Raw genomic sequence first — 70,147 nt, forward strand, 5'->3', positions numbered from 1 at the left:
TCCCCATCATTAGAAGCCGTTAAAAAAAAAAATAAATTTTGTATAAATACCTTTTAAAATTAATATTTACATATGTATCCTCAAAAAATATTTATTTTGCTATTTTTTTTTTATTTTTTTTGCATATGTACCTACTGTCATCTAATCTATTAAAGAATCAATAGTTTCAAGTTAAAATAACTAAAATACTCTTAGATGGATAGATGTGCAAAAAAAAAACATTTATAAGACAATGGTGATGGAGGATAAAAAATAATTTTAGATTTTTATTTTATTTTTAATTAAAATGAATATAGTTTTTATTAACGGGTTAGAAATTATATTAGGAGTATTTATGAAAAATAATATTTTATGAGGATACAGAAATAAATATAATTTTTTTAAAAATATTTATATAAATTTAAATTTTTAGAATGGTATTTAAGTTTAAAAAAACAAAAAAAGAGGCAAAAAAGAACCTATGCAGCATCTGACGTGGCTGATGAGTCGAGTAGAAGTCCCTGTTGAGATTTCTCTATAATATAATAATATTATATAATATATTCATATATTAGAATATTATACTATGATATTATGTTATATTATACATGATATTATGATATATTAATATTATATCAGTAACGTTTTAAATTTATATAAGGTTGAAATTGATCATTTTCTCTAATAATTGATGGGATAAGGAAGGGCATTTAAACCAAGTTATACCAGATATGAACTTGTACAATGAAACCTTAGGCATAAAATATACTTGGCACGGCGGTAATTATGAGAGTGTGGCGAATAAATGGGATAAACTTATGCCTGACAACTTGCTGCTTATCCCAATAATAAATAAGAATAAATCCCCTATATCCTTAATCCTCTAAGGGCTCATTTAGTTCGTGGAAAGTATTTTTCCTCCTGAGATTATGATTCCTGAAAAGCAGATTTCTAAAAGAAAAAAAAGGCCTGAAAAAGTACTTTTGGCATGTTTGGTTTATCATGGGAAAGTGATAGATTTCCAGAGTGCTTATGTTTGGTTGACCATCCACTTTTCTGAAAAAGTTATGTGTAATTTCTATTATATCCTTAATAAAAATTAGGTATTTAATGCTTTTTTAATGTTGAAGGGCTATTTTGGAAAAAAAATAAAGATAGAGTGATTCCGCCTCATGGGAAAGTAACTTTTCCATATTTCTCATGGGAAAGACTTTTCTATGAAATGTGATAATCATATTCCCATGGAAATACAACTTTTCTATCTCTCTTCTTTGAAAACTCCAACCAAACAAGAGGCATCTCATTATAAATAAGATTCAAAAGTCATCATCTCTACCAAAATAGCATTAAAATATTAAACCAACCAAAAAAAAACAAAAACCAACATCTAGAGACTAGAGTATTAAACCAACAAAAGAACGCCCACAGAAATTACTGCCATGAGTGAACAAAAGAACAAAAACTTCAAAAGAGCATCCACTACTCTACCAAAAATAGCCTTGGAGCATCAAGCAAACAAACAAACAAACAAAAACGTCAATATTCCTTACTTCACCACGCCCCCTTCGTAGGAAACGCCGATAGAAATTACTGCCTTGAGTGAACAAAAGAACAGCAGAAACTTCAAAAGAACATCATCTCTACCAAAAATAGCCTTAGAGTATTAAACCAACAAAAAAAAAAACAATATTCTTTACTTCAATATGCTCTCTTTGTAGGAAACGCGCCCAGAAATTACTGCCTTGAGTGAGCAAAAGAACAGCAGAACTTCAAAAGAACATAACTTCATATCGGCGATTATATGATAGGTCTCTTAAAAAGTCCAACCATCTAAAAGTCCAGTTCTAAACAAGCAATGTTTTATTTCATACCTCTTGGAACTTTTTTTTGCTTCCACTCATTTTTGCATTAGAGAATCAGTGTCATTTCCAAAAGAAACCAATTTAGGTGCATTGAAGTGGTACCATAACAATGTGCCTTCTTGAGAAACTGGCTCATATATGAAGATAAACAAATCAAGCTTGCAATGGTTCATCACCGAATTCCTTTGCAGTGAGCCTTCCTTCTTCCATTTATTTTATCCTATTGCTCTTTTTTCTGCTGTACAGTATTTTCAGGTCATGCCCTTTTTTTGATTCAAGTTCAACAACCCATGCTACCATTTAATTGGATGGAGCTAGTGAAGTTTTTTTACCCCTTTTCTTTTCAGATAAATGTTCTAAGGGTTGGGGACAGTCACTAGTGAAGCTGAGTACATTGAAAATGAAGTAAAATTAACTGGTAGTATTTGGTAAGGAAGAAATTTTTCATGCAATAATCAGTTTAGAAGTTGTCTTCTAATAATAGATTTTTAGTTGCCTATGGTGAGTTATGCGGTCGCTCATGATATACTTGATAGAAAAGAATTCAGTAGTTAATAATAAGCCAACAAAAACGTTCCAAATATTTTCATCATCTCAAAATCATATTTAACTAACTCTAATCTAATTAGAATGGCCAAGCACCATCTAACCATAAACTTAATCTAAGTTGAATATAATTTAAGATACAGTTTAGGCTAGAGAATCCCAGTCTAATACTGGATTGGATTGGAATGGGGATCAAAGATGTGAGAGAGGGTTGAATTAGCCCTCAACCCGACCAACCTGCATGAGTTGCAGCTCTACTTTCTTATGCATTCACACAATGTACCAAACTCCCTTTTTCCTCTTGAATCTAGTTTCATGACCTCGCTCGGCCATTACTTTCTAGTAGGGCTAAATCATTTGGGACCCTTCTATGCCTAGGTAAGTTGTTCAATGAATACACTTTCTCTTGAATCTTCCTCTTCCTTGACCATTCAACTTTGCGTTGACTTGTAACCCCGAAACAATTATCTGGGCCTCCAAACAAGTCCCGTAGCAAACTTAGTATGGTCTTTTGAAGCGCAGATCAAATAAACGGGCTCTGCTAGGGCCGACCCAATTGCGGGCCCCTTGGACGTCGGCACGCGGTTCGCTGGACTGGCCGGCCCAACTCTTCGTTTCAGCCTTTCAGGGGCTTTCGGCTTTCGGAGAGCAACGGGAGGACGGACACTTCCGGCCCGACCGGCGTGCCGGGCACCAGCCGGCGGCTCAAACTGGCGAAGGGGAGCGAGCTCAGGGCGGAGGTGGGCCCCGACAAGCCGGTCCGCGAGACGCCTCCTCTCCGGCACCGAGCTCCCTCCGGAGAACTAGCTCGCCATCCCCCCTCGCCGAAAGGCACCTATTTCTTCTATCGCTTTCTCTTCTACTGGTAACAAGATGGTGTCCTTTGGTTTGCGCCCTTTTCTTGATTTTAAAACCCTTGCTCCAGATTTTCACATGGAACAAAGTGCGACCATTGAATTGGATGGAATCAGCGAAGTTGAATACGTTGCAAATGAGGTAATTTAACTAATTAGATCTGCTTTTCAAGAAATTTTTGTTTTCTTGGATTTCTGGTTCTTCATCAGTCCAAATTTTTTCTTATGATGGATTTTTAGACCCCTATGGTGAGCTATGTGGATAGCGATGCCATTCTTGATGGACGAAGGCTTCATGTTAAAGCGTCCCAAGGCTGTGATGTAGATTCTTCACAGGCATTATGCTTTTTATGTGTTTCTGACCCTTAGTGATCGATGAATTCCTTTCAATTTTGTAAGTAATGTTGCTGGCTCCAAGTTAAACAATGACCGCATTCTCAGTTTTGTCTGTTTGTGGGGAAAGGCTGCTTGTGGAAAACTAAAATTTTGAAGGATAACACAATGTTCACGTGGAATGATGAACGTAAAGACTATGGGTTTGATTGTCGTCATGGCAAGTTAGAGATTTGGGATTTGGTATTAGTTTGGCAAGTGAAGCAATTTGACGGCTTGTACGAGATTTTGGCAAAAATGTGATAGTGCAATGAAGACCAAAGAAATATGCCGGAGTAATGATAGGTAAAGAATATAAAGAATATGCTTGAGGAAGGATAAAAGTTCATTCAATGATCAGGTATATGGAAAAAGATATATGTTGTTTAGTGCGAAAAAAATATATGGAAAAAGAAACAGGAAGTTTTGTGAATCTGCCACCATTTACATAGCATGAAATAGCTTGTGTTCGGATACATAATGTAGTTGGAGTCCTGTAGTGAGATGGGCTACCCTATGTAGATTTTATTGAAACATGCATAATACTGATTAATTAAATGGATTTGCTTTAGTGCTAGTTTTAAGGCGAGAGGTCGCGTAAGTTGTCTTGCAATTAGAAACTTGGTAGGTGTTTAAAGCATCCTTTGTGGAGTTTGTGGTCTTTAAACCATTTTCCCCTTACTTTCCCCCTCTAATGAACTTTTTGATTCAAAGTTCAAGCATTTACTGTCTTATTGTTTCAGGGTCCTCAAAGTGATTGTTGTTGGACCTGCGGATTCCGGAAAAAGTAGCTTGTGCAGGACACTTCTTAGCCAGGCTTGCATACAGGGCTGGAAACCGGCATTTGTGGATTTGGATATTGGTCAGGGTTCTATAACAATTCCTGGATGTATTGTTGCTACTCCAATTGAGATGCCTATAGAACGGTGGAAGGAATTCCTCTAGAAATGCCGATTGTGTATTTCTATACGCACCCTACTCCAGTAAGCATGATTTCTTCATTACAAGATTAGTGATTAGTACATGATAGATTGGTCTACTGAGTTGGTACCTCTTTGTTTCTAATACTAGCCTATTTACTTGCACTGCCATGATTATACCATCTGAGTGTCAACAGCGAGCTGTACAAAGTGCTTGTGAAGGAGCTAACCTGAACTCTGGAAAGTCAATTTTCTGGTAATGCTGACTGTAGAGCTGCATGCATGGCGATCAAACACCTTGGGATGGGTAGAAGGCCTTGGGTATGAGGAATTTTTTTGTAGTTCACATTATCAGCTTTCTCACCAAGACGGTAATATTTTTTTCTAAAAATTAACTAGTGACGCATTATTCATCTGTTTAGTCTTGGCGTGCAGTTGCTTCTTCATGCAATTGAGACCTTCAATGCAAATGTTATTGTGCTCTTGGGACAGGTTATATTCTTTATGTTACAATTGACCTCATATTTTACTTGAGAACCTGTAATATGCATGAATAACTTCTGGCTGAAAGCGAATCCTTCCCTTTGCCACTCTTGGTTTTGAGTAAACGTTTTGATATATAAATGTTTCTGGTTTAAAATTTGCTCAAAGATTCAGCTAAGTACATAACAGCTATGCGACTTATGTGCATAAAAATCCATCCTCTGTTTATGGTGGTTGTGATATTATTAAATCCTTATCTTAATTAAACCTATTTTTTTGGTTGTCAATTTTGTCCCTGTTCTAGTAGGAGTTCAGATTGGAACATTAAATAAATAAAAGCATTGCTGGCAAACATCAAGTGAATTCCTGAAATGCACCAGCTTGTACATGGAAGCATAGGGAAGTCTTGCTTTCTGAATTATAGACCAAATTTACACATGCATAAATTACAATCTCTTTAGGCTGTTTTTGGTTGTGGGCTAGAAATCCCAGGATTGATATCCTTTAGCCTTGGTATCTCACAAGATTCTCTTATCCCTGGGTCAAGGAAAAATTGCTATCTGGTTGGGAGTTGGTGAGGTTAACTGAAAAGGTGGGAAAAGAGATGAAAGGGAAGTTAGCCTGGAAGAGAGGGCTAATGTTGTCGAGCAGGCGCTCTTTATTCCCCCAAAAAATAGCAGCATTTGGCAGGATAGTGGGATAACCCAGCCATATTCTGCTGTTATCCCGCAATCAAGTGCAGCCTTTGAAATGCTTTAATATTTTGAATTTCAGAAAATGCTGGCTGACTGATGTCTGAGAGCGTACCTTCAGCTAAGGTCCTTGATTGAAAAAAAGATGACATATATTGATGTGATAAATCTTATAAACATTGTTGTTTAAATCGTTCTTGGATTCACTGTGTTCTGTTGGTCCAGAAAGCTTATGTTGGGTGGTAAATAGGTTGTTCCGAGTCTTGATGGATGTTAGTTTAGCTAGTTCTAGTCATGATTAGGTTTTGGTTATGGAGATGTTTACATTATAACTACAGTTAGGTACTTCTTTTTTATGTTTTGCCAATTAATTCAGGAAGATTACCTTATTATTTTCAATAATGATCTCGTCTGACTATCCAATTTCAAATCTTTCTAGAAACTTTATAATGTTTCACTACAAAATTCCCAATTTTATAGAAGATCTCGTGTATAAATTCGAAATGGATTTTCTTTGCAGGAGATCTTTTACAGGCTTGCCTTTATCTCTGCATTCAAATATTGTGAATTTCAGTGATATTTCTGTCTACCATATTAGTGATGGTCCATGGGCACCCCAATCTGCACGCCCTATAGGTGCAGAACCTGTTGGAGACCCTACTTGGTTGCCGTTAAATAAACCATGACTTACTCCATCTAGTTCTGGCTGTTTCATATGCAAAGGAACCTGATTGAATCATCTCCAGCTATATATTCTTGGTTGCTTATTCATATCAAAATATCTGTCATACTACTCAGTCAATCTGCATAGCTCATACTGCCAGGTCTCATTGGATCCAGGAACCCCGAAGGTGTTCATGCATCTGAGATACATATCCTACAGTTTTAAATAAGGAACCAAGATACTGGACTTCTACATTACAGTTGTGGTAACTTTCATATGGTCATAAATTTTAGCTACATAAACTAAAAATTGGCTTCTTCTCAGTTATATTACCATTTTCCCTGGCACTGGTTGGTATGAAGAATATGCGAAACTGAAAGTCTACTCTTCCTCTAGACCTCTACTGGATTTCCTGTGGGCATTAGTAAAATTTTAGTTGGTGATTCGAGACAATGCCATAAATCTAGATACTAGAAAGATCTAGTGAGCATAGCATGAGCGGGACGGCTAATACTGGAGTTCTTCTGATTTGCTGGTTCAGATGCAGGTTTTTTGTACCTTGAGCTACTTCACAATTAACTTTCCTGGATCTGCTAAACTCTTGAAATTATACCATGATATGTCTATGTTGGTGGCAGTGTGGTAGAGTCAAGTCATATTCTTTCTTCTTACTGAATCTTATCAAGAAAAGGAGCAATTTGTATGTAATAAACATGGATATCGAGTGCATTATGAGATGACAGTGTTTTCTTTTTACTGATCGTGCTGGAATTTTTTGTTAAAATGCGTGCACGTTGGCTCAGGTATCAAGGAACATGGAGCTGGGTTGCTTTTGGGTCAGAGCCACTGTGTAGAGATGCTTTTACATACTGAATCATTACACTACTTTTCAAGGCGTCAACCCAGCGATATCAAGCAGAGAAACATTAAATCATGTAAGTGGCCAAAACTATCGTTCATGGATATCACGGTGTTCAACAATAGGTAGTTTCGTTATCCCAATTTTTTTGGGACAGCCCTAAAGGCATATTTAGTTGAAGAAAGTTGGACTTTGAAATAGAATTAGGAATGGGTAATTTTTATTTTAACCATTTGGTTGGAAAGAGTTCCATTCTTATTTCAATTTCAGAAAAAAAATAAAAAACTTCAATTCTTTAAACTTTACTTTTTATTTTTTTTAGTATTTAAATTTTATTTTGATTTCAATTTTGATTTTGGACACGAACCATGTAAGTTATGGACATGTAAGTTAACTCATGTAAGTGGCCCGGTAGTACGTTATTCTTTTTTTTTTGGGATAACACTAAAGATATATTTAGTTGAAGAAAGTTGGACTTTAAAATAGAATTAGAAATGGATAATTTTTATTTCGGCCATTTGGTTAGGAAGAGTTGGAGTTCTATTTTGATTTTGGAATGAAATAAAAATATTTCAATTCTTTAAAATTTAATTTTTTTTTTTAGTATTTAAATTTTGCTTCGATTTTAATTTTGATTTTGGTGGAGAACCAAATATATTGGAGATATATATTTTGATTCTATTTCAAATCATTCCAATTCCAATTTCGATTTTAACCATGAATTGGATGTGTCCTAAAAGTATGTTTGATTCACAACTAAAATTAGAAAAAAAAATTGAATACTTGAGTTTCAGAGAATTGAGGTATTTTCGTTACTCTCGGAATTTGAATAAAACTTCCCCAACCCAAACCGAATAAAAAACCGACACGGGAGACGGGTGGGGTTAAAGTTAAACCCAACCCTTGCTAGCGCCTATATAAACCCAACCCAAATCCGAAGCCTACCTGCATAAAACCTGCAGTACCGAGAGCGAAGAAGCCAATGGTGGGAGCGGGAGAGAGCGGCGCCGCGACGTCGTCTCCGCATCCGGAGGTATTCATACCTCCGTGGTGGGCGGAGGCGGCGGAAGCCATCGCACGCGCCTCCTCCCCTCCGCCTGTGGCCCTCGTCTGCGGCCCCAAGAATAGCGGCAAGTCCACCTTCTCCCGCCATCTCCTCAACATCCTCTTGCAACGGTCCGCCGCTCCTTCTCCTCCTTCGTTTTTTTATCTTCTTTCTCCCTTGGATTCTGTACCGATTCACATGGCTCCTGAAGAATCGCTCGGTCCTTTTATCCAGGTATGAACGAGTGGGATATTTGGACACGGACGTGGGGCAGCCGGAGTTCTCCCCTCCCGGCTGCCTCTCTCTTCATCTCGTCGACGAGATTAATCCAGGCTTGCTTCTTTCTTCCTTCTTTTCTTTTGTTCAAGCCCTTTCTTTGATTTCTTGGGAAGTAGCTCACGGAAAGAATCGTTCTTGATTGTAATGGTTCTCTTTTCTTGCTTTGCAGATTTGAAGAATCCGTGCATAAGGCCACCTGAGAGGTAAGCAATAGATCTCCTTGATGGTATTCGATTCATGTTTTCTTGTTTTTCAGATGAGCCATTTTTAAGTTGTTTGATGCCTGCTTTAGGTATAACTGTTGCAATTTATTGATATGATGCATGATGTCAATTTCTTGACGAATATTGTAAGGTTATATATTCTTCTTGGCTTAACAGAAGTTGGGGAATGCTTTCTGAATTTAGGCTTTAAGAACGTGGTTGCTTGTATCAACCCTTGATTTTTCTTCTTGTTATTAGTCTGGTGGCACATTGGTGATTTGCATGAGATTTTACTTTGCAAACAATAAGTCGAATATCTTAGCTGCCAAATGGCCTTCTAGGTTTTATGTAGGTTCTTTTGCTGCTAAAGTTTCCTTGGCTTGGATTTGGCACCAAGATGAAGAGCGTTGGTGGAAGGTTGGGAGCAAGGTTCGCTGTACCGGTCGGTACCAGTCGGTACCGAGCGTACCGTACCCGTACCGATGGGTACCGGTATCGGTACACCAATGTCGGTACGGTCGGTACCGAGCGTACAGTACCGTACCGACACTCGGTATGCCTATACTAGTGCGGCACCGGTACGGGGTTCGGTACCGGTACGGCGAACCTTGGTTGGGAGCCTGTTATTAGATTTCCAACATTGTCAGTTGACACCTTTACTAGTATAACTGATTGCTATAGATTTGTTGGGCTTGTTCGTAATCGCTATGGTTAATTGCACTCATAAAAAAGATTATGGAAGTGCAGTTCATGGGTTTCTTGCTTCCTTCATGATGTACTCTTTGTAAAATCTTGTAGAATCCCTTTTGACTCCTAAAACCTTAATTCAGATGAACGTGGCTGACAATATAACCAGTTAATGCCTGCTTTGGTCTTGTCTAAGAGCGTAGCTATATTTGATTTATATCTGCGTTGATATCTCTATCTCTACACTTGTATACAGTAAACATACAACTCCTATGGGTGATGAGTTTAAAGGTTAAAACTCGATGCCAGCTTTGAAGGCTAAGTTGAAAATGCATGACTTCAGATCCATTACCCATTCTGATGTGGCCTGATATGATTATGTCAAACCCTAAACCATGAATTAATTAATATGACTTTCCAATTAAATATTCTATGGGTCTAAGCAAGAAATATAGGAGATAGGTAAGCAATAGAGGCTTTGTAATGATAATAAGCAAATACAATAGCGGAAAGATGTTCTTGTGTATTATCCTTGTTGAATGTTCTGATATCATGTGATTTTATTGGACTGATTGCAGTCCTTATGAACCTAATGTATTTTTCTTTCTTTTTCTCTTGGTTTCTTCCTCGAATGCTATATTTGTTGTTTATTGTTTGAAGGCTTTTGTTCACTAAAACAGCCATTAATCCGTTGAAACCTCAAGAACAAGCCTGTTCAATATTAGAAGAAAAAGATTGTTGTGTTCCACACAACTCTCACACGGCAATTCAAAGTCAGGTTGCTTCACGAGAGTTATTTACCTTTCTTGTTGAAGGCAATATCTTTCACTCAAGGAGGGTGGTCAGATGTACATGTGCATCTTGGAAAAGTCTGCTTGCCATGTGGCTTGGGCCACAAGCAGTTCTCTCTTGTTGTAGGCCCTGCATCTGAGTCATATGGAACCAAGGATTTCAAGGGCATGGAGTATGGTTCATGGTGTTGACAGGCAGTCTTTGCCCCCATATGATGGTGATAGTATGGGTCATATGGATCGGGCCATATGGTAAGAGGAACCAATGTATTAGACAGCAGATACATGATGGGTAAAGGTTATGGTTTGGTACTTTGGTGTTTCGGTCTTGTAAGGGCTTAAGATATTAAGATTAGTATCTATTTATTTAGATTTTAGTATGGGTACTGAATAATTAGATCTGCAGTTCCTTAGTTTATTAATGGAAGGAACAGACTCGGGCTTGCTGGAATTTTCTGCACACACCTGAGTTATTATCTGAAATGAAATTAGAAAGCAATTGTAACTTTAGTAGCATCCACTAGAGGATTGGTTCGGGTATGAGCTTAAAGAATCTGGATTTCAATTGGTTTTATCAAAGGTAAACAAAATTTAAAAAATGATAAAAATAATAATAAAAAACTTATGAAGAACAATGAATACATGGAGCCCTAAACATTCATGTGAAAAAGTATAGAGAAATTTGGATGTCATGACCTACAAAAGATGAAGTCATCACCATGAGATATACAAGAAATAATCTAAAATTTATTGCAGATCTCAGTTGTGTGGATGACTGTGTCAGGTCTCCCAGTACACCATTATAGATGTTTCTCCCTACTAACAAACATATATTTTTAGAGGAAAGAAAGAAAGCTTAGTTACTTGAGGCAATTTGTCCTTTACATAATAGAAAACCTTGATTATACATAATTCAAATCACATGGAACTCCAAAAGATCTTTTTGATATTTAATATTACTCAAGATAGGACTGCTACAAACTAAAATGCTTACATTGTCTACTTCTAAGCACATGTGCCTAATTTAAAAAGTCATATGACAACCTAATCACTCACTTATAGTTTCTTGATTTCCTCACTTTTCTTCAATTATTTGGATTTTTACTAGAACTGGACATATTACCTCCATGTTGACAACTGATAATGTCGCTGATACATAGAATTATTTGACCAGATTATCTTATGTGTCGACCTTTAATTTGAACTTTTCCTCATGCTACTACTAACTATTCTTTATCTTTTTATCGTTTCCACCAGGTGCTTCTTCTATGGTGATATTTCTTCAAAAAGAGATCCAAATGCTTATTTAAAATGCATTTTCAGTTTATATGATTACTTCATAAAGGAGCATTATGACCCTAACGAGATCGGTAGTCCTGGAAAATCAATGTTACCTCTAATTATTAACACTCCTGGATGGGTGAAAGGTAGGGTTCTGAAAATTTTTCCTTGCTTTAATACTAAAATTCTGTTCTTTAAGAAATGTAGAGGCTTAAGTAACGTGCTTGAACTTAGGATATGGTTTTTTTCTTCCTCTTCTTCTCTATGGCCCAGTGTTTGTAACTTACCAACCCCATGATGTCTTTGTAATTTTTTGGTCTTGATTTCTTTTTTTCTTTGTTTGCAGGTACTGGTTTTGATCTTTTAGTGGAAATGTTAAGATATATCTCTCCCACTCAAGTGGTTCAGATACGCATCTCAGTAGAGAGCAAGAATCTTCCAACTGGCACATTTTGGTTGGATGGTGAACAAAAGGGACCTGTTGATTTGATTGACATCTTTTCAGCACGTCAGGATTCTTTAAATAGATCGTGAGTAGTTAATCTTATATTTATTTTTGTAAAAAATAGAACATACAGAGGGGCAGAATGTATAAATTAGTCAGAAATTCTTTTCTGGGTACTTTTTAAGCTAGACTCTGCAGTGGGAATATCTTGAACTGACAATAGACAAACATAATTAGTTAATAAGTCTCGAAATGATTATCCTGTGCACATGATAATCTTTGATGTTTGATATATCTTTCCCACTCAAGTGGTTCAGATACGCATCTCAGTAGAGTATAAGAATCTTCCAACTGGCACATGTGGTTGGATGGTTAACAAAAAAAGACCTGTTGATTTGATTGACAACTGTTCAGCATGTCTGGATTCGTTAAATAGATTATGAGTATTTAATCTTAGATTTCTTTTTGTAAAAAAGAGAACATTCTTAGGGTATGGAATATATAAATTAGTCAGAAATGCTTTTTTGGGTACTCTTTGAGCTAGACTCTGCAGCGGGAATATCTTGTATTGACAATAAATAAACACACTAGTTAATAATTTTCGATATGATTATCCTGTGCACATGATAATATTTGGCATTTATTCTTTCTTTCTTGCCATTGTTATTACTTGCACGACATTTTCCACAACATTTGCATTCTTTTCTATAAATGGTATGTCTTTTTTTTTTTTGAAAAAAAGACTTTGAGGAAGATAAATATTTATCCTTCATGACATTTGCTGAAATTTTTTGAGTTGGAACTTTACAGATTTCTTTGCTTATAAAGGCATCAGAAACCATTCCATGATTCTGAAGGACAATAATTTGATGTAGGAAAATATCATCTTTGATTCACAAATTAGCTAAAATTTATTTACAGCAATTTTCAAGGCTTGAAGTAAATTGAATTGATTCTACACTCAAAAGGCTGCTAAATTTCAAAAAGCAGCAATTACATTGCTGTTCTTAAGGGGTCCAAGGCATCCGATGACCTTCAAATAAGATTGTATCACTGCCTTATCCTGGAAGATGTGTTTTATTTATCAGGTATATTTTGATACAAGCAATTATGTACATATGCCCATTTACCTGTCATAATTAGTAGCCCAATCAGCTAACCCTGTTTCTTTTTTATGTGTATGGTTCTGCTTCATTGCCTCATTTGTTTCTAAATCCTCTTGGTCTGTAAAAGAAAATTAATTCAAATGTTGAATATCAAACTTATGAATTTGAAAGAATAATAAAAAAAAACTGTTATGAGGTCAATGTTAAGGAGCTGGCCTCAAATATGAGTAGAAAAATCACCTTGATGCTAAACCAGATCAAGCCTGGGTCTTCTTAGCCTCTCATTGAGTTTGTAGTTTAATTATATGAAGGAAAGATGCCAGGTAAGTAGTCGTAGCATCTTACCAACATGCAACAAAGAAAAAAATTCACAAACTTCTATTACATTCTATATATGATGGTTACAAGCTGGATAATGCTCTCCTGTTTATAGACCTCAATCTTATCCTATTTCTAGACTCAATTTTAGAAAATTCTTACTGATGCTCCCGAAGAAGATACAAACTTTCCTATTAAGAAAACTGTTGTAGGAACTGAAAAGGGGAAAGAAATAAAACTACTTAGTACTTTGTAGGCTCTGATCTTTCTTCTTTCCTCCACATTTGTCTACTTCCTTCTTTCCATCCTGTGTAATTATCGCCCATCTTCCATCTTTTCCTGGTCCACAGCAAAACCTTAATGAGTTAATGACATTGCCATGGCCAGACTTCTGGGACTCCCATAGTGACCACCCTGGCTTTCATGGTTCACAAATAGAAGATCCTTACTGGCGATGTTCAGCCATATGAAATGATTTTTTTTGCCTTTCATGTGGACTTATTTAAGGGATCTACATAAGGCCAACCTCTTGTTTCTCTCTGATTTTTTGACTGGTTTAAAAATAGCCTCCTTTTTGGGTTTCGGTTCTTGAGGGGGCTTGTAGCTGACTTACTGTCATCGTTTTTCTTTTGACCATAAATTATATGGTCCCTCTCCTTGGGCTTCTTTCTTTATTATGGGATGCACCTTGCTTTTCCTTCACCTGTCTGCACTACTGAAACTCGACAGAATGATACTAATGACTGAACTTTGGAATGGTGTACATATGAGTTGCCATTCAGTTTCCCCCTTGTCTCTTTTACTTTTCAGATTCCTTCAATCAGGAGCACTATGTATCACCAGTAACCGATAAAGAACTCTGGGTAAAAAATTCTATTCTTAGAATCACTTCCATGCTTCTTTAGATTGATCTCAGCAATCTCTCATCTAGCCCACTGATATCAGGAGATTTGGTCATGATTAAAACATTGATAAATGATCCTACAGTAAGTATGCTTTCATTTGATGGCATCCACTTGATGTTCTCTCTAGTTGGTTGGCCAAGGTGTTTGTATCTTGATTTTGGAGCGCATTTCCCTTATACACATCCATGTATGGAATCTTCACACTTCGATGCATCTCATCTGGCCTACGAAGTTCCCTCTTATCACTGATAATGGTGAACTAGGATGCTGAATATATTGTTCCAAAATGAGAAGCTCGAGCAGAAATAATCCAGAGCTGAGAAATGGGTACTAGGAAAGGAAGTCCATCCTAGGCTAAAGCATAGTTTATAATGAATTTGCAGGAGCAGCTATGACACTCAACAACCTTGAGGGATCTCTCAGGATAAAGTATTAAAATGATTTCTCAACTCCAAGCAGAACAGGAGTTTTGTTGTAGAGAAGTTAGGATGCATATTTTATATAGTTAGGTCCCTTGGATGACTCCTTGATGAGAAAAAAGTGAATCCATGTACCTTGCCAACTTGTTGAGACATCTTATGCCTTTGCTTTTGGAAGTGACGTAATATATGCCTTGCAATAGATGGTATGAAGGCTCCCATAGCTCTCCTAATATTTTTACTTCTCCATTATTGATTCCTACTTCTCACCATCCAAAATATCCTTAAAAACATTACAAGTGCTAAAGTGGAATGCTTGTTGATTGAGTGTTAGCTTCTCCTAGGTGCGGTATTTTTCATCTGGATATACGTTAATACTTCATATATCCAGTGTGGCATGTGTGCATGGCTAAGCAAGCCAACCACAGGGAGATTGCCAATAACTATCCAAATTCCAACATTTGTCCTGAACACCAATTTAGGTTGTGTGTTCTTGTTGCCAGCTTCCTTACATCATCAAACAGAGCTAGGATCTAAAAACTTCATGGTGTTGCAGCATGCTTTTACGTAAAGAAAGGTAAGGAGTCACATTTTTATAATGTTATACGTGTTTGAGGATGCTGGTTCATCACATGATTAAGTGCTCTATTTCTTTCGTATATTCTAACTTTCACAATTCTCAGAGTATGTGAATAGATGCAAATCTGGTTTTACTTGCACTTCGTAACACTAATCCATCTAGCTCTGTCTGCAGGGTGTTGATTCAAAAAGATGCAAAAGTTATGCGAGATCGTCATCTTTTTGACTACTTTAGGCAATGTTTTCCAAGTGACCTGAATATTGTAACTAACAAGGAACTTGCTCATGCCTTGGCTTCCCTCCCTCCTTATGAAGTTCCTTTATCAAGGCTAAAAGTTATGCATCTCCACTGTCAGGTTAGCTGATAGATTGAATGATTTGCCATTGTTCAGTCTTGGAAAATGAAAATTTGGATATATTATGATTTTGCCCTCTGTTCCAGTGTAGTTCTTATCATGCCTGATTGTTTACTCACTCATATGCACCATTTAATGGGTGGATCATGCATTAGAGACCATATCCATTTGGAGATTTTAACTAAGAGGGATGCTAGACCTACACATGCGTGCAGGTTTCTTGGGCTTACATGCACTGTAGGTCCAACATCTATCCCTTGAACAAATCAGACAAATGTTTATCAATCAGAATGGTATCCAACCCAGTTAAATCCATTTTAATCCATCTGCCCACGTCCATCTCCTCTCTCTGTTCTTCCTCCTCTCGCTATTGTAGGGCATCAAGATTGTAAATGACTGGTGGATGTGACAAGGTCAGCTGCCGCATTCCATGTTAAGATAGTGTTAGAGATCCTCTCCTCTCCTGTCATTTGGGTGTCAAAAATATCCCACTGCATTGTTTCAATTGGGCACAGCTGATTTCACAGATTGTAGTTATCTTATATAGTGAGCTTCAGGCTGTCTTCTAACCCAAAAAAGACATAACAAAAAAGGTGTTGGAGATGATGCGGCCAGGGTGGTGCCATGGAGGAGGGGATGGCAGGTTTTCATGGCCTTGTGTGAGGAGTTGAGCAGCGGAGTTGGAAGGGGTAGAGGAGGAGGTCGTTATGGTGTTAAGCTGCAGCAAAGTTGACCAATAGGGGGAGGAAGGCAGAGGAGGTGGCTGATGGAAGGAGGGTGGGGGGGCTGTCTTTTCCAGGGGGAGAGGAGTTGGCCCAGTGATAGAAGGGCAGACATGAGACCAAGTGGATACCCATTCCACTGCCCTTTTAAGGTTTCAAATCATTGACCAACACCACTTGCAAACGAAGAAGCAAAGGTGATCGTTGGTGGGAGGAAAAGAGGGGGAGATGAAAGGTTAGATATTTTAATCAGCAGGAAACCTTCCCAGGCAGCCACTAGTCATCGGATTGTTGACCTGGTCAAGGGGGCTGGCATGAGAACCAACCACATGTGTAGGTCCAAGAAACCTACGCATGCCTGCAGATCTACCATCCATCTTGAGCTAATGACACAATTATAGCCATTTGAATAATGAACTAATGGTCATTGAATCACACTGTTGTGACTACATAGGAAAGAACTAGTAACCACTGCAGTATCATAACACTGGACGGTTAAGAACTACAGTATGCTATCTCACTAGTGGTATGAGTTGCAACAGAACCATACTGACCATAACATTTTGCAGTAGATGCAAAGAATTGTATGCCATTCTGCTTCGGAATGTTACTTTTTATGCTTATGGACTTTTCTTACCCTAGACCATAATGTTTAAAAACTGCCATTATGTTAGATATTAAGAAATAGCGGGATTTGCATGAGCAATATAATATTCACCTTTTTGTATCATTCATAATGGCCCACTTGCCCTAAAAGTACTATTATCAGTAATTTCCTGTTATCTTAATCATAAACATTAAGTTACCATTTTCAAGTTGTATTTCTTATCCTTATGAGCTTATAATTGTTTATTTTAGGTTCCTAGTAACGAAGTTTTTCACAGTCTAAATGCCACAATAGTTGGCTTGGCAGTTAGTTCTGATGGGCCTGCAAAATCTCAATACTGCATACCCTGGTGTGTCGGACTTGGTAATAAACTAACTTTTATTTCCATTCATTATTCCTGGAACTGCTCAAGCAAGCTGTGTATGTTTTCTAAAAATAAATATCCATGATATTCTAATGATGCCCCCAATAAGTTTAAACTGATTTGTTAGTTACATTCTTCTATTGATTTAATCTTTTTTTAGAATTCCATGTTTATTTGTAAAATGTTCATTCATGATTCATAATTAGAAGTTTCATGGGACAGTAGTGCAGGTTCAATAAAAGTGATCCAAGCTAATTTCAACACAGGTAAATATCACATCACCGAAACAAAAAGGACACAGAAAAATGACATGCTTATACCTTATACAGATTTTTTACTTCTTGTAGTATTCATATTCCTCATACACCTGATTTTAGTAGTAGGTTATATCTTTGTAGCAATCCAGAATATATATAGTACTAGGACCCCTTTTTAAAGAATTCTTTCCCCCCTTTCAATCATGTAAAATTTGTGTATCAGCTTAGACTAGAAGTCCTTTTCCCGTATCTGGGAATAAACCTTAAGAAACAAGATGCCACAAATCTTAATTATTAGCATATCAGAACTATGTAAAAATATAATCCAGCAGTAGAATTTAGCCCTTTTTAATGGACTCTCGTCTTTTCCATCCTGCTTTGATTTTTTACCCCCTGCTTGATCATGTGTGGGAAGATTGCTTGTCAGTTTTAGGAACACAAAAATGTTTTTCTTATCAGGGTGATATGACATATAAAGAAAACAAATTAAGCTCAAGATCTAACATGCCACAAAATTGTTAAAACATTGGCTAAGGAGAATACAACCATTCTCTGTACACTAAAGCAAGCTACCGGACATCATTTCAGTTCTTTTGCAAACATTTTATAAATTCTTCATGCTCCCTTTTAACACTCCGTAGTTTCTATGACCTATTTAAGATCTATTGACATAGATGAGGAATCTTCTACTTTCAATACCACTCCTCTGTAGTCTGTACACTTGTTTTTTTCACTTTCCGATGATGCAAGCCTCCTCCATAGTACGTGATGGATATGAAATTGAAGTGATTGAAGAGACTTTTCCAAAAGAGATACCAGAAATGCACGAAGTGGTCATTTGCAAATCCTTCCTCGTGATATAAAGATATTGGCAGAAGACCCTTATGTCTTGAAACCCATCTTTTGGGAATCCGTACCATGTCTAACAAACATATCCCTTTACTATGTCAAAGAAGTAGAATATTTAACGATTAAATCATGGGACAACTTGTTATGAAAAGCAGAAAAAGAAAGCTATTACCTCATGTTGAAAAACTGAAGCTGGAGTCTTGAATTGTCACTCCATTAACTCGTGGTTGTTAGGATGTAGTTTGAGTGGGAGCAGAAGGATCAGCAGTGAGATGTCACAGTGCCTAATTAGGCTCGACATTTTTTTATGAAATAATTAGGCTCAACAGCACTCTATCACATGAATAATTGTCATCATCCCTTTTCAAAATTAGTTGTATTATGTGAAATATTCTGCAAAAAATTAAAAAAGTGAATGGTATGAATGATAAAAATATGACTAAAAGGTCTTATATGATTAAGAAAAGTTATCCTCATATGGAACATTGTCACTAATCATTAAACATTTGCAAACCATCCAAATAGGAATTGTCATAATATATTTATAGTTACAACATCTAATTTCATGTGATCTAATTGCTTCTCAGATTATATTTGTAGTTTCTTGGGACATCAGATTCTATTTTTCTTTCCATATGAAGATTATTCTTGCCATATCTGATACTGAGTGCTTCTGTACCGATACTGTTCAATCTTCTTCAAAATGTAGAAAAGAATGCATCTTCATGTATTCCTGTCCAGCACATGCTCTTCTTTCTGGCTTTTATATAATGACATCCTACATAGAGGTATAATGATGAATTTGATGACAATTTGTAATGATGAACTTCTTACTAGCTCTTATAGGAGCTCTTTTCTGGAGATATTGATCATTGAACTGTTTGGTATGTACATGCATTAATTATTTATCTGTAAGCAGGCCTAGTTTTAGGTCATCTCTTTTTTTCAGCTATAAATTATAGAAACATGGAAACATATTTACTTTGCAGTACTTTAATTTTGTTTGCCGTATCAACTGAAAACTATATTAATCAGGCATTGTGAGAGGGATCGACAGATCAAAAGGTCTAGTATATGTGATTACACCTGTTCCTTATTCAAGTCTACGAAAGGTTGATCTTCTTCTACAGGGCTATATTGAAATCCCAACTGGTTTGCTGCAGGTAATCCCGCTGAAGTAAGATTTCTGCTAAATTCATATTGATCTTCATGTTTTTTGCCCAAGAGGTGCATGTTTGAGTTGACTTTTCTTTTATAGAAGCCTTTTTCTGCAGTAACATCTACATTTATGCATGCTTCGATAATATATCTTTTGTCTCTCTTTTTTTCTTTGTGAAAAGTATTTCTGTGAAAGTAAGCTTTTGACTTTTCTTGCCGTGCATGCAGAATTAAATACCTTTTTTGGGTTCAATAGGGTCAAGGATCCTCTTCTTTTCATAAAATTAAATAGCAAATTCTTTACACTAAGATGTTTCATGTTTTACCTTTCCTCTAATATATGAGTACTTTTTCAATTCCCAACAAAATCTATTGCAGACAAAGGATATCTGATGCTGCTGTAAATATATCTCCCACACCTAGTAAATTCTTCATTCCATATATTGCTTCAGAAATTCTGCATAACATAACCATCGAGCCTTACCTCAACTAATTTCAATCAGCTTCATGATAAAATTTTTCATGTCATATCATAAATTACTTATCAATAACCATTTGATATATCTACTATATCAATAAGTGCATTCTTTGATCATTGTATTGTTGTCATTAATGTATGGCATGCTCGATCATGCATTTAGGAGCTCATGTTTATATAATAAAAATGAAATAGAATGGAGCATCTCAGCAATCATTTGTGATCAGTTGCAGTATTTACATTTGTACATTGTAGTGTACTAGCTACAATGCACGTGCTTGTGGACATGACTTCTAAATCTTTTTAGATTTGAGATAATGTAATTAAAATCTAAACTTGAAAAATATCTAAAAATAATTAACTCGTGATTAATTTTTCTAATGCATCAAATCTCACCTGTCTCTTGGTTCAGAAGTATTCTTCCTCCTTCCTTAAAAGCTCTTAGAGTCCAGATATTTTAGAAATTTCTGAATTCTTTCTTTCGTGCTAAATTGAATTTTCTATCCCCTATTAATTAGGCATATCAATACTCCACTTTTTCTTATTCTCAAAGTCCAGCAATTTCAGAATTTCTTCTTCCACAAAAGTCATGCATGTTTTGTTAAGGCTTCTAAGAGAGAAATTAGATTAGAGTTGGTATAGGAATATTGTAAATTTTTAATGCAATGATTCGATTAGGGTTTTTCGGAGTTAAAAATTGGGAAACTAAGATGCTTTTTTTATAGTTTAGGGTTTAAGGAATTAGAGTTTCTATAGGAATATTGTAAATTTTTAATGCAATGATTTGATTAGGGTTTTTCGGTGTTAAAACTTGGGAAACTAGGATGCTTTTATTATGGCTTAAGGTTTAAGGACTTAAGGATAGTAGATAGACCCCTACAAAGTTGATGGAGCATGAGACAGAGGATGAAGAAGTCTGGGAGTGGTTCTATGAGCCCCATTTAAGGTTAACACCATGGCTAATAGCACACGTCTGGATGCCCTCTCCCATTCGTTGGTCAATAAGTCTTGTCTAGGATGCATTATCGAGTAATGATGTTTATGGTAGTTGGTAGTGGCTTGGAGGGAAGCATTTTAGGTTGTCAGGGGTTGCAACTGCAATTCTTCAACAATGAATGAGGGGATGTGGATAAGATCCAGTGCCCACTGTGTATCACACCAAACTCCTGATCGCACTCTGGAGTGTGATTCACATGAGCATTGGATCTTAGTCCTGGTTCTCTATCTACCATTTGCCATGTATTGCGATTGCATTACTTGGTGACGTAAACAGTTCCAACTTGGTGAGTTGTTTGTCAATGATGAGGATGGCAGGGACTCCATGGTGAGGGATGAAATTGAATGGTGTATTAAGAACCTTTAACTTGAGAAACCAGCTAATAGGAGACTGACACTAATAAAGGAGAGTTTTGCTTTCCAATGTCTCTTCTGCACTAAAAGTGGAAAGCCATACCTATCCCAATTCAAGGAGAGGAAGTGCGCCAGGAAAGTTCAATCAAGTCAAGCCCAAATCAGGTTGTGCCAGAGCAGATTAGGTCCAGGTTTAGGTCTGATTGGGTCTAGCCCACAGCTGATCCATCCCAAAATTAGATTGAATTCAAATTGTATCCTTAAAAGAATGGCCAGTTGTAATTTGCAGCACCAAGCTTCCCATTGATAGGGCATGAGTTTTATTTCAAAAAATATTCAACTAAAAGTTCAGAAAAGCTTTATTGAGAAACATCAATTTTTTAATAAATTATTCAAAATTGAACATTTGACCGATTTCTCTTCCTAATTTTCTGTGCTACTTCTTTTGATAGACCATTGAAGAAAAACATTTTCTTGACAGTGACACTATTTCAAAATTTCGTGGAAAATAGGAGAGAAATTAATGGAACTTCTTGGAGTTTAAGAGGGAATTTATTGACTGGAAAAAGGTCAATGATAAAGGTGTGTCTCTGCTTGATGGGTTTGTCAGTATTAGAAGATACTTTGATTAAGTATGTTGCATGAATCATCTTTTTCCTATTTTTCTTGTATAATAGACGCCAAGATAAATTGAGCATGGTAAGTAATTATCACGTCATTTTATAGACACTTAGAAAGTTGTGTTTAACTGGAAGTCAGCCTATCCTTATGTATGTGTGAGAGAAAGATAGGTCTTACCAAGGAATGCCGTACCGGCCGGTACGGGCCGGTACGTACCGGTCCGGTCCCTGACCGGTACCGGACACAGATGAAAACCGGTATTTCCGGTTTTCTTCTGTGAACCGGCCGCTACGGAGACCGTACCGGCCGGTACCGCTTGGTACCGGCCTCGTACCGGTGCGAACCGGCCGGTTCGCACCGGTACGGTGTTTTTTTTGGGGGGGGGGGGAACCACAGCGCCTCGCTGTGGTTTTTTTTTTTTTTTGATGGGAAAGAAAGTGGTCCGGACCGGTACGGTACCGGTCCGGCCGGCCACCGGTACGCCGATCCGGACCGGTACGGCGGACCTTGGGTCTTACCATGGTGGCAGTGAGAGGGAAATAGGAGGAAGAGTTGAAGGGGGCTGGATTGTTTAGCAATTATTAAGAGTGACTGGATCAGTCAGACATGAGATTCCTTTCATGAAATGAGACCACCTTCCTTCTCTTGAAAAAACGTGTTAGAAATCTTCATTATGCTTGTTTGAAATTTTAATTTGTTTATGTTTTTTTTAATGTAAAAGGCAGCCTCAAGGTCTGCCGCACCGTCCGGTACGAGGCGTACCATACTGTATTGAGAGAAAACCGGTACAAGACATACTTTCAAATCGGTACAAGACACACTTTCATATCAGTACAAGCCCTATACTATCCATACTGAGGCATACCGAGGTGCATACCGTTCCGTACCGACGCGTATCGAGATGAAAATTGAGAAAAATAGTTAGAGAGCTATTTCGGTATAGAGGTGTACTGTACCGAACCGATAAAGTACTGACATGGTATCTAGTACTAAGATTGCGGAGCTTGGGCAGCCTTAAACTTGCATCCTAGCTATATGTGGTCTATATTCTTTTCTACATTCCTAGTGCTTTACAGAATACCACTACACCTACACCTAGTGCCTAATGCATCTAATAAAGTTGTGCATAACTCCATGTGTCATAGTCCAATTTGTACTCCATTGCTAGACCCAATGTCTTCATCCTAGGATGTAACTCTTGGTTTTGAAGCCAACCAGCGGCTGGGCCTCAATGAAACATAGGTTGTAGTTGAAAATCTAAAGTTGCTGCTCTTTGAATTTCAGTGAGTAGAATTTATCTGCAACTCAGAGTTGGGTTAAGGATTGGATGTTTCGCGGGATAGAGAGAGAATTTGAGGCTTTGGTTTGGATAGCTGTCATTGATGATGTAGATTAGATGGTTATGAATTGCTTCAGGACAAGAACGATTGATGTTTCTATATACAGCATAGCATTGCCTCTATCTTGCTCAAAGTTGCAGAGCAAACATACGACATGACTCAAAAGTTTTGGAATTTTTGGATTAAGGCTGAAAACCAGTCAGAAGATATCATCAAACTCAGTGAAATAACTGGATCCTAAAGTCTATGCCGTATAAATAGATGACAATTGGGCAAAATTGCCATTAAATAAATTGGATACCGACTCAAAGAATTGAAGCAGGTTGAGAGCCAGTGTGAGAACTCCAGAGTTTAAAAGTCAACTTTGCACAAATGACATAAAGCATGTTAAGGTAAAGAGAACAAGAGCATCATGAGTTCCCCAAACATTCACCCTGAGACCTATCTGCCATGTTCAAGCTATAGGCTATGAGCTGGAGGATAGCGGTAGGTACATTTTTAGCTGAGCTTAGAGCTGCTTGGGAGGGTGTCTCCTACACGAGGTGGATACTGGGCGCAGGTCGCCTTCTTCTCGAGGGGGATTCGACCACTGTGATTGAGTATATCCAGGGTCGGGGGTGCTCAGCTGAGGATCGGCCGCTGCTCCACGACATTTGCAGAGTAATAGGGGAGTGTGACTCCTACCAGGCCATGCACGTATATCAGGAGGCGAACGGTGCTGCAAACTGGATTGCTTCCTTCGCGGTTCATCACTCTGGAGGTTTCACTTGGACAGACCACGGGGCTGTGCCAATGCCTTTACGTAGTATTTTATTTTTTCAATTTTGTTGGTTGTATCCACACTCGTCGGGTGGGAGCTGCCGATGTACCAAAAAAACAAAAGGCTACATTTTTAGGCTCAAAATCTGTTTTCTTGGAGAAGCGGTAAATGATTGTACTTGATACAAGTGGAAGTGCACTTGAAGCTCATATTTACTTTGCCAAATAGGCCGTATCAGCATGATAGATTGTCCTAATCAGATCTCATTAAAGTTGATTATAGTAGACTCTCCTTTCAATTTTTCACAGCAGCGAACCTCAGCGATCCAAAACCACAAAGCCAACTACAACTAAATTGAAGTGTAGAACTTGCTTTTAACATGTACTTAGCTGAAGTGTGAGACACTTATATCGTTGTTCCACCCACTCTCAAATTTCTATACATAGGCTTACTTAATCATTAAGATCAAATTAACTGCACAAATATTATTAGTCTATTCGGAACCTAGAAATACTCAAGTATAGTTTCAGAAAGTTGGCTATAGAGCCACAATTTTCTTAAATTTATCTGTGTTGTATTTCTTTTCCTCCAAAAGTAATTCTCAACTTAGATATGCATATCACTAGAAAAAATAAAAATGATAGAACAACTTAGACATGCACATTCTTTTGTGCAAACTTAAAGAAGCATGAGTGAGCAGCCCTCTTAAATTTTGATCATTTTGAAACCATTTTTTCATGCATATCAGATAGCTCTTATGGACAAAAACTGCATGCTACCTTATGTGCAAATGAATTGCATGCACATTATTATTGGTTTTTTGGCTGCAACTTATCATGTATTGATGGATATTTTTAATAGTTAGCATACATTAGTATTTAATTGTTTATCTCTTCTAATCAAAATCTCCTCAGGTACGTGGATGCATATCCCCTTATATGTCTACTAAGGTGCTGCACAAGGTATCAGATAAAGATCTATAGGGGGGAGCAACTCTTGCCTCGACATTAATTACAAGATATTAATGGATACTGTATCGTTAGTTAACTCATCAACAATTATAGAAGCTGGAATTGTATCATCAGCACTGATGCACTAGACGGCATAGGTTATCAACCGCTGCCTTGCTCTTGCCAAAAGGAAAAAAGAAAAACCACGGCCTTGTTTGCATGCATCGTCTTGTACCCTGTTAGCCTCTTACAACCAAAAACATGTAGCCTTATTTCAGTTATTTGAGAACAGCTTTATGAATCCTTATTGTTAAATATTCCTACTGAAAGCTACCTCAGTATAATTCCTGTTGGTCAATGTAAGACTTCATTAATTTTTCTATAGTTGAAATGTTTTTTTTAATTTCTATTGATATAAATATATATATCTCAAGAATAATATTTGGCTCTTAGGTATCCAAGTGGTTTCCACATCGAAACATGCTTTCATGGTTATTGCATATCCAGAGAATATAATGTACAAGTAGACCAGGATATTGTAGTGGTGATGTTGTAGACTCGGAGGGTTTCCTGCATTCAGATGTCCTGCACAACCAACAGATATGGGGAGTGGTTCAGAGAGATCAGGACAGCCTGCGGTAATTGGCCTGGAAGATCTTATCCCACGTACAGCAAGCAGAGACCAATATTGTCAGATTTAAGACTATTGAATTAGCAGGCGCCCCTTGCCACCATCCATGAATAATACTAAAATGTGCTTCCACAACCAGGTCATCAATCTGCTGTAAGCTACGTCTGGGTCATTCCCTCGCAGCAACTTGTAATCTTGTCCGGTAGAGTCAACCAAAGGGCCCAGTAAATTAAGAAGGTCTATACCTTCCAGAATTAGTTTTACTGTCACAAATTCAAAACTAAAAATAAGCTTTGCATTTAGATTGAACGGGCCCCACTCGGCCCTCTGATAGTGTTTCTCTAATTGAGCAATACACAAAACACGAGGCATGCTTGTTATTGCTGCTTCCTCACTCACTTCGAGAAAACAAAGGCGGCTGACAGAAAAGGCCTCTTGAGTGTCCTTTTAATCTAACATTGGCATCGCACACAGAAGCAGCAGGAAAAACTCCAAACAAAAAGAATGATGATGATGATCTCCCACTTGCCAAAACTCCCCTTTTCTAGGACACATCTACAGAACAAACACAGAAGTGAACAAGCACTGTTACCATCAGGTGATAGGGTTATGCAGATTACAAAAAATAGTCAGGAGTCTTGCGAGTAGTCTCTGGCTCAATCTGCCTTGGTGCTGGATCAAACTGAAGGAAGTTTTGTTCCATGTTCTCCCCAATCTCCATTATAGCTGCCATATTACCACATCGATAACAATAATTTGGTGCACTAAACACTGTAACAACATTCCTCTCCTGCAATATACAAAGCCACAACAAAGAATGAAAAGATCATTTCATTATTTATGTTATAAATAAAAAGGTTTAGCATAAAAGAAAATTTTGATGCACATAGATGTGGCTTGAACTTTGGCTATGGCCAGTGGTTTTTAATGCAAAAACCATAGTGCATGTCCATAACTATTAAACAAAAACTTCCACCAAACTGCCATCAAGCTAGACAGGCCATTGTAACAAAATCAGACAGGCGTTCTTGCAGTACCTTCTAGACTTCCACTAGGCTCGTGACAAAAAACAGATCTCCATGACACAGAGCTAAAGTCCTGCGTCATGCTATGATGGAATTTAAATTATAGCCATAAATGCACTCTGATGAAGCATTCTAGGCACAGAAGTGTAACAGTAAAATATCAAACAGTGCATGATTCCAGTCAACCTACCTGACACCAGTTGAAACCTTCCATGACAAGTTGGTGTGCTCTGGCAACAAGGTTAAGACCATTTGTGTGATTAAACTGTTGTGCAATGTCCTGTCCAAATGTGTACCCTGCTCCCCTTGGTGATATACCCCATCCACATCGGTCATCCGGATCAGACCACAAAAGATCACACATGGGTCCTTCATGTGGAACCTACAGAGGCGATGAAACATTTATAACTATCAAAGTCAGATGAAAAATGTAGAACACAGCCTAATTCCGCTGGATCCTTTAACAGAAAGCATGGTGATTTCAAACCATGCATATGCAGCCTCAAGTATAAGAACAATAATACCAACATTACACGCAACATACAAGAACTTAATGGAAGATTTAACATGCAAGGACACGCCATGTGGGAGGAATGAAAAATAACATAACAGAGTTGTAACGCGACATATTCGCATCAAGTATTATGTGGGGACATCTGCTGATGAAAACAACTCCACCTAAGTCACAAGATTGGCCAGCAAGCACGGATGACAATTTTACCAAAAATTGCTCCTTAATTTTTCTCCCTTCTGGTAAGGAGAAGACCAATTACAGAAACCTTCTTGTAGGGATTAATGACTCCTACCATCACCCCCACCCCCAAAAAGACGACTAGGGGAGTCCATACCAGATGAGTTTGAACCACTCAGGTGGCATCCAGGTGCAGCACGGTCCAAAATAGAACAGGTTAGATATTCAGATTTAACATGTAGCTTAGAATCATCAAGTATAGAAAATAATCCAACTGTGAGTATATGGTCGATATGGTTTGGTATAATCTATTTCTAAAGCAACCAGCTTGATCATCAGCATTTCCATAATAAAACAGGTCAGAAATTCAAATTAACAGTCATCAGGAAAAATTCAAAGCTTGTTAACTAGCTCATCCATATATGGTCATCTGGATTGGGTGCTACCAATAGTTAGGATCAGTTGGATCAGGCATGTTGGTTAGAGCCGCTTTAACAGTTGGCAACACAACTTATGGAAACATGAGTCTAAAGCTTGTGATGGCCCACCCAACTGACCAAGCCTCTACACAAGAAGGCACCCTACATGAGGTTGTGTCTGGGCCAATCAAAAGGCAATCGTACTCCTGATCCCAAGGGAGCTTTGAACGGGATGCATCATGCAGTGTTTTTTATTACAAATGCAATGATGCTAGTATGGTTTCCAGCTCAAAAATGAATCAAGGCTACATATATTTCTCAATGAGCGCAATACCAAATCTTAGTCAAGTTAAACCATAAAAAATAAGAAAAACAATATTTAATTAAGATGAAAGAGGATAATGTTAAAAAAATATTTATAATATGGACTCGTACAAAATGGCATCACTACAAACTTAAAGATTGAATTCAACAGCATTTGAATCAGCAATTGACCACTGTAAATAATCAATAAACAAAGTACAAGAAACAATATATCAAACTCTGGAGTAAAAGGATAATTGAAAAATAAATGTCCAAACCCATGATTCTTTAAGCAATAACACTGCAAATATGACATGGAAAACAGGACCACAACATTCAGTTAATGCAGCAATTGCACAAATACATGATGTCGCAACAGACAGATGAATACTGAACAAGTTTCTTCAGCAGTTAACTGTTAAATGAAAAAATTAAACTAAAACATCAAGATCTCAGTACCCAAACTGCCCTTCTTAAAGGAGGGGAAAATACCATTATAGTATAGATAAGCATCATTTGTTCATTGCCACCAATCTCGAAGTTAATCCTCATTTTATTCCTTAAATAGATTGTTGTTTTCTTAATGTTTACTAAATGAAGCATGAGAAAAACTGATATCCCCTATATTGGCCACTGGACAAAAAAAAAAGGCATGTTACCCAGTGCATCACAATGAGCATTTATTTGCGAAGGATCTGTCATTAGGACTAATATCTGATCAATTAATAATATTGAAAACATTACATACCAATACCACACTTAGAACCAAAATCAAAATAACAATCATTAGCCCTTTCCTGTAGAAAAAATCAAAATTCTAGAGAATTAGAATTTGTTGATAATTTAAATAAGGGACTATTCTAGTCACTTTTGCTGGAGTGAAATAATCTCAAATAAACAATCAATTATTCACTGTCTGAATGTAAATGTGAAAACATAGCTGTAACTCATGCATGATGATAATCAGAATATGGGTGACCCATGTGGACCCATTGATCATAAAAAATCAGACTCAAGTGTCAAAACTTGGCTGAGTTGTGTCACTGATTCAACCACGTTTGACCTGCTGAACTCACTCTCTTCCTCAAATTCACTTTACGTTCCTTTACCCACTTCAGTCAACCTTTCCTCCCATCTTTCCTCCACCCCCACTGCCTCAACCTACTTCTCTCACCAAAACTGGCCAGGGATTACCCCTCCTTTGGCCAGGTCACCTCAACCCACTCTTTCCCCCAAAATCTAGACTAAGGGCTTCCTCCTCTGCCCATATCATCAATGGTCAGCAGGATATTTTTAGTATTAAGTTAATAGATACGATGATGAAGCACACAAAGAAAAGAAGAAGAAGAAGAAGAAGAAGAAGAGGAAAAGAAATATATGCATACCTCCTGTATACGATCAAGAGCACGAATATTATCTAGTGTATCCAGAGATGGAGAGAGACCACCATGCAAACAGAATATCTAAAAACATAATTGCAAGCACTTGTCAGGCATAAAGCATAGACTGAACCATATAGTTAAAAATCTTGTGCAAATATAAAACCTGCACCTGATTCTCTATAAGAGCTGTAAGTGGCAGATAGTCAAATAGGTCAGTGAAATATTTCCACACATTTGCATTGCCATATTTTCTCAAGCATTCATCATAGAAACCATACCTGTAACATAAGCCATAATATTAGGGGAGAAAAAATCATAATTATTAGAAGTGTCTGACAGATCATTGCTGATCAGATTTTCCTATCCTGAGAGATAAATGGGGGTCAAATGCCAATCATGCATTTTTCTCATGGAACATTGTTTATTAGCGATAAAACAAGTGGCAAGGACTCCATTTACTAGTTCATCAACACAGATAAGAAATATAAGATCACTGAGCTATATCAAAGAAAATCACATTCCACAGGAACCCCTTTAGGTTTTTAAATAGGAGCTCAAAGAACTGCAGGAAAACAGAAGTCATGTCATTAGTCAAGCATTGGTAGTGTCATCTAGCAGAATGTGCCTTTAAATTTTAATTCCTTCTCTCTATCTCAAGATCCATGCGGAACACGCATGGACATGCTTGCATGCGATGGGAGACATGATAATAAGATATCTATTGGCCTGAGAAACCACCATGAAACAGATTTCACAAAACCATGAAGAAATCCTGAGCGAAGAAAAATCAGCAGCTCAAATGCATAATAGCATTTTCAGGTCAATATCGCAAAGCATATGGAGTTTTATTTTAATGGAAAAAATCTTTAAACCATTAAGCACAAAAGAAACACCATATCTTCTTTTAAAAGATGATATGCTAGCAGATATCATGAATTACATGATCACAGAGATTTGCTCAAAACATTTTCTGGACAATAGTGCAATAGAAAGCTCTGCAACTCATAAATTATATCAATTTTCAGGAACAAAGGACTTTGTGCATATATCAACAACTTCATTCATAAAACTGCATAAATTCCTTCATATAGACACCCAATCATAGCCAGAATTTAACTACACTTGAAAAAAGATCAAAAAAGCACAGTACCAAAAGCAAAAAAAAATCAAGAAAAGTGCTCATCATGATGTATTTTATTTCATATCAGGAATTGAATAGATAATCAAAGAAAATGAGTAATTAATTCTAAAATTAAGTGACAACAGGACAAGGCATAACATTACAGATTCCACAAATAGAGGTCCCCTGTAGCGTAATATAGATGTTAGTTAAAGCATGGATCAAAAGCCATGTGGGTGAGACTGATCAACAATCATGTGGCTAAATCTGATTGAAGGTCATGTGGCTAAAATCAAAACAAAAAGGACGTCAGTTTGTACTAGATAGACAGTGACATGATGGCATTTATTTGTGTCAGGTTATCGCCTATCAGTTTTGAGAAAAGAAAACTAGTCCTGCTGCAGTCAATTGCATATCCTAACATGCATGAAGCCCGACAAGATTACCTGGTCACAATAAACTCTTATCCCACTATGCAACATTTATAAAATAATAGATTTGACAACTATCATTTCATTATTTCCTAAGTCACCCGGCAGAAGCAGCCCGGTGATCAGAAACCTTCTCTAAGTAAGCTTTGCAAAACCAACAAACTATATAAGCAGCTAGGATAAACATTACAATATTTTGAGAACACACAAAGCTTTCCACCTAAATAACTCCATTCCTGTCCATATATAATCAAATGGAATAAAAGAAGTTAAGGTTGTATGAACAGCAATAAACACTCACACTTGAGTAATTTGCCGACTTTCATGATTTCCTCTCAAAATTGTGATTCTATCTCTGTAACGAACTTTCAAGGCCACTAAAAGTGTAGCAGTCTCCACTGAATAATAACCACGATCTGCATCGAAAGTAAATAACTAGTATTAAGAAAGGATGATGTTTAAATTGAAACAATAATTTCCAAAGGGCACGATGAACCCTACTCTGGTACTGATGTGTGCCCAAAATTTAATGCAAGCAGAATAAAAGTAACATGCCAGTCACTTTTTACTGGAAAAGAAAATCCAGAAGCATTCACAGATAGGAATGTCTGCACGAATGTGTGCCCTGACTCATTAAGCACAAGTATTTGCTATCTGTGTTTGGAAGTTCACTGAGCAATGGTGAAAATACCAGCAAAACACAGCAAAATTAGCTTCTAACTTAATTAAAAAAGGATCGAAAGTAGACTTTAAGAGGTGCTAAGACCATCCAGTTGGGATTGCTTGAAAGCATACTGCTTTTTTAATGTGCACTTCATTGGAAGTTTAATTAGCATGCTAAAAGAAGCGATAAGGCAGATATAGAGAGGCCAAAAAGAATCCACCAACTTGGAAGTGGTGGGTGATAATAAAGACAATAATAATAATAATAAAATCTACAGCACGCAAGCTTGTCCAAAAGGAACCTTCTCTTAATTATTCACCTTTTTCTGACTATTAAAAAAAGAATTTATTAGCAGAGACTTAATAAAAATTGCAGAAGGCAGACAGAAGGAAAAAGAAGTTTCCTAACAGCATGCCTTGAATAATTTAACTGTTCCAGATTTGAATTGTCTGATCATATACATGCAGAAACTTCTTTGCAGAACCAAATAAGGGTTTTCAATATCCATTGTGCCAATCTTTCCAGGTCTGATCATCTAATTCAACAATATGATGGCTGCTAGTTTCTCAACAAATAAGGTGGCTAATATAATATAATTTCTATTGGCATAATAGGGTTTTCTCATCCTTGAACAGATTTATAACAGGACGATGCAGCCAATATCAAGGATGGTGGACAAATTTCTTCAAGAAGCTATACTTCCTACTGTCATAATAACCTAGACAAATTTCTTTTAAACTACAGCTTATAGCAATCAAGAAATCCAACTTACACAGCAGCATGATATTAAGCGCAAAAAGTTTCCTATAATTTAGCAGCAGCCAAAAGTTACGCCTAATTAATCCCCCAAAATAAATAACTAGAGCAATATAACAGGATCAAGCGATACATCCTATTAGAGGAAAAAACCGTTGTTTACAAGTGGAAAGAACAAATAAAAAAAGAGAAGAAGTAGTAATCAGCTCCAATCTAGAGAAAGAGACATATGAAGCACAAATTCGTTGGAGAACATCGAAATCTCGTAAAAAGAAACATCCTTTCGAGAAGCAAGAATCTCCGAACCCTAAAATTAAAATTCGACCCCAAGAAAGCTTAGAAAAGCAAGGAACCCCTTTCCTTCCCTCGGGCAAACAACTGACCTACATAGTCCCCCATAAAAAGGTAATTGGTGTCTGGCGCCTCCCCTCCGATCCGGAACAGCTCGATGAGATCGTGGAACTGGCCGTGGATGTCCCCGCACACCGTGACGGGGCACTTCACCGGCTGGACATTCCACTCTTCCATCAGGATCGCCCTCGCCTGCTCGCAGAGGGCCTTCACCTCCGCCTCCGGCAAGAACTTGCATTCCCTCAGGTGTTCGATCTGGCGGTCCAGATCCGCGTGCGACGGCATCGTGCACCCCCTCTCCTCCACCCGATCTGCGGCGAGAACCGATCAGACGATCGGGATCGGCCCGGAATCCGCCGGAACAGCGCGTTCTACGTGCCGGCTGCCCGAGATCACGCCGATCGGGGCATCACCGAGAGGGATCGGCGGCAAATTAGGTCTAGGGTTAGGGCTAGAGCTGAGGGGGAAATAGAAGGATAGAAGAGGGCGGAGACTGCTCGATCCGGATTCGCCTTCGTTCATTCCTTCATTACCCTTTTCTTCTTGTTTTAAATTCGGCGGAGTCGGCTTGATGCCTTTCCGGCCTTCTCAGAGAGACGAGGTCACGAGAAACCAAGAAATAAAACGGAAAGAAAATAATATTATAATCTGGAAAATAGTTCGATTAAGATAACCCGCGGAGCTGTGGATTCAAGCTTATCCGCGTTTTACCAATCAATCACGACCGTCCATTTTGTTCACACGTTCCCACAAAAGACAGCCCGAGATAACGGATCGCGAGTACGCGGAACTTTGATAGTAGGTTAGAGGACCAGCTGCATCAAACATCACAGCAAACAGCATTCAATCTATATGTGTCAAGCAAGGACTAAAAGTCGATGCCGGACTAGAGTTCCATTTCTGATCTGGACCTCACACGTAATCCATCAGAGGCCGTTGGCTGTTTGAGATGGGGCACATGCACCGCGTAGGAAACGTGGAAGGATTCGGCTCTCGAATCTAAAGGCGAAGAGGGAAACGGATCCGTTGGGTGGGTGCGGAATTCTGTGGTCTTCCGCTGCCGCCGCCCGAAGTCAAAAAAAAAAAAAAAGAAAAAGAATCTGCGGCTCATCTGCCTCTCCTGAAAAGGGCCCATGGGCCTTTTCAGAATGTCAACGGGTAGATCGGGTGGATCTCGTTTGATATTGGCTGTATTTAGTTTTTTCGATGCCCTTTCCCAAATCTTGTCGTTGACAACTTCAAAATTCGCACCTTCAGCTAAAGAGATGCTAACGATCGAAGAAGATCAAATTAACTAATTGTCCGACACGTATAGCAATAATTTCTGAATATGAATATCGCAACAATCCAATGAAGAACTCTTGATATAATAAAGAGCGGTGTCGGATATGGCTTCCTATAAAAATTGAAGGATCTAATATTGTGCTAAATAGTTACATGTGACGAGTGAACAAAACGGAGGCCACGTAGCACTGCTTGGGCCTCGAATTATCTACTTCTAGTTATCTATGCATTGCAAATTGATCGGAATAGAATAGAAAACTTCTCCGTGTTGATTTCTTGCCCTGGTTGCAAGGGTATGCTAGGCGAAGAAATTCTAATACATAACCAATTATATGTGTAGGATTTGGAACTTACTAATTCATGCTAAGGTCGCATAATGCACAAGATTCATTGGTTTGGTTTATAAAAGAGAGAGAGAGAGAGAGAGAGAGAGAGAGATTTGTGATGGGGAGAGAGAGAGAGGGAATAAAAGCATTGGGGCGGTTTAATGGCTATCACTTGTTATTGACTACGATCTTGTACGTTAAGTTCCAATGGCCGGTGGATCGGGTCCACAAGCGCAGGGAGAGTCAAGTTGGAAAGGTGGATAGCTAAGAGAGGACTAGTTGAACTAAGACTCTCACCATCCAAACCCACCGCCCATTGAACAGTTCAGATATTATGTTTAATTATATGTTTGTTTTATATTTTCTAGGAAATAGTATCAGATTTTGAGCGTCACGCCCACTTGCCGGTGGGCCGGAGGTGCTTGAGCGGAGGGAAGTAGGTTAGAGTTTTGACTAATAACTTATCTTAAATTCTCTCCATTCAGATTTAATTTTTTATTTAAGTTTAATTTTTGAATTTAACTATTGAAAAAATATAACTTCCTCAGAATGCTTCATTATAAATGTTCAATAGTGATGTGATATATTATCATCAGGCGTCTAAATTATGTTATTTCAGGTATAGTAATCTCTTTTAAATTATTTAAAAAAAAAAAGTTTTTTTCTTTCCATAGTTTGCGATAAAGTTTAGAAAGAGAGCTTTTTCTCCTCATAGATTTTTTCTAGCTAGCAGTAAGGTGAGGTCCAAAGAAACCGCTACACAGAGAGCGGAGGGATCTCTTTCAGCCCCAGCATAGAGAGCGAAGTCAGACAGAAGATCAGAGGGATACTGCAAATACCAGAGCAGGAAGGGACGCTTACCTACCTAGGCGTTTGATGTAGCACCAGTGCGGGGGAAGAGGAGAAGAAGGAAGAACAAGAGAAGGAGAAGGAAGAAGAGGTTGTAGAGACGCAGGAAGAATAGAGAAGGAGAGGAGAAGAAGAAGAGAAGAAAGAACGTAGGGAAAAGAAATTCTTAATCATTCATTAACCCTAATCATGAAAATAGTTCCCTATATATAGGGCCCAAATACACAACTTGCATAAACCCCCCTTACACAGAAATAAATCCTAATGAACCCACAAATAACACAAATAAGCCCTAAAATGCAAATAAGCCCAGAAATAAAATAAACCACAAATAAACCCTAGAATGCAAATAAGCCCAAAAATAAAATAATAAAATAAATATGCAAATAAACGAGTCTGGCTCAATCCGGGGGCTCAGGATCATCTGGATGAAGGGCTCTGATGTCCCCATCAACTCCTCCCGGGTGAGAAAAACTCGACCCCGTCGAGTACAGGTCTGGCCGGCTGTCGTACTGCTCCAGAAGATCGGGGTCAATGCGCTGCAACTGTGCTTTGGAAATCCACGTCACATCAGACTTTGGTCGACCTTTCCACCGAACAAGGTAACGTTGGTAACCACCGTTCCTGCTTGAAATAACCTGCTCATCCAATATATGTTCTATTTGTTCTCTGCGTGCATGAAATTTGGGAGGTGGTGGCTCAACAGCAGGTAATAGGGCAGGGTGTCCAACATGGGCAGGTATATCAATAAAGGGGTCAGAAGGCAGGAATATTATCTTTTTGTATGGGACTAAATCTTCAATATTAAATGTCGCACTAATCCCATAGTCATCAGGAAGATCCACAACATATGCATTCGAACTGGTTTTCTTTAAGATTTTGAACTGTTCTGCACTACAAATTTGCAATTTCTTAAACGTTTCCGAAGAAAGTCGTTCAAACCTAATTCTTATCATGACGTAATCTCTTTCACTTAACTCATTATAACATCTGGTTAAATCAGCAAGGGATTTATATTTTAAGTTATTAAAGTGACTGCAATTGCTGATTTCTTGATGCAATGAATGTGGATGTGATGCAATTGATTGTGCAGACTCAAAGACTCTATACTGATGAGACATGAAAAACAAGTCTATGGGTTGCCTAGGTTTGTAATCATGCACCACTTCGAATGGATTTATACCTATGGACTTATGAATCGAACTATGATATGTAAACTCAACTGTCGATAATATTAAATTCCAGGTCCTAGCGTATGCATTTGGGTTGAGCCTATGATGTGGAAGGTTGGGTAGAAATACTCCGGGAACTAGATCAATTGCATGTTGGATATCACGCATCGGAGAGAGTGCATCCGGAAGATCATCAGGGACTATAACATTAAACTCCTCTATAAGGGAAACTACTATAGAGGAATGTTCAAGATTGGATTCCACATGGGTATCTTTAGCTACAAGTGCCAATTCAGGTGTCTGGCTCTCAATATCTGTCACTACCTCTTCAACAGTAGTGATGTGAAGTGGCTTGGTTGTACTTAGATCAATAGTCTTCCTTTGGAAATCATTTTGGACAAAGTCCAATTCTGTAGGTTCGTCTTCAAAGTCTTCTTCGTAGTCTTCTATATTTGGTTCATAGACTTCTTCGACATATTCGGCCTCTTGGTTCCTAACTTCTGATTCAGTAATCGGGTAGATCTTAGTGGAACATTGGGGCGCTATGTGGCTGAAAAGTTGACACCTAGAGTATTGGGTTTGGTACCTAGGAGAGTGGGGAAGGACTACAGGTGGTGCGACCAAACCGATTTTAGGTTGGGCTGTAACAGGGGCTGGCGATTTAGGGGTCCTAGAATTTTGCACGAGCTCACGGATCTCTTGTTTGAATTCCTTGTATCCAGCCCGCATGGCAACGATCTGTTCTTTGATAGACCTCAAAATATCGGAATTCATGGTAGCTACAGGGGTTTTAGGTTGACTGAGATAGTACTCCATATCACTACAGGTTGGCATGCAATGATGACACTGGATGATGATGTGAAATGCAGTGTCACTAATGAAACCCTAATAACTATAATGTAGGACCAAATTTGATGCAGGACAACCTACTAATGCAATCTATTATGATTTCAGAAATCAGCAAGTCTTCACAATAATAACTTAAAATTTAAATATTGCTGATTTTACTTCGGTTATTCGAATTAAGAATTAAGATTATTCAATTTAAGAAGTTAGATTGCAATCAAGTAGTACAGTTGTTCTGATCCTAAAGTAATCTGATCGAATAATATCGAGAAACGTCCTGTTACTAAGGTGTGCTAATTTAATATCTAGATTTTAAAAGGCGAATAGAATGGGTTTGAAAGTAGGGGTTCTATGTTCTAAATTTTGACAACAAAAGTAGGTTTTCAAAATGTGGCTATCATGCAAGAGAACCAGAACATAATTAAATGAACAAGCCAGAAAAAGTAGAAACCTATCACCTGTGACGGATGCAGTCAACCGGAAGCGTCCGTTGCAGAGCTAGCTGGAGTTGTGGACCTGGATCTACAGCACAAGGATTCCTGGGCTGTTGAAATGGGCTGAAGAACACTCTGGATCGGGCCTGAAACAGGGCCTGCGGCCAAGGGCCTTGGGCCGCGCTCAAATCACGGTGCACGGGCCTGGGCTGGCGGCCTGCTTAGGACAACTGGGCCAGGCCGGTCGGGCTCGGATGTGGCCTGATGCCACCTCTTGGCTGGCAGCCTGGCACACAGGGGTGTCCCTGATCGCGGATGAGAGCTGGATGGGAGCGGCTCGGACGAAGGCTCGGCGATGGGCGCTGCAAGCGGTCCGTCCGGAGTAGGCAGCGGCCAACGGCGCACGGCGGCAGTGGTGGAGCACGCGGGCGCGGGGAAGGATGCAGCGGTGGTGGCAATCGGGCGGTCGCGGGAGCGGCGGGGACGGCGACGGCGAGGCGGCGGCAGGAGACGGCACGGGTGGAGGCGGATCTCGTCGGCGGCAGGAGGCGTCACGGGCGGAAGCGGCAAAGGCGGAGCGGCACGGGCGGAGGCGGCGAAGGGTATGCAGGTGGTGCGGCTCGGCGGGGAGGGCGTCGTCGGGGCTCGGTGACGGTCGGCTTCGATCGTCGGCGGTCGGCCGCGGGAAAGAGGCGCCCGAAGGAGGCGTCGCACGGCGGCGGGCGTGGTGGCGCAGCTTGGCGGAGACGTGGTGAGGGGCAGCCGATCGGGAAAGATGAACAGGTAGGTTTTTTTTTTTTCTTTTTTTTTTCTTTTTTTTTTTTGCACGCACGTGCAGTCACGTGCAAAGGTTTTTTTTTGTTTTTTTTAAGGCGGCACGTGCGGTCACGTGCGTCTTTTTTTTTTTTTTTTGTGGGACCCGGGTTGTCGGGTTTCGGGTTAACGGGTGCGAGGCTTACCCGTTAAGCAGCTTCAACCTCCCGATAGTTCGGGAGGTCTCTCCGACCCTTGCGGCTGCGGCTGCGGGGCGGGGCTTCGATGGCCGTGGCGGAGGGCGGTGATCTCGGCCGCAGTTCCGTGGTCTGCGGCGACGGGCGGCTCCGGCAGGCGGCGGCGTCCGGTGGCGAGCCGACGGCAAGGTGGTCACGGCTCCGGCAAGCGTCTTCCGGTGGTGAAAGCGGAAACGTGAACGGTGGAGAGGGGTCACAGCAGGTCGGTGGCGCCGGGATGGCACAGAGCGGCGGTAGGGTGCGGTGCAGCCGGCGGCGAACGGTGGAAGTGGTGGCCGCGGGCTTGGCGACCAGTGGGAGGGCCCGACGAAAGGGGTTTTCCCCCTTTTGTCTCTGATGAGAGCCGAGAGGGAGAGAGGGACCTTCCTTTTTTTTTTTGTTTTTTTTTTTTTGTGTGTGTGTGTTCTTCTGGTGAGCACCGAGGGGATGAGACGGAGATGACGTCTCGGGTGGGATTTTTGGTGGAGTGAATAAATAGGGCAGTGGACCGTGGGAGGTTGAGGGAGAAAATGCTCGATCGTGGCTTTGGCAACGGAGGCAAAGCCGGGGCTCTGATACCAAGTTGATGTAGCACCAGTGCGGGGGAAGAGGAGAAGAAGGAAGAACAAGAGAAGGAGAAGGAAGAAGAGGTTGTAGAGACGCAGGAAGAATAGAGAAGGAGAGGAGAAGAAGAAGAGAAGAAAGAACGTAGGGAAAAGAAATTCTTAATCATTCATTAACCCTAATCATGAAAATAGTTCCCTATATATAGGGCCCAAATACACAACTTGCATAAACCCCCCTTACACAGAAATAAATCCTAATGAACCCACAAATAACACAAATAAGCCCTAAAATGCAAATAAGCCCAGAAATAAAATAAACCACAAATAAACCCTAGAATGCAAATAAGCCCAAAAATAAAATAATAAAATAAATATGCAAATAAACGAGTCTGGTTCAATCCGGGAGCTCAGGATCATCTGGATGAAGGGCTCTGATGTCCCCATCAGCGTTCCTATTACGGGCCGGAGGCTATGGATGGCAGAGTGCTCGGATTTGGTGCAGCGGGTCCAGAGCAAGCTGGAGGAATGGAGGGCGTCCTCCTTATCCATGATGAGGAGAGTGACACTAATCAGAGCGGTGCTGGGATCTATACGGGTATCTTATGGCCAACACAGTGGTTCCGAAGACGATCCTGTTAAGGATCGAGCGCCTTCTTCGGAACTTCCTATGGGGGTCATACGGTGGAGGTCACGGAATGCACCTGGTGGCTTGGGAGCAGGTTTGCCGTCCCACTAGTGAGGTTGGTCTAGGAGTGCAGTCCCTCATTGAGAGGCGCGAGGCGTTCATCGCTCGGCATGCGGCTAGGTTCATATTAGAGCCACACGGCCTCTGGAGTCAGGTGATGGCAGCCAGATATGGTCGAAGGGCTTCAGGGGTGGCACAGAGGGGTCGCCGAGTCTCCTTCATGTGGCATGAGATCGGAAGGTACCTGCCGTTAGTATCGGCACACATCAGGTGTTTGATTGGCGACGGCCGGAGTATTGATGTGACCAGCGACTCATGGGCGGACTCTTTGTCCCTGAGCTGTTGGCCGACTATGTTTGACACAGAGGCAGTTGAGGGGCTACGGGTGTGCGACCTCCTAGCACCTGGAGGGGCAGTGTGGGATGAGGCCAGACTCAGGCTATTGTTCGGGGTACACCTAGCTGTGAGGATTCGGTTCCTCCCATTACCAGGATGCGGGGGGCCAGATGTCAGGATGTGGGGCACCTCGAGCCGGGCCAGTGTCAGGCTGGGAGATCTCACGCGCGCCATTCAGCCGGAGCACGAGCCAGGACCGGATTGCACTTGGATTTGGAGGTCCGAACTTCACCCGAGGGTAGCTCTCTTTCTATGGAAGGTGTTCTGGGACCGACTTCCTACGAGAGCATAGCTGAGCAAGCGAGGGTGGGGAGTCCCGGCTGAGTGCGGGACGTATGAAGCTGAGGAGTTAGTGAACCACGTGCTCTTCCAGCGTATATGGGCGAGGTCGACATGGCAGTGGGCTGGGATCCCATAGGGGGCCCGGAGTGCGCGGCTACAGTTTCTTAGGGTGATACGACAGTGGTTAGCCAGTTTACAGACCCGCGAAGAGGGCATTAAAGCTACTTGTGCAGCACTTCAGATCTGGCTGGCAAGGAATGCCCGTACTCTCGGTGAGCGCAGGGTGTCACCGAGGTTTGCAGCAGAGTTTGCTCGAGCACAGGCCTCGGAGATCAGACCCGCCCCTCATACAGATAGACCTTTGACAGCTCGGGACATCTGGGGTTCCCCCTTGCTTCGGCAGCTCCTCAGTTGGTGTTTTTCACCTGAAAGCCTCCACCCCTGAGCTTCCTCAAGGTCAACTTCGATGGGTCGGTTTTGGATGGCGGCACGCGAGGCGGTGCAGGCTTTGTCATACGGGGCCCGCATTCCAGTGTAGTGGCCGCAGGAGGCTGTCAGCTGTTCGATATATCGATCCCTGGAGCAGAGCTGCGTGCAGCCTGAGCAGGCCTTCGACATGCACAGGTAGTATTACGGGCCAGCTCGCTTATTTTGGAGGGTGACTGGGCCACTTTCGTCCGGTGGATTCAGGGGGGATTGGGGGGTGAGGGCAAAGACCATCCCTTGATTCGCGATATTGTGATAATGATGAGTGAGGAGGGGGCCATTCTGGCCAAGCATGTATTCAAGAATGCCAATGGGGCAGCCGATTGGGTGACTGCCTACGCAGCCCATCACTCGGAATATGCCCTCTGGTCGGAAAAGGCGGAGCTGCCATTGGTACTCCGTGAGGTATTGTATTTTGATCTTATTAGGTGTATTCGTATCCGTACTGTATAAAGCATCCGTATTTAGAAGGAAAAAAAAAAAAAAAAAAAAAACCACTGCGAATAAAATAATAAGTAGCGAATGGAAGGACTCGTTGGTCATCATACCAATAAAAAAGACATTTCATTTCATCATCGACGCAACCACAAACTAATCGGGGAGAGAGAACTTCATTTCCACATCACATCACACAGCTATTGATTTAACTCAGGCGATCTTGACCTCGATGGTCTTGGGCTTCTTGGGCTCCGGCGGCGGCAGCTTCTGGACGGTGACGGTGAGGACGCCGTCCTGGCACACCGCCGAGATGGCGTCGGTGTTGGCGTTGTCCGGGAGGGAGAACTTGCGCATGAACTTGCCCAAGCGGCGCTCCATGCGGAGGTACCTGCAGCCCTCCTTGTCCTCCTCGCGCTTGCGCTCGCCGCTGATGACCAGCACGTTGTCGTCCTCCACCTGGACCTTGATCTCGCCGGACTTGACCCCGGGCATGTCGACGACGAAGACGTAGGAGGACGGCAGCTCCTCGACGTCGGCCGGCGTGGAGGCCATGGCCTTGGCGTCGCGGACGTAGGTGCGGGTGGGCGCGTTGATGGCCTTCTCCGTCTCCTCCGGGATGTCCATGAGGTGCTGCAGCGTCAATATCACGGGGTTGTTCAGTCCGAACACACTGCTGCAGTCCATCGCTCTACCTCGATCTCCGATCTTCCTGAAAAGCCGGATCGCTTTCTGATTCTATCTGCCGTTTGGGGAGGAAGGGGAACCAGGGCATTTAAATAGGGATTGTGGAAGAAGAGGAATTGGTTCTCGAAGTGTCGGGAATGCGACAGAAACTTCTGAGAGCTTCGCGAAGACTCGGAAGAGGCCATTAGGGCCGCACAGCATCGGTGGAAAGTAATGGGCCATCCTGGCCCATGGACTGTGCGTCTAATTTCGGCGATACGGTCCGACGTGCAAGGACAATGCCACAGAAACGAGTCGTGACACCTCTGTTTACCTGACATATGGACCGTAGTGCCGCAGTTAAATAATTTTCCGGCCTCTTGTGTTGAAATTGTCACTCCCCCCTCGCATATGGCCGAATTTTTCTTCGACATATTAATTTTTTTATAATAATAAAATTAAAAAGTACAAAAATAAAGTTCAAACTTAAGATATGCACTTTAATACCATATTAAAATTACCACTTGTCTTAAAAACTTAAGCTAATAAAATGAGATAGATTTATTTATATATTTTATATTTTTTTATATCTTATGCCAAAATCTAGCCAAAATTTTGTCACGCAGGAAGGGGAGCTCAATTTGGACGGCCTCTTGACATGAAGGTGGTGGCCTCTCATGTCGTTGGACACAAGCTTATTCACTTGGGACTCGACTCAGGCAGAATCTACTTGGTTGCATGACTTATTGTAAGTAAATCCTGGTGGTTGTATCTATTTCATGACCGCATAACCAGCATGCCTTACCCAAAACAAGAAAGCAAAATTCTCTGCTTCCCATTATTTTTCAAGAAGATAATGGTGTAGCTGATGCTCTGGCCAATCAGGATACCAATGGTCAAAGAGTCCAAGTCAGCCCAATGTAAGATGTTTCTGTGCATTGGTTCTATTGGGTGTATTCGTACTCGTGATGTAGAAAGTATCCATTTCAGCACAAAAAAAAAAAAGTGCATCTAACCTTAAGGCTTTCGATTGACATCCTTAAACACAGCATCACTGCTTCCTGCTCCTCTCGTAAAAGAGAAATAGAGGGACCGGTAGTCTGGGTTGGCTCAATCAATTGCCAGAAAAGTTTCAAAAGAGCCCTATCAGCAAAGTTAGATGCATTGAGCATATGGATTGGCACAATACGTAAGTGTATTATAAAAATATTTACAGACGTATATTTAGTTCTACATCATCTTTATACCAGATAGATTGTAGATACTTAAATAAAGCTAAAGAATCTAAATAATATTTTCTGGATAAGTTTTTGGGATGAAATCTTGAGTTGTTACGAGAGAAACCTGGCCAATAATCTATATAAACTAGAGAACACTGTAGCACAGATTTATGGAGATTGACCATGGGATGATCATGATATTTGTGATTAGATTTGAATCTTTAATCTGACAAGTATACCGGAGTTTAAATAAGAGAAATATGTGAGGATCTGTACTGTTGCAGGAGATCCTAGATTGTAATTTGTATATAAAATAATAACAAAAAAAAATCAGGATGGAAACCTAAATCCCCCCACCCTCTCTAGTCGCTGGGTAGAAACCCAAACATCTCATACGTGTGTATATTAGAGATAAAAAACACAGTTCATATGAGACGCTGGGAAGACCAGCCATCGTATGGATTTGGCCCTTCCTATTTTATCCATGATCGAACTCACACTTTCTCAAGGTTCCTCTGACTTGAATTGGACTGTGTGATTAGTCTACTTAACTGAGATGCACATAAAAGGAAGGAATAGTGTTTACGGTTTTTCCATCTCATTAGAAATATTTTTCAATTTATATCATACTTAAATGAGAACGTCAAGTTGCAACTCCACTCCTGGAGTTCAACCCCATCCCAACTTTTTTTTATTTGTGTTTTATTGTGGGAATAAAGGATCTCGGACTTAGTCCCACATCGACTAGATAGCGGAGAGGTATGTTTCTTAAATGGAGGGGGGCAACCCCTTTATCTTCAGAGGCACCTTTTAAAGGGCAAAATCGTGAGGAAGGTTTCGACCTGCTCCAAAGCAAACAATACCTCTAAGGAGAAGCAGTTGCCTCCGCTGTCTGAGACCGATGAGGACGAGGTCGGAAGGCGGCAAATCCCTTGTAGAGAGCCCTTGACCCTGGCACAGATCCCTCCACTGGGGGAGCTATGTTGTGGGAATAAAGGATCTCGAACTTAGTCCCACATCGACTAGATAGCGGAGAGGTGTGTTCCTTAAATAGAGGAGGCAACCTCTTTCTCTTCAGAGGCGCCTTTTAAAGGGCAAAACCATGAGGAAGGCTTCGACCTGCTCCAAAGCGAACAATACCTCTGAAGAAAAGCAGTCGCCTCCGCTGTCTGAGACCGTTGGGGACGAGGTCGGAAAGTAGCAGATCCCCCCATAGCGCTGGATGTGCGGGCCGGAGGCCGACCTCATCTTGACCTCAACATGTTTACTGCATATTTACGAGGAAAAGTATATCCTTCTCATCACCCTCATTTTCTTGTAGCCTTAGGCGAGCAAATCCTTCTTTTTCACAAATTAAAACTCCAAATTATTTAAATACAAGAACTTTGCAGAGGTGCTTCTCTCTTGCTTACATCCCTTAAGTCCTCAACACAATTACATGATGGAATAAAAGTGAAATTAAAGATCTATGCTTATTCCTAATTGTAAGCAAAAGATGCAACGAAAAGAATTTTTTTAGAGAATTGGTCTTCTGCTTAAAGAACTTTATATCCACGTACAAAATAATAAAATAACAGACAAAAATTATTACAACCGTCCAAACAGATTTGCATGATGGCGTCCACTTTCATATCAAATCGTCCAAACAGTCCCCATCTTTTCTTTTTAACCTTTTCCCGGCTTTTCCTAGAATCAAATGGAGAGGGGCACTAGGTGTCTCCCAACAACCTCTATTAAAGCAAAGCAATGCATACCAACTACAAAGAAGTGCGTTTTCTGAACAGGATGATTGGGGCTCAAGGGGCATGGTAACCATCCAAATTATAAAGACAATAATTCACCTTAATCTGGTCTCAAAACTCCAATCTAGACCAACCATGAGTACTATTACAAAACCCTCAGCTAACATTGCATCCCCCCCGGCCTATTAGGGACTAGTAATTTCTTCCTCTGCCATGTTTTACTTGCTATGTGCACAAGAAGAATTTCTCTGATCGATCCATTAATACTGGCTATACAATCTAATACCCAAATGCCGTACTTTGTTACCAAATTATGCGACATCAGTTTGGCGCCACCTAGGCCTATCATTCTCTAAGCCTCATGAAAGCTTCCAACTCAACGTTCCATCCATCCCAGCTTTAGATTTTTTCTTGGTTAATTGCTTAGAATGAATAGTCTATTAAATGTATTCGGAACGAAGATTAATGAAGGAACGAACACCCACTGCTCAATGATATTCACAAAATGGGAAAAGATTGCATTTTTTTCAGACCATGCATGTGTTTAGAAAGACGAACAAAGCTGCAAATTAAGTCGCCTCCTTTGCTGCTCAATACTCGAAAAAGATCCTTTGGATATGTTATAAGCTGCCCCATCTACCCATGTTAGAATAGTGTGTGTAGGTGTTGAAAAAAAAAATATATTGAAAGATTGTATCTACTGTTTTTCAACGTATTTTTTTAGACAAAAATTATATTTTTTTTCCTTATTCTAGATGGTAAATATTTTTCAGAATATTGAGGAAAACTCTCATAAGATTATAAACCTTCTTACTAGTTATAGATGCACAAAATGATTTGGTATTAGCATATGTAAACACAACCGAGATCTATAAGTATACACAAACAGACTTCTTGTTTATCACACGTGAGTACAAAAGAAACAAAAGAAAAGAAACGGGTAAAAAGATAGACAAGAAAGGAAAGCCGTTTATTTATCCTACAATATTAGACACTCAAACCGAAGTGGGGTTCTTCCCTCTCATATATTCGCGTGACACCGATTCTTGATCCTTTTAAGCGCCCTTGACATCGATGGTTTTGGGCTTCTTCGGCTCCGGTGGCGGCAGCTTCTCGACGGTGATGGTGAGCACGCCATCCTGGAAGACCGCCGAGATGGCGTCCAGGTTGGCGTTCTCCGGCAGCGGGAATCTGCGCATGAACTTGCCCATCCGGCGCTCCATGCGAAGGTACTTGCCCTCCTTGTCCTCGGGCCGCTTCCGCTCGCCGCTGACGACCAGCAAACGGTCGTCCTCCACCTGGACCTTGATCTCCCCGGACTTGATCCCGGGCATGTCGATCAGGAACACCAGCGAACCCGGCAGCTCCTTCACGTCCGCCGGCGTCGCCGCCATCGCCTTCCGGTCCCGGACGTAGGCGCGCGTTGGTGCATTGAAGGCTTTCTCCATCTCCTCCGGGATTTCCATCAGCTGCTGCAGCGTCGAGAAGAAGGGCTCGTCGAGCATGTCCATCCCTACGTGCTTTGGCTCTCGAACGGATCTCTATCTCAGCTTTGGCTTGCAAGTAGAGAGGGGGGTTGGTATAACTTTTATATATAGAGGAGGAAGCTTCTGGCGATGGTAATGAAGAAAAGCGGTGCTGGAACGTGTTGAGACGGTGGAGAGTGCAGAAGATGATGGAAGTTTCTCACAGCTTCTTGTAAGCGTGAGATAATGGTAGAGTTGACACGTGGGCGCATCATGCGATACCTGTCTGATACGTGCATGTTTGGTCCCTTTGCACCCTTAAGCGTGGTTCAGACCCGACCAAGCGCAGCCGAACTGATCACCAGAGCGAAAAGGTGGATGGCTAAGTCGGGTTCTGGATCCAGATCATAAACCTTTTTGTTGGATCCGCTAGGTTCTGAGTAGGTTTAGCTAGGAGCAGAGGTGTAGGCCCAACGGAATAGTCGTAGGGAGTAGGAAATATCAATATTTTTCTATAAAAATAATAATTTTTTCTAAATTCAAACCCAAAACCTTAAAGGGCTCGTTTGGTTCGCGGGAAGCATTTTTTCTCCTAGGAATATGTTTTCTGAAAAATAAATTCCTAGGAAGAGGATGCCTAGAAAAGTGCTTTTGGCATGTTTGGTTGACCATGGGAAAGTGACAAATTTCCAAAGTGCTTATGTTTGGTTGGCCATCCACTTTCCTAAGAAAGTTATGTATAATTCCTGTTATGCCCTTAATAAAAATTAAGTTTTTAATGCCTCTTTAATGCTTCTTTAATGCTGAAGGGACTTTTTGGAAAAAAATAAAAATGGAGTGATTCCCGCCTCATGTGAAAGTAACTTTCCCATGTTTCTCATGGAAAAAACTTTTCCATGAAATGTGAGAATCATGTTCTCATGGGAATACAACTTTTTCTTCTCTCTCCTTTGAAAACTCCAACCAAACAAGAGGCATTTCATTACTTTTCCATTGACTACACTTTCCCTCCTTCTTTTTCCGCGAACCAAACGAGCCCAAAGAGTACGGACATCGAAGGTTGATAGAATACGAAAACAGGCCTAGCAATTGGTGCCAAGTAGCCATTTTCATGGTCGTGTAATGGTGGAAAGTCGACCGGCGTTAGTAAGCAGAACGGTCAAAAGTGAAGACCTGACATGAGAACAACCGTTAGACTAGGCGGTTATTATATTTTAGGGCGGGTACTTTATCTTATAATAAATATCAGATTTGTACTTAGTAAAGTGTCTTTTTGACAATATCTAATGTATTTTTATCTTATATTAACTTAGATTTCTACCATAGTCCAAGACTAAACCTCTATTATAGCTCAGCTTTACATTTCTCTACCAAGCACTATACTTTTTATCCATTGAATGGTCGTGCGACGGTGGCTAAAGTCCTTAAAGATTAAAGCATCTGATCCATACTATTTTTTATCCTTCCTTGACTATTTTTTGGCTGACCTAATGCTAGTGGCATGCCCACACAAATTTATCTGCACTATCTGGCTTGTCATCACTCTCTTTTACTATTCCTCGATAGGATTCCGTCAGCGAGCCCCACGATACTTTCGAATGAGATGGAAAAGACGCCAACACAGTCATATCCCGTTATCAAAACTACTACCATTTTTTTTTCAAAAAACAAATCAATATTTTGAAAATGCTTTCATTTCTTTTTATAAGAAAGTATTACTTTGTTTAAGAAGACATGCCTTCATGCAATGATAGGGGAGTTTGATGCATGCACTTCGAGAAACTTATTTGTCTAGCTATGGCCTATCACGGGGGGTTATTCATAATTAACTTCTTTGGTAATAATTCACAAGTAATCCTTCGCTAGATGCATGCCTATTGAGCATTGGACAAGATAAATGATGGGAGAACATGATGCCATCTAAGTTTAGAAAAATAAACTATCTCACTAGAGGAGATGTGATCAAGTCTTTCGGTCTATTTACATAAATAAAGAAATCCTCATATTGTTTTTAATATATAACTATTTCTTGTACATATGATTACTTGAGATCTGCGAGTACTCTTACAGCATTTCACAAGTTGCAAACTCTTCCTAGTTGATAATACAAAAGTCATTCATTTTTAGAATTCACCGTAGAAATTGTCTTTGTCATTGTACAATCAATTTATTTTTCTCATGCTAAGTTTAATTCTCTCATGGCTATCAAGTCTTAGTTCTGATGGTATAACTGCCTGTCACTTAATTAAAAGAAGAAGAAGAAGATCAATTCTAAATGACATTGATCTTCAAATGAACCCCTAACTACCAAAGCTAGCTCACGATCGGTAGTTCGATTTACTTGGAGGTCTAAGCTCCAGTCGAAATGGGGCAAAATGGTACACGAATGCCAATGTGCATGTCATCATATCTGTTGGGGGTTCTAAGCTCCAATTTCAGGGCTTATTTTAGATATTCTTGCAAGGTTGAGATAAAAATACAGTAACAATTAAGCATGTTGGTCTATCCATCTTATAATTTTTAAGAGCTTATCTAAATCTAATCCGGATTCTAGCCTTTGGCCTATAGAAATAAAAAAAGACCTATGAAGATTTTTTTGGAATTCGCATTGGGTGATATTTGGTTAACATAATGTCATGTTTAAATGGATAGCCCAATCCAAGAATCTTATAAGATTTTTAATTTAATTCCATAGGAATATCCAAATAGACTCTTGGGGCCTGTTTGGAAAATCCAGTAGGACCGGACTCTATTTCCATAGGAATCGGATTTGTTAGCTCGTCCAGTCCATTTTTTTTATGATGGTCTATCCTAATTTTGGCCTAAATCTTATCTATGGGTATGTCTGCAGGATAAAAAGAAGACCTACAAAGATCTTTATTTTTCCTCCAACAAAATTGGGTTGGAGGGGGATTGGGTTGATATGGACCTTACTTAAATAAACTGTATCATCTATAATTCTATAGCAAATCTAACCCAATTTTATTGGATTTTTGATAGGTCTCGAGAACTCACAGTGACATTGGATGTTATGGATGGAAACAGATCGGATATGAGTTTGGTAGGCTATTATCTATACCTGCATTATATCTACCTCGGGGCAAGGCTGGGCAGGGCAGATTGAGTTGGAGCGAGTTAGACGGGTCGGATTAGATAAAATAAAAAAAATATTTTAAATAAATAAAAATCAATATTTTTACATGCAGATGATTTTTTTTTTGTCTCAAAAAGAGAATTTATAAAAAAATGTGTATATATATATATATAATATGTATATCCGATTTAAGTTCAAGACGGGTTTTACCACTATCCGTTTCTGCCCTATATCTATTGTGGGTCGAGTAAATACCTGCCTCACATAAGTCGGATCAGATCGGATATCTAATGGAAATTATGGAATGGAGTAAGTTGCCATCTCTAATGGTTGTGCATCGAGTGGAGATCGGAGGGTATATTCCCCGTTGCTTAAGATTTTCGCACGGAAATTCCTACTGGCACGTTCATCAATCAACACGTGGTCTGCAAAAGTTCATTTTTCCCCAAAAGTCTGTTTGCTGATTCACCTAGCACACCAAATCCATTGAAGAGCCGCCTCTCGCTCGCGCTGTGCCCCCATGCCGTTCGATTTGCCAGGATGCCTTAATTCAACGGCCTAGATGAACATTCTCGCAAAAGTAGTAGTACTCCAGGGAAACTTCCGCTGGACCCGTAAACCCGTAAGCCCAAGCAAGGTATCCGATCCGCCCATCCATCATACACCGTGCCGGTGCACCACAACCGATCCCGCCCTTACACGCTCCCTCACCCCACCTCTCCCCCCATACTCCTCCCCCTCCTCTGAGAACCGAGAACAAATACGGTGAACGGAGAAAAATATGAACGAACGCCTTCGGTAAACAAGAAATACCTTCCAGTCCGCTCACCGAGGTCGTCGCTTAATAAGGGCGGGCCACTTTTTATTTTTTCTTGAATCCCGAATCGCGTCGGGAACTCCGGTCCAAAGAACCATGCTCGGAAAACCAGAACCCGCGAAGACGAGCCCCGCCGGCGACCCCGCCAACGTTGGCCTCTTCCACGAGATTGAGGCCCTCAGCAAGGCTCTCTCTCTCGACCCCAAGCCCCGCCGCCGCCCTCCTCCGCCTCCCGATCACCACCACTCCCTCTCCTCGACTGCCGCCGCCCGATCCCGCATCCCGGATTCCACTCTCAAACCATCATTCTCCACCTCTCTTGTTCCCCACTCCGCGTCTATCAAGGACAAGAAGCCCTCCTCCTCCTCCTCCATCTGGAGTTGGAGGCCCCTCCGGACGCTCTCCAACAGCCGTCGCCACCGCTTCGACTGCCGCTTCTCCCTCCACGTCCATTCCATCAAGGGCCTCCCCCTGCCCCTAGCCAACACCGCCCTCTGCGTCCACTGGCGCCGGACCACCAACTCCGCCGGCGCTCGGACACGCCCCGTCAGGGCTGTCCATGGGACCGCCGAGTTCGGGGAGACGCTAACCCACCAGTGTTCTGTCTATGGCAGCCGGAGCGGGCCCCAGCATTCCGCCAAGTACGAGGCGAGGCACTTCTTTCTCTACGCCACGGTGGTGGATACACCGGGGGTCGACCTCGGGAAGCACCGGGTGGACCTCACGAGGTTGCTGCCGCTCACCCTGGAGGAGCTGGAGGAGGAGAAGGGCTCCGGGGAGTGGAGCACGAGCTTCCGGCTAACAGGAAAAGCAGGCGGTGCTTCCCTTAATGTGAGTTTTGGATTCTCGGTGGTGGTAGGGGGAAGTGGTTCAACGGACTCTAGCGGCGAGAAGAAGGGTTCCGAATTCGCGAAAGGTGATCGGCAGAATTCCTCTAGGAGAGCTGAGAGCCTTCGAGGTCCGAGTCATGTCGTTAATGATAGATCTCACCTTGTATCTCGGTCTTTGGATGACATGGAGGTGCTTCGTGAGGTCATGCCAAGTTTGAAGTCGGAAAAGGTCTCGGTTTTGGCTTCATGGAAATTGGAGAATAGCAAGAACAATGTTGGCGAGTTGGACAATGTCGATTGTGACTTTAGGCCTGTACAGTCAATATCGCCTGAATTGAAGAATTGCAGCTTAGCAGAGCTGATTGAAAGAGATGGGGAGAAAGAGTCTGATGAGCCTGAGTTTGTGGTAATTGAACAAGGGATAGAAATTGCTGCAAGGGATCAGCTTGGTGAACCCGGGGAGGAAAAAATTAAACCTTTAGGTGCTGATAAAGGAGGGGGAGTTGCCTTGGAAGTAAAGGGTGCAAAGCCAGATCAACATGCTGAAGAGTTCTCTTGTCCGGATGAGAAACTGAAAGAGAGTGGGTCGTTTCTTGATGATTCAATAATGGAAGAACTAGATTCTGCTCTCCATAGCCTTTCCGTACTTGAGGCAGAAGTTACGGGGTCTTCAGAACTTATACCAGGGATGTCCAAGCAGCTGAGTGACACTGAGGCTGAACCAAATTATGTGATAGGAAGCACGAAAAGCAAGTCCCTTAGCTGGGATGATGAGGTCTCAGATTCTGCTGCTGATGAGTTTTTGAGCATGTTAGGGATAAAGCAAAGCACACGGGGGCTGAGTTCTGATAGTGATCCAGAATCCCCAAGAGGGCGCCTTTTGAAACAATTTGAGAAGGAATATCCTACCATCGGTGATGGTATCCTTGGTCTTGGTGATGGATTGGGAAAGGATGCAGGATCAGGGGACTTTTCAGAGGATTTTGATCTCTGGACAATTGTTCATGCTGCCAAAGTGGATCATCAGAAAGCAACTCAAGAAGTAAGAACCATGTCAATGGCCCGAGTTCTGGAAGATAAAGAAACAGAGGCTCTAATGAATAAATGGGGTTTGAATGAGAAGGTGTTTGAGAGCTCTCCACCTGAGAGCTGGGGTGGGTTTGGTAGTCTTATTGATCGTCCACCTGAGGACCCAGTTGCGTTACCACCTCTTGGTGAGTGCTTGGGCCCATGTATTCAGACAAAGAATGGTGGATTTCTGCGGTCCATGAGCCCATCCCTTTTTAGGAATTGTAAGAACAATTATGAACTGATCATGCAGGCCTCCCATCCTGTTGTACTGCCAGCAGAAATGGGTTCTGACATTGTGGAAATATTGCAACGCTTGGCTTCTGTAGGAATTGAGAAGCTATCAGTTCAAGCAAGCAAGTTAATGCCCCTGGAAGATGTTAGTGGAAAAACAATGCAGCAGGTGGCATGGGAAGCATTGCCCTCTGTGGAGGCATGTGAAAGGTTTGTGAGTTTCTCTCTATAGATTCTTTCATTGACACTAATGTCTGTCCTTTATCTTAATTGGGGATTGTATCTCTCCTTTTATTTACCCAGGCAGAGGTTGTTGCTGCATCAGAAACAAAAAGGGGAGTCAGGGGTTGGTCGGAATACCTCTGGTTATAGAAAAAATAGTAAAGCTTTAAGCATAACTTCACCGAGGGATGTGGAGACAGGATCAGAATATGTTTCACTAGAGGATCTTGCTCCACTAGCAATGGATAAGATTGAAGCCCTATCACTGGAGGGTCTGAGGATACAATCTGGAATGTCTGATGAGGAGGCACCTTCAAATATAAGGTCGCAAGCTTTTGGGGAAATATCAGCTCTGGAAGGGAAAGGGGCTAAGGGTGGCAGCTCTCTTGCTTTAGAGGGGGCTGCTGGGTTGCAACTTCTGGATGTCAAAGGCAGTGGGGATGAAGTTGATGGGTTGATGGGTTTATCAATAACCCTGGATGAGTGGATGAAGCTAGATTCTGGATTAATTGAAGATGAAATCAGTGATCGGACGTCAAAAATACTTGCAGCTCATCATGCAAGGGCTTCAGACTTATTTAATAGAGGATGGAAGGCAGGCAAGAAAGGGGGGAGGAGCTCAGGTAGAAGGTGGGGTTTATTTGGGAATTACTTTACAGTAGCTTTAATGGTGCAGCTTCAGGATCCCTTACGCAACTTTGAGCCTGTTGGAACTCCAATGCTTGCTTTAGTTCAAGTTGAACGTGTTGTTGCTCCCCCTAAGCCCAAAATATACAGTATTATTTCTGAGAAAGGGACTGGCGAACAAGATGATGAACTGGGGTCAAATCTTGAAACTATAGCTAATGAGGAGAAGAAAGAAGAGGAGGGCATTTCTCAGTTCAAAATCACAAAAGTACATGTTGCAGGTCTGAAGATGGAACCTGGCAAGAACAAACACTGGGGTAGTTCGATACAGCAGCAGTCTGGTTCTCGGTGGTTGCTCGCAGGCGGCATGGGGAAGAGCAATAAGCATCCATTTATGAAGTCAAAGACTGTGACAAAACCTTCTCAGCTGGCCACAACTGTGCAACCTGTAGATACTCTTTGGAGCATTTCTTTGCGCATCCATGGAACTGGGGCTAAATGGAAAGAATTAGCAGCAATTAACCCTCACATGCGAAATCCAGATATTATATTTCCAAATGAGTCCATCAGGTTGCACTGAGTCATCTAAACCCATCCATCTGTTCCTAATACACCATCTTTTGTGGGGAGAGTGAGTGGGGTAACCATTTTTTTATATATAATTTTTTAATTGAGGGCTTAAGTCCAGTGTTTTTGAGGGCAGCAGGCTGATGAGATCTGATTGAGGAGCTTTGCTTTAATTTACTTCAAATTCGTTGACAGGATTCATACAGTAAAATCTAATGGCAGTGAAAAACTCTTTTGTTTGAAAAATGATATGTTTCACTCTATACTTAGCCAATCTCAGGGATCTTTAGTGCTGTATAACCTGACCATGTTTATGTACATGAGAATTTATCCTTCATACTTCTTAAATGCTATGGAGCTTCTGCTCTATTAGTTTCTGTTCTAGCTGTTTTCCGTAAAATATTCTTCTATTTTTCGAACGGTTTCAATTTTTTGCTTGAGATACCCTGCTGTGCTGATTTTGCATCATAGCATCGATGATGCCGATCTAAATCCTTTTATAATGGAAGTTATTTACATGCTTGTAAATGAGCAGTGTGTTAATGAATTGGATTTCCTGTTGATTGGTAAAAAAGTTTTTCCATTTCCCTGGAATCTCATTAGTAGGAGTTTCTGTTCGACAACAATAAGACAAGATATATGTAGTTTTCTAGGAAAAAGGAAGCATGTCCCTAAGATATATGGAGGAAATATCTGTATGGCATTCTGTATCCTCGGATATATTTTATCAGGTTGGTGTTAGAAGGGATATTAGCCAGTTCGGTTTTTCTTTTCTGTTTTATGGATACTAAGTCACTAATATTTTGAGGATTGATAGCTTCATATGTAGCTCCATTACAATTTAAGCGACGAAGTCCTTACGGTCTCTTTTCCTGTTTCTAACATGTATGTTTGTTGTTGCTGTACTTATCTATGCTCCTATTTGATATGTGCCTTGAACGGCAACTGACGTGCCATGTAGTACTAGAAATCACACACTCTTACACACAGACACACACACACACAGACACACACACACACACACACACACACACACAGAGAGAGAGAGAGAGAGAGAGAGAGAGAGAGAGAGAGAGAGATTATGCACGTTTTGTGCATTCATTTCTTGTAGGCTTGATGATTCTTCCCTCTATGATCCAGTCAAAACTCTTATAAGCTTCTGTTTTGTTGATTTTTCTGGTTGGACTTCTTACATGCCTTTCAATTTGGATTTACATATGTTTCCAGACAGTTGTTCTTGGATTCGTTGCCTTTTTCCCTGAAAGTGATGATATTGATGAAAAGATCATACAGAATCAAGCTGCACCATTTGTACATCACATGTTCATTCTCCCATCCACTAAGGGTGCATTTGTTCCATCTCATTGATCATATTGGTGCATCTCCTTTGTTACCTTTGTATGCCCAGAACGTTGTGCAATCTCATGGAGTTTCAGTTCTTTGTGGGTGAATAAGAAATTCCTTCCGGGAGAGCGGCCTGTGTCTTTTGAGAACAGAAGCCCCTGTACTTTAATATAATACTGAAGAGATGCATGGCTGAAAGTGTAATGGCCGACTGTTGTTTAAATCAGTCATGTTTATCAGTTAAAAGTTAAAACTATAGGTGGAAAGGTTTACATAGGTTGTTCCATCTGAGTTGTGACTAAATTATTGTCTCGACTTCAAGATTTAAACATTTTGGCTATAATTTTTTTTCGAGTAGTTGAGAGTTGCTGGGTAGATGAAGGCATGGAAGCGGGAATAATTGACCGTTATTGTTGCAACCCCTATTCTAATTCTTTTTAAAATAATAAATTATTTTATACATTTCCATTTTGTTAAGTCATTCTCAATTCTTTTGATATTTTCATTATCTTGATGGGTGATTGTTATCAAAATGAAAAAAAAAAGCTTGGTGGAGAAATTTGGAAAGTCGAAAGAATCAAGATATTTTAATATTTCCATGAACATTTAAAACTAGATTATGTGTCCAATAAAATAGTTAATCCATGTGTAAGCGTTGTTCTTTGTCATTAATTTTGATACTTCTCTATTAAATACTTTTTTAAGATAAAAAGCTTGAAACGCGTTTTCAGACTGATCCGTTGATACCGTGTTAGTAGATATATTCTCTTGTAGGTAAGGTAAAATAATAATAATATACGAAGCACAAAGCCGAATCTCGTTTAAGTCAAGAAACAAAATGGATGCTGGGCAGGCCTAGGGTATGCTTGGCGGACTCTGTGAGCTCAGACTGTTATATTGGAGGGAGATTCGGTGATGATTATTGGTTGGATCCAGTAGAGCGAGAGCGATGTGGATGACTTTCAGTCTTTTACTCTCTGCTTAGAGATATTCGAGCTATGGCATACCATGGGTTAGCCTTCCACACAAAATATATATACCATGAGGCCAACGAGGCAGCAGTTAGGTGGCTTTATATATGGCTAACCACTCCAGAGACACGATTTGGTTGGGAGAGAAGGAGCTGTCTAGTGCTCTCTAGGTAGTGTTATTTTTTGGTTGGATCCGCACTCGACATCATCCGCTTTAGCAGGAGGAAGAAAAAAAAGAAAAAAAAAAAAAAAAAGTAGATGCCACAGAATAAAATTTCGAATCACCCAGGGGAAGAATAATATCTCGTTACATCGCCACATGTCGACGAAGTCTCGGCCGTTAATTCGAGATCTGAGATACTGCAACCAACTCGGACAGCTAATACAGTTATCGTCTCATATATAACTAGTTTATACAAAAGCCCTTTTCCATATACAAGACTCAGACGGTTCTCGCCTCCCCCTTCCTATATACGGCCTGTAATCTGACGCATTTCTTATTACCAGCCTGCAAATAAGAGCGAGATGGCGGAGGAACCGAGCGTCGAACAGTTCAAAGGCAAGCCGAGGCTCCCCAAGTTCGCCATCCCCAAGAGGTACGATCTCTTCCTCAAGCCGGACCTCTCCGCCTGTAAGTTCGCGGGAGCCGTCCAGATCGCGATCGATGTCGTCGCGGCTACCAAGATCTTGGTCCTCAATGCTGCCGAGCTCGCCATCAAGGACGACTCCGTCTGGTTCAAGAATCCAAGCTCGTCGAAGGTATTGCGTCGCTTTAAAGAATCTTTCTTGAATCGTTTCGAATAAATCTTGCTTTCTTTCCGTTTCTTCTTCTTTTGACTTCTTGGATTTTTAAAACCCTGGGTTGTTTCAGGAAATACGCCCCTCGGAGATCGTTCCGGTGGAAGAAGACGAGATCTTGGTGTTTAAATTTGACGAGGTTCTTCCGCTGGGACAGGCCGTTCTTGGAATCGGGTTTGAAGGAACCCTAAACGATAAGATGAAGGGGTTCTATAGAAGGTAATTTGATTCCCTTCATCCTCTTACCTTCTCGTATGTTAAGGTTTCCATTTTTTTCCATTTTCTTTTCCTTGGTTAAATTGATCCGTTTTACAGTACCTACGTGCATAATGGGGAGAAGAAGAACATGGCGGTGACTCAGTTTGAGCCTGCTGACGCCAGGCGCTGTTTTCCATGTTGGGATGAACCTGCCCATAAGGTTAGTCACTCGTGTATCAATCTTTTTATTTTCTTTTTGTGAAACTTTCTCTTATTTAATTTGTGTTTATTTCAATTTATTATGCAAAGCTTACTTGATACGCTGCTTTCAAAGAAAGTGAACAAATTCAAGATTCAGTTCTCTCTCGTCCTTTCCCCCTTTTCTTTTCTGAGACAAGAAATAGAGAATTTCATATGACTTACTTGGGGCCTAAGTTCAAGGTTTGCGTAAGGGGATGAGCTTTAGTTACTAGGAAACCTCTACTCAAGGCGAGTATGCGTTTCTAAAGAAATCCTTTTGTACCTGTTTTAAAATGTTTTTGCAGAAGTTGTTATAAACAGAGGGAAGTGACTTTGGATGATCATATTGTGTATGTTTGCAAATTTTAACTCATGTTCAGCTTATGTAGTTGTATGTGTAAGGATCTGAATTTTTTTTGCCCATTTAATGAAACTTTTTTTTTTGGAAGATATCCATCAGGAAACTTGTCTTGGCTCTTGAACACCAATATTCAAGTTATAACTAGAATATTTTATTTGTGAACCGCCTTTCTGCGATTAAACAATAACGTTATCCTAATTGACAAATCTTTTTCATAATCCATTATGGTTCTAAAAATGTACTATGGCTAGCTCTCAGCTTGATGCTAAACCTCTAAAGCCAAAACAACCTTGGACACAAAGAAATGTGCCATGAAACCTAAAGGCTACTTCGTGTTAGTTCCAGAGATTATGCTCATTAAGCAGGCATTTTGGTAAATCAACAAAAAAGTATAGATTTTATGGCTGAACTCAGTATACCTTATCTATTGAGCTAAAGCTTGCATGCTTACATGATTTCTAACTATGCCCCTTAATAGAAACCTTTAGCGTTTACTTTTTGTGTTTTTACCTGCACTCCTTGTTTCTTGCTTTGTTTCTTGAAAAGCATGATGCAAACCATTCTGAAGGAAAATTAGAATAGAATTAGTTTATATGATCACATGTATAAGAGATATATGCAGTTAGCATGATATATTTAACTACTCCATTACTTTTTATTTATTTATTTTCTCTCCCTCTGTTTTGACTAGAACTTACTGCCATTTTATTTTGCTAAATCATCTTGTTTAGGCTACATTCAAAATAACACTGGAAGTACCCTCTGACCTAGTAGCATTATCAAATATGCCGGTCATTGAAGAAAAAGTTGATGGGCCTGTCAAGACTATCTCTTTTCAGGAATCACCGATTATGTCAACTTATTTGGTGGCTGTTGTTGTTGGTTTGTTTGATTACTTGGAAGACTTCACAACTGATGGTATGAATCCTTGTAAACTTTAGGCATTTGAATTTGTAAAACCTTTATTGACCTTGTTTGATTTATTGCATCTTTCCAGGGATTAAGGTTCGTGTGTACTCTCAGGTTGGTAAGAGTAACCAAGGAAAATTTGCTTTGGATGTTGCTGTGAAGACATTGGATCTGTACAAAAAGTAATGTTATTCATTTTATATCAGATGTTTTTAAATCTATTTATTTGGTTTCATTTGAATTTGCCAAATCATGAGTTGTGATGCACTTTCTATTGATACTTGTTTACCCACAAGTTGTCTAATGGATCCTTTTAGAATGTAGATGCTGTCTGAATTTCTTATGATAATTCCATAGAAATAGCTGCGATGTAGTTGGCCATGATTGGTGATCACATGTAACTTATTATCACTCAGATACTTCGCTGTACCTTACTCACTTCCCAAATTGGATATGGTTGCTATTCCTGATTTTGCTGCTGGTGCTATGGAGAACTATGGTTTGGTCACATATCGGGAGACAGCTTTGCTATACGATGCCCGCCACTCAGCAGCTGCAAATAAACAACGGGTGATCTTCACTTGCTGAGATATAATTTTTTCCCTCCTTGATTTGAGTTTGATTGCCGTGCGCGGTCATTGATTTTTCAACTTTATGATCATAAGGAACTAGATCTTGCATATTCTTCTTTATGTTGGACGTTTTCTGTTTTAGTTTGGACTTGGAGACGTTCAACCCCATGCTTTTTCCCACATTTGTACAAAATAATTTACCTGAATTGTGATTTTGTTCTGCTCAGGTGGCGATTGTTGTTGCACATGAATTGGCTCACCAATGGTTTGGAAATCTCGTGACAATGGAATGGTGGACTCATCTATGGCTTAATGAGGGGTTCGCAACATGGGTAATTAAGTCAATTTTTACCTGTCATTTATTAGGTATTTGTGCTTGTGTGGAATGCTTACGCTTCATATTTTTCCTTTTTCCAACTGCTATTGTGTTACAGGTCAGCTATTTAGCAGCAGATTCATTATTTCCTGAATGGAAAATTTGGACACAGTTCCTCGATGAGACTACAATGGGCCTTAGGTTGGATTCACTTGCTGAATCACATCCCATTGAGGTAATACTTTTTTTTGATGCCGATTACCAAGTTTCTTGAGGCAGCTAAAGAGTCTCGAGCCACTTAACCCATTTAATATATTTTTATATAATAAAATTAAACATAAAAAATTGGTAATTCTTGATTTCCTTAGTGTAACAAGGATTTCACATCTGGACTTGACACATGATTAGGTGGTGACATGTTCTGTGGGGTTAAACTGTTAAAAGGTTTAAATTAAAATGGTTGTCTATGGGATGCACAAAAGTTGAGACTACATAAAAGAGTGAATGGTTAACATCAAGTTTACCCGCTATGCAAAAGAGGTTTGAAATGTCAGATGACTGCAGAATGGGGTCAAGGTTTGTCAATTGGTTAGTAAGCTTTTGGATGATAAGATGAAACAGCAATATCAGTTCAAGGACAAGGTCAATCGTCTTTTTTCTGCACCATAATTATGCCTAGTCTTAGTGATTGGCCAAATTTAACTCCAAGAGACTTGGATTGCACCGCATAGTGACAGGTTAGAAATTCCAGTGCTCCTTGCTCATTAATTTGTCTCTCTTTGATGACTTTCCCAACTTATCTTCTTTGATACCTTCAGTATATGATATTGATCTATTTTGGTCAAGGTAATTGAATAGCACTAATATCCCCTAATAATAGCTTGTTGGTCTAATCTATCATGCCCCATTCCAAAACCTTTTTTTCCATCATAATAGAAGAACAATTGTCGTTTACCTGTCAAGGCTTCTTTTTAGATGGGCCCATAGGAAATGAGCTACACAACAAGGGGTAGCCTCCCTCAGATACCCTTTACCCCAAACTTGGAGAAGGTGGGGAACTTGAACCCATGTCACTTGGTCCAACTACCAAGAACTATATTACTTTGATAAGCTACCACCTTCAGCCAGTCAAGCCTTTGATTGGATTTTTTTGATAAAGCAATGGCTGTTATAAAAGTCAATATTAGCTGTCATAATGGAAAATAATAGGTGGTAATTTAAGTAACATCATTATTTGATTATGTTAGTATTCATTGGATTTTTTTTACCTGGTAAGTCGGATACGTCATACTGTTCTAGCATGAATACATCCAATAAAGTCGGAAAAGAGAAGGTGACAAAGAGGGGGTGGAGAAGCCTCGTAGCTATCCCACATCCAGCCACTGGAGTGTTGCGCATATGGTATGTTGTATTGGCCCGAATCGGACGATATGGGGCGTACCGTACCGGTTCGGTACCGGTATCTGGTACGGATGGCGCCAAAAAAAAATTTCGCATCATGCCGTACTGACACTGTACTAGTGTGACATTCGTACGACACGGCAAACCTTGGTTGCGCCATATATGAGGTGACCCAATCAGTTGGCCTGTTCGCCTCCCGGTAAATTTGGGTGACTCGGAAGGTCACACAGTCCCTCAACGGGTTACGGATATCTTGGAACAGCGGGTGTTCATCACCCGTCCTGACATGGCCCTAGATCCACCCAATCACTGACGTCGAGTATTCATTGGATTAAATATTATTTCTAGAACTGATTTGGGAATTGTACTTAAAATATTAAGTTGGTTGGAAAGTGGAACAGTCAGATAATTTTGTTATTACCGCCAGCTAGCTGTCATTTAATGGAATTGTGGCTAAACAACTGTTGTCATTTAACTGTCCGTTCTGTACATGTACATATAACAGGGGCCCTGTGAAACTGTTACAACAGCCATTATTATGTTATAATGGTTGTTGCTTTAGTTCATAATTTTGACAGGTAGGATATAATACATGCTTTACATTCTTTACATTGAGATAGATTTGTATGAGTCTATGCTTGTGATTTGGCTAACATGTGCATGATAATTCTGAATAGCTTACTTGTAACTTGTAAGCTTGGAACACTAGACCTTGAATAAATGAGTAAACAAATGGACTTCAAGTGGTAAGTTATCAGTTATCCTGGTTACTTGAATGGATAAAGTCTTCCACATTGTCTCTATTGAAAATTATAAAAAGCTTAACAATTTCATTACTCGTTCAAAGTAATATAAAGATTTTTTTCCTGAATCATCATAAGACTCATCTAGCAACCTGAATAACACCAGCAACAGCTTGAACTGTTAATTGATGCTACATATTTTGCACTCTTCTATCAAATCACAACTTTGAAGGTTGGGTAAGACTATAAGATTTACTTATACTACATATTGGATCTTTTTGTTTGTGAATTTGCATGTTAAGCTTTGCGTATGTTGTTTCAGGTAGATATAAATCATGCTAGTGAGATTGATGAAATTTTTGATGCAATAAGCTACAAAAAGGGGGCATCTGTTATTCGAATGTTGCAAAGTTACCTTGGTGCTGAATGTTTTCAGGTTTAGCATTTGGTTTCTTAACTTTTTCTCATGTATTCTTACTTGTTGAGGTTTTTTAGCTACTAGCTAGATTTTAGCCTACCTGCTAATAATGAGTTGGAAGGGAATGGTTGTTGATTTTAGTCATCAATTTGTTACTTTACATTTTTCCTGGTCAACACAATATCTATTTGTGATAACTGCTGATGAAGTATTAAAAAACTTATGTTATCTTTGTTTGATAGCTAGTCTGCCTCCAATCATATGATTTCGAAATTGCTAATAACTGATTTGCCTGTTAAATGCAATGTAATTTTATATTTTTTCGTTTTCAGAGGCTAGTCCTGTGTATTAACTTTCTTTGCCTTTTTCTGATTTGGCATCACTTCATCATCAATGATCTTGTAGACTGATCTTCTTTGGTTGATTTTAGAGTGAAAACACACCACCTATATCATAGATTCTCACAAAAAAAACATAGTTAGCTTGCTAGTTTACTAGGTTCCTTGGGGCCGTCAGAAGTTGGGAAATGCGATCAGCACTCAGAGGTTTATCATAAGTTATCAGATTCAAAGGAAAGTACAAGAAGAAAAAAAATACTAGCAATGGTTTGATTGTATGCCCTGATAGGATAATCTCGATTTTTACCAAATGCATGCTAGAAGAAATGGAATTTTAATATCCCGGTTGAACATAAGATATCAATTTCACGTGAGATTTTAAAACCTTAGTCGAATGTGAACTGAATCTCTATAACTTGATGATTATTCCCCAAGACAAATTTATTCACTTTAAATGCACTACATAGTCATTGCCAATTGTTCATTTTGGTCCAGATGGATGTTTAGAATACATTATAAATGTGAATTTTACCTTCAAAGGCAAATCTTTTTTTGATGAGTCATTGGTTTTTGTAACAGAGTTCTGATTATAGTCTTGGTAACTCTCATTGCAAAAGAACTTCTTTTTTTGATACCAACCTTATGTAAATGCCTGATAGCTGCACTTTTGCAAACTGGGGTATTACTACCTTCTCTGAGTATAACATAGCCGGAATATCATTAGCTCGTGACTAATAGTATATACAAATAGTACATAAGACATAGACAATATAATATTTCATTAAAGTGGTTTTCTGGTTATTTTTAATCTTTTAAGCTACTTATAAATTAGCAATAATTTAGTGATTTTGAAAATGTAAATATTTGTTACCTTGCCCTGATGACTGAATATTGGTTAATTAGTTATGTCAACCAGAAAGTTGCATGTATCCATGATTTTCTTTTCTTATCTCGCCACACAATTCAATATTATAAACTCTGGCATGCTTACATTTCTAGTTTTAAGTATTATTAACAGCATGTAACTATTTTTCTAGAGATCATTGGCTTCATATATAAAAAAATTTGCTTGTTCCAACGCAAAGACTGAAGACCTATGGGCTGTTCTTGAGAATGAATCAGGCGAACCAGTAAAGATGTTAATGGATTCGTGGACTAAGCAGAAAGGTTATCCTGTTGTCTCCGTGAATGTCAAAGACGGCAAGTTGGAATTTGAGCAGGTTTGTTGATGATACATGAAACTGTGAATTTATGATGTCATATTCACAAGAAGTTAAAGTATTGTACTTTGGGTTCTTATATCATCTCATTTAATAATGCTGGTTCTATTTATAATGCAATACCGAAACTCTTCTTAAAATGTGCACTAGCACATGCTTTTCTTGTCGACTAAATTTAAAAAAAAAATCATTAATTACATCTCTGTTGTTCTTTATTCTGCGCCTAAATGTGACATTGACGAAATAAAAAGAAATGTTAAGGTAGATGCACAATACATGATAGGATTAGTAACAAGTAGTTTTAAGGATGCTTTGGGGTTACAGAATTTGATTCAAGTGGCCAATAATTGATTGGGATGATTTGAACATGTGCCAACAAAAAAATCTGGAGAGATCATAGGTAAAGAGAATGTCTCAAAATTGTGACAGAGAATTAGCTAAAGAGAAGGCCTAAAGCAGTTCGATGTAAATCCGAACAAGTATTTGACCTTCAAAGGCCATAAAATCTGAATGAGATCAAACTTTTAAGCTAAAGGGAGCAGAACAGCAAGAAAAAACCATCTCCATGACCTAAAGTGGATCTTTTAGCAAATGATGGCACAACTAACACAGGCACCCACCACAAAGGAATATGAAAGCCAGCATAATTTCATCAACTAACAGTCAAAGCCTGGCCTTGTATAGAGTGACAAACCTCCCAAACAACCTCTTTCACACTTCTAATCAGACTATTACAAGGTTCCATTTTATTCAAGAGACTGTAGTTTACCATATAGAAAATAATTACAGGCCTTTTAATGCGAAGCCCATGACATGACAAAATAAAAGTTTAAACCATCATATGTTGTATTATTAAAATTACAACTCTAATTATAATCGCTTATTCAGACCTTGAACCAACTTTTGGGGATTCATATTATCAGCATTAGTTAAAGCATACAAGATAGAAATCATGGGGCTAAAAATTAGCTTAGAAACAGGTGCTTGCACCCCTATAATGCATACATGTGCAACAAGTTGTGCCTATATTATGCTACCAATTCACTGCACTGAATATTGATTCCAGATAATCCTAACCTTATCTACAAGAATATTACTAGCAAAATAAATGAAAATCAATGAGCCTCTTAACAGAATGGTATATAAGTAAGAAAGTATAAATTTTGCTGCCTGTCTAATAATAACAAATACAAATGGATGGAGGTTGAGGAAGGATTTAAACAGCTAAAATTTACCATGGATGTAGCCTTTTGTAAAAGTGAATGGCTGAAGAGTAGCTTTAAAATGCCTGCAAATAGTTGAGATAAGACTTCTTACTTGTAATCGTTGCCATGGTAGTCATTTAATGTGAGCTTTCATGGGAGATTGCGTTAGAGCTGTGGAAGGAGGGTAAGAAGATGTTTCGATATAGAGAAAATGACACAAATTTCTATAGTGTTGATATGTTGACAACAAAAATGCCATCCTGTTGTTTTGCTATAAAATCAAGGACCATAGGTAAGAGAATTTTGCAGGTATCTTTGCTTCATCAAGCTTCAGATCTGAATTCCTCAATTTTTCCAAAGGACAATATCCAAAGTAATAAATCAAACAGAATATAACCATCTAGCGGCCAACTGCCAATGAGTTAAGAGATCTCAGTGACTTCTTATGGGATACCGTAACTAATATTTACTGTTGTATAGGGCTCAGTGCAGTGGTCTAATATAATGGTAAACTTGTCAAGGATAAACGTGTCTTGCATATTAGATCCCACAATGCCTGAGAAAATGATGTGGCTCTGACATCATGGAACTTGAAGCAACAACAGCTGTAAAGTTGCAATAATGTATCAAATCAACTAATATTGGGCAATGACCAAATATAACTAGTATATAGTTGTGGTTGCATATGATCCCTGACAAATAGCAGTCTTGTTCACAACATGTACATGGACAAACTACTGTGTTCATTGTCTAAAACGGTTGGCAATTGTACTATTTGCTTTAACATATTGAGGACTGTAGTTTGCTGTAAGTTGATCTGAGTAGTTTCTTTGTTTTTTTTGCCTTCTAACAATTTTTCTCCTCCATTGCAGTCTCAGTTTTTGTCAAGTGGGTCTTCAGGGGATGGCCAATGGATTATTCCTGTAACGCTATGTTGTGGTTCACATACAGCTCAGAAAAAGTTTCTACTAAAAACGAAATATGACAAGTTGGATATGGAAGAACTTGTTGATTCATCTGGTGATGCCACTAGCTTGTTGGCTAAAGGAAATCAAGGGAAAGTTGGATGTCTTTGGATCAAATTTAATGTTGACCAAACAGGTTTTTATAGGGTGAAATATGATGATGAACTTGCAGCTAGACTTAAATATGCAATAGAGGCCAATCAACTGTCTGCAACTGATCGGTTTGGTAATTTGAAAATCTTTCAATGCTACTTTCTCCTTTTCCCTATGGTGTTCATTATGATTAGTTTAGTAAGTTTTCTATTATAGGTATTCTGGATGATTCTTTTTCCCTGTGCATGGCTTGCAAGCAGACATTGTCATCGTTGTTCTCCTTGATGGCTGCGTACCGAGAAGAGTATGAATACACTGTGGTGTCACACATAATAACGGTGTGTTTTTCTCCATATTTTAAACCTTTTAGTTTAATTACTTGCACCTTCAGGTATTACTACTACTAATTTTCATGAGCAGATAAGTTACAAGATTGTGAGCATGGCGTATGATGCCACTCCGGAATTGTTGGATGACATAAAAAAGTTCTTGATTAATCTTCTCCAGTTTTTGGCAGAGTAAGCCCTCTCCACATGTCGAAGACCTTTATATGTATGCTGCTAGTTTATTCTGCTGATGTACACTAAATTCAGAATTTATCATATGAAGCTAGTTTTTTTTTTTTTATAATAATAGTGGCTTCTTTGATACAAGTCATGCTTTCACTGATGAGGTTATTCTGATAATAAAATGATGTGCAAAAAGCTACTTTGGACAATGATTTCGATAACCTAAATTTTTAGTACTTTTTACAATGACCACTATAATGACATCTCTTAAAGTAGCTAAAATAGTCATATAACAGCATCAAAAAATAATTTTTTTAATGTAATTCTAGATATCATGTTTAAATACATATATTTTTTTAAGTGTGAATACCGATATTCAAATTTTGATCAGTGATCATTTCAATTAATGGCTACTTTGACCAATATATAGTGCTATTTTTTATGATGTAAAGGGGTTATTGTAGACCGATGCAAACATCTCCTATGTACAATAAATTGTTGTGGCACATTATATATTCAAGGTGCTTGTCGGACCAACGGTATGAATAGACACATCAACTTTTCAATGCAGGGTTGGATACAAAAGCATTGATTCAAGTATTTTTTTTGGTGAAGGTGATGTATGTAATATGGGTAGAATATAATAGATATAACGATATTTAGGTGGTTCTGTGCATAAGACTAGAAAGAATGAAGTTCTAAATACGTACATTGCAGAAGGCTTTGATAAATGACGGATGATAAGATAATAATAAAAAAAGATGTAATTTTTGTGAATGCATGCAATAAATTTCAAGAGTTATTAGTAAAGCGAGGGTCTAAATTTTCCTTGAAGGGTTCAAATGATAGAAAGGAAGTTATGTTTATAGGATATGAGGAGCTTGCTTGTTTTGTAGCCTTTTCTTTGCAAACTACTCTCCTTCTCTCTCTATATTATAAATATATATTTTACATATAATGTAAAAGATGATTGTCCTGTCAATATTTTTTTCAAAATTAACTGGATTCAAAACCATAAAAACTATCTATTTACAATAGAAAAAGAAAAATATCATAAAAGGAACTTGCAATGAGGTCTAATGAAATCACTGAAAAAATCATACTTATGGTCCCAAGTGTATCAAGAGGGAAACAAGCAAGGGGTTCCTCTTTTCACTAATTTATTATAGGTGTAAATTATTTTCTATTATATTTTGTTTGCACATCTAAGTAATTTCTTAACATGCATTGCATATGAATAGATTTCTAGTTCCCAAAATGAACACTACCTATAAGAGTATTTCTTTTATACTTTTATTTAACTATTTTTAGCGGTGAAAAGTTGAGTTGAGATCTTTTATTGAAGTAGGCAACATCTTTGAGTCCAGGTAAGTCTTCAGGAAAATTTGGCCACTTTGTATGTTTTTGATGTGACAAGTTGATTGCATCATAGAAACTTATAGAAAACAATAATTAAAAATCGAATATTCTATTTGCTCAAAGAGAATTTCTGTTAGTCAGTTGATGACTTGTATGAAGAAGTTAACTTAGAAATGTGCAAGTAAGTTTCAAATCTTGTTTTTGTGACCACCTTTTTAGTGACTATCGGGTGAAATGCTTTAAATTTAATGTTTCTTTTTCTTGCAAGAAGAATATTTGAATCTATGCGAGATCCTATTGGCTACATGAGTAGGACTCCAGATAGGGAAACTCTTATACTGTTTCATAATTCTCCTGGGCACTACAAAAATGAAGTGATATGGTTACATCAGCTGAACCGTTGCCACTTGGCCTATTAAAGGACATGTTGCAATTGTAGACAAAATACTGATCGTTTCATTATAGAACAAGATTGATTGGAAATTTCCGGACACCAGGCTGCTTTGCTGAGTATCTAATTATTGTTGGGAATCTGGGATCTGACCAAACAGTAGAGTTACTGTTGGCAAGGTGTTATATGTTTTACTATTTTTTTGTTTTCTGGTGAGGGTATAGGAAAAGAGTTTGGAAGAGTGGAAGGGCTAATAAAAGTTTTTCATGCTCAACTATGCTTAATTTTTTAAATCTTTTCATTAACTTAAGATTTTAATACCACGTTTATAAGCAGCAATCAATATTTTAAATAACTCAATCCTAAGCAATATGTATGTATTTGCTATGTATGCATGTACAGAGAATGTCCATGATTTTCAGTGCACATTCACCCTTCTTCTGCTTGCAGATCCCATGTGGGCTCAACAATGGTCTGGGCCTCAGCCCACTTTAGACCCCGCTCGGGATCAGGGAAAGTAGTGGGCTTGGTGCTTTTTGAGTATACAGATATAAATAATTCACATGCATTCATATGATATATTGTTACAATATGTTGCATTCATATTTATGTATTTGCTATGCATTGCATGTATGTAAAGTCTACAGATATAAATAATTCACAGATGACAATGTGGTCGTCATTGATCAAGAAGGAAATCCACAAAGGAACTCGAGTTTTTGGTACGATCGCTCTGGAATTGAGGCAGTTGTATTTTACTAAAATATGTGTTTAGATGATAGATCGCTATGATGCCTTGCCCAATCCCCACCAGAAACCTATACATCATCATTCATTCTATAAGTTTTGATATGATGCATATTTGTACTTGTAAACTGTGCATGTCACTATATATGTCAGTTTAGACATTATACAGTGGCTTGACTTAAGTTCAAATCGTTGGGTGCAAGTCCGTATTTATGACTTAATGTGCAAATCGTTGGGTTCAAATTTATGTTGCTATCAATTATTTCCTTGTAATTATAACCACTGCGAAGTGCCATATTTGTATTGTGCTGTTGGTGGTCCTCCAGTTTGCATTCTTGATTAGTATCCTTACAGAAAGTTAGGTTGGGATCCAAAGGATGGTGAAAATCACCTGGATGCAATGTTGAGAGGAGAGCTGCTGACTGCTCTTGCTGAATTTGGACATGATCTCACTCTAAATGAAGCAGCAAGGCGTTTTCATGCCTTCTTGGATGATAGAAACACATTACTCCTTCCCCCAGATATAAGAAAGGTTGCTTTTTAAAAGGAAAGTAAATCTTCACTTTACTCCATTTATCTAATCTTACTGATATTGCATGGTCAAATTGCTTTGTAGGCTGCATACGTTGCTATAATGCAGACTGTTAACAGTTCAAACAAATCAGGATATGAATACCTTCTGAAGGTTTACAGAGAGGCTGATCTAAGCCAGGAGAAAGTTCGTGTACTAAGTATGTTGAAATTGCTGTTGGCTGAAGGTTAAGAAAAGTAATTGTGCTAGATCTGTTATTGAAAGGTTTCTTTCCCTTGGTCTTTAGGTGCCTTGGCATCTTGTCCTGATCCTGCTGTTGTTCGTGATGCTCTAAACTTTT

General features: G+C 39.6%; 7 protein-coding genes across 9 annotated transcripts in view; 4 read left to right on the plus strand and 3 right to left on the minus strand.

Moving 5' to 3' along the window:
- The first annotated feature begins 2,572 nt into the window (after window positions 1-2,572).
- LOC120111738 (protein CLP1 homolog) lies at window positions 2,573-4,350 on the plus strand. Its single transcript, XM_039129619.1, has 4 exons — window positions 2,573-2,587; window positions 2,933-3,218; window positions 3,313-3,383; window positions 3,482-4,350. The coding sequence occupies exons 1-4, from the start codon at window positions 2,573-2,575 to the stop codon at window positions 3,608-3,610; spliced, it is 501 nt and encodes a 166-aa protein (XP_038985547.1). The 3' UTR covers window positions 3,611-4,350.
- A 354-nt stretch (window positions 4,351-4,704) lies between these two features.
- On the plus strand, window positions 4,705-25,510 carry LOC103720804 (polynucleotide 5'-hydroxyl-kinase NOL9). 3 transcript variants are annotated; one of them, XM_039129255.1, is made up of 9 exons: window positions 4,705-7,307; window positions 8,511-8,608; window positions 8,725-8,758; window positions 11,494-11,663; window positions 11,864-12,047; window positions 15,465-15,645; window positions 17,226-17,337; window positions 19,480-19,621; window positions 25,066-25,510. In XM_039129255.1, coding segments are annotated over exons 1-9 (1,020 nt in total). In that variant the 5' UTR covers window positions 4,705-7,305; the 3' UTR covers window positions 25,163-25,510. The 3 variants fall into 3 exon arrangements, with proteins under 3 accessions (XP_038985183.1, XP_008808920.1, XP_008808921.1); XM_008810698.4 differs by lacking the exon at window positions 4,705-7,307 and adding an exon at window positions 7,846-8,407; XM_008810699.4 differs by lacking the exon at window positions 4,705-7,307 and adding an exon at window positions 7,856-8,407 and having other exon boundaries at window positions 19,480-19,607.
- A 451-nt stretch (window positions 25,511-25,961) lies between these two features.
- On the minus strand, window positions 25,962-33,480 carry LOC103720806 (serine/threonine-protein phosphatase PP2A-1 catalytic subunit-like). The gene is made up of 6 exons (XM_008810700.3): window positions 32,907-33,480; window positions 31,405-31,519; window positions 29,722-29,830; window positions 29,556-29,633; window positions 26,948-27,139; window positions 25,962-26,522 (listed from the first exon to the last, which is right to left on the minus strand). Exons 1-6 carry the CDS (start codon window positions 33,157-33,159, stop codon window positions 26,349-26,351), a joined length of 921 nt encoding a protein of 306 aa, XP_008808922.1. The 5' UTR covers window positions 33,160-33,480; the 3' UTR covers window positions 25,962-26,348.
- Window positions 33,481-41,705: 8,225 nt separating this feature from the next.
- LOC103720807 (17.1 kDa class II heat shock protein-like) lies at window positions 41,706-42,385 on the minus strand. The gene has a single exon (XM_008810701.4). It carries the CDS (start codon window positions 42,309-42,311, stop codon window positions 41,838-41,840), a length of 474 nt encoding a protein of 157 aa, XP_008808923.2. The 5' UTR covers window positions 42,312-42,385; the 3' UTR covers window positions 41,706-41,837.
- A 3,660-nt stretch (window positions 42,386-46,045) lies between these two features.
- On the minus strand, window positions 46,046-46,842 carry LOC103720808 (17.1 kDa class II heat shock protein-like). The gene has a single exon (XM_008810703.4). The coding sequence runs from the start codon at window positions 46,761-46,763 to the stop codon at window positions 46,308-46,310; it is 456 nt and encodes a 151-aa protein (XP_008808925.1). The 5' UTR covers window positions 46,764-46,842; the 3' UTR covers window positions 46,046-46,307.
- Window positions 46,843-50,344: 3,502 nt separating this feature from the next.
- Window positions 50,345-54,525, plus strand: LOC103720817 (protein PLASTID MOVEMENT IMPAIRED 1-RELATED 1-like). The gene is made up of 2 exons (XM_039129256.1): window positions 50,345-52,971; window positions 53,065-54,525. The coding sequence occupies exons 1-2, from the start codon at window positions 50,726-50,728 to the stop codon at window positions 54,188-54,190; spliced, it is 3,372 nt and encodes a 1,123-aa protein (XP_038985184.1). The 5' UTR covers window positions 50,345-50,725; the 3' UTR covers window positions 54,191-54,525.
- A 2,448-nt stretch (window positions 54,526-56,973) lies between these two features.
- The window catches only part of LOC103720809 (aminopeptidase M1-like), a 21,936-nt gene continuing 8,762 nt past the window's right edge, over window positions 56,974-70,147 (plus strand). The window contains exons 1-16 of the mRNA XM_008810704.4: window positions 56,974-57,251; window positions 57,364-57,509; window positions 57,606-57,708; window positions 58,821-59,007; window positions 59,087-59,180; window positions 59,415-59,568; window positions 59,798-59,902; window positions 60,005-60,121; window positions 62,353-62,466; window positions 63,824-64,006; window positions 66,084-66,402; window positions 66,486-66,607; window positions 66,690-66,787; window positions 69,630-69,807; window positions 69,892-70,006; window positions 70,094-70,147. The exon at window positions 70,094-70,147 is cut by the window's right edge and continues 14 nt beyond it. Of these exons, the coding sequence (XP_008808926.2) occupies window positions 57,018-57,251; window positions 57,364-57,509; window positions 57,606-57,708; window positions 58,821-59,007; window positions 59,087-59,180; window positions 59,415-59,568; window positions 59,798-59,902; window positions 60,005-60,121; window positions 62,353-62,466; window positions 63,824-64,006; window positions 66,084-66,402; window positions 66,486-66,607; window positions 66,690-66,787; window positions 69,630-69,807; window positions 69,892-70,006; window positions 70,094-70,147 (2,323 nt within the window). The 5' untranslated portion in view covers window positions 56,974-57,017. The remainder of the gene's footprint in view (window positions 57,252-57,363; window positions 57,510-57,605; window positions 57,709-58,820; window positions 59,008-59,086; window positions 59,181-59,414; window positions 59,569-59,797; window positions 59,903-60,004; window positions 60,122-62,352; window positions 62,467-63,823; window positions 64,007-66,083; window positions 66,403-66,485; window positions 66,608-66,689; window positions 66,788-69,629; window positions 69,808-69,891; window positions 70,007-70,093) is intronic.

The sequence above is a fragment of the Phoenix dactylifera genome, chromosome 8 (genome assembly GCF_009389715.1).
Source record: "Phoenix dactylifera cultivar Barhee BC4 chromosome 8, palm_55x_up_171113_PBpolish2nd_filt_p, whole genome shotgun sequence".
Taxonomy (NCBI): domain Eukaryota; kingdom Viridiplantae; phylum Streptophyta; class Magnoliopsida; order Arecales; family Arecaceae; genus Phoenix; species Phoenix dactylifera.

Bases quoted from the DNA above. Each gene is read 5' to 3' on its own strand.
- LOC103720806 (XM_008810700.3), bottom strand. From the start codon at position 33,159: ATGCCGTCGCACGCGGATCTGGACCGCCAGATCGAACACCTGAGGGAA. The intron at 31,520-32,906 runs GTCAGTTGTTTG...CTTTCGATGCAG, and splicing joins TTTTATGGGGGACTATGTAG to ATCGTGGTTATTATTCAGTG. The intron at 27,140-29,555 runs GTATGCATATAT...TCGCCTCTGTAG, and splicing joins CTCTTGATCGTATACAGGAG to GTTCCACATGAAGGACCCAT.
- LOC103720804 (XM_008810698.4), top strand. From the start codon at position 8,214: ATGGTGGGAGCGGGAGAGAGCGGCGCCGCGACGTCGTCTCCGCATCCG. The intron at 8,609-8,724 runs GCTTGCTTCTTT...CTTGCTTTGCAG, and splicing joins CGTCGACGAGATTAATCCAG to ATTTGAAGAATCCGTGCATA. The intron at 11,664-11,863 runs GTAGGGTTCTGA...CTTTGTTTGCAG, and splicing joins CACTCCTGGATGGGTGAAAG to GTACTGGTTTTGATCTTTTA.
- LOC103720807 (XM_008810701.4), bottom strand. From the start codon at position 42,311: ATGGACTGCAGCAGTGTGTTCGGACTGAACAACCCCGTGATATTGACG.
- LOC103720817 (XM_039129256.1), top strand. From the start codon at position 50,726: ATGCTCGGAAAACCAGAACCCGCGAAGACGAGCCCCGCCGGCGACCCC. The intron at 52,972-53,064 runs GTTTGTGAGTTT...TTATTTACCCAG, and splicing joins TCTGTGGAGGCATGTGAAAG to GCAGAGGTTGTTGCTGCATC.
- LOC103720808 (XM_008810703.4), bottom strand. From the start codon at position 46,763: ATGGACATGCTCGACGAGCCCTTCTTCTCGACGCTGCAGCAGCTGATG.
- LOC120111738 (XM_039129619.1), top strand. The intron at 3,219-3,312 runs GCACCTATTTCT...CCCTTGCTCCAG, and splicing joins CCATCCCCCCTCGCCGAAAG to ATTTTCACATGGAACAAAGT. The intron at 3,384-3,481 runs GTAATTTAACTA...ATGGATTTTTAG, and splicing joins TTGAATACGTTGCAAATGAG to ACCCCTATGGTGAGCTATGT.